This window comes from Macaca nemestrina, unplaced genomic scaffold (assembly GCF_043159975.1).
Source record: "Macaca nemestrina isolate mMacNem1 unplaced genomic scaffold, mMacNem.hap1 Scaffold_150, whole genome shotgun sequence".
NCBI lineage: Eukaryota > Metazoa > Chordata > Mammalia > Primates > Cercopithecidae > Macaca > Macaca nemestrina.
Genome location: NW_027257633.1, coordinates 2,953 through 74,080, shown reverse-complemented (window position 1 = coordinate 74,080; position 71,128 = coordinate 2,953). Strand labels below are relative to the sequence as shown.

General features: G+C 49.1%; 1 long non-coding RNA gene across 1 annotated transcript; it reads left to right on the top strand.

Moving 5' to 3' along the window:
- The first annotated feature begins 35,640 nt into the window (after window positions 1-35,640).
- On the top strand, window positions 35,641-65,592 carry LOC139361299 (uncharacterized). The gene is made up of 3 exons (XR_011618843.1): window positions 35,641-37,821; window positions 63,647-63,764; window positions 64,491-65,592. It is a non-coding gene; the product is annotated as an uncharacterized lncRNA (long non-coding RNA).
- The last annotated feature ends 5,536 nt before the right edge of the window (window positions 65,593-71,128 follow it).

Genomic DNA, 71,128 nt, shown 5'->3' with positions numbered 1-71,128 from the left:
TGTGGCAGCCCCTCCCAGCTGAGCAGCAAGGCTGGGGAAAGCTCATTCCATTCCCCTTTGTTCTAACCAGGTAGAGGCTTACACTGCACATTTCCTTAGCTGGGAACCTTTAGAACTTTACATGTAAATCTAGTCTGTGATCCAGGGGGTAGACACATGGGTATTCACTGTACAATTCCTACATTTTTTGTATATTTAAAAAATTTTTTTATGTGTCGTGGATGACAAAAGAAATGAGACCCCTTTGAGTTAGCTTTTCTGTACAGCATCTTCTAGAATCAGGAGGCTGGACAGGGTTTAGTTTCATCAGAAATCTGAATCTTTCTGGTCAAGAGACGGCACTATTAAGTTCTTGGTTGTGTGGTTTCTGGGAAAGAAATATTCCAAATGAGTTCCAGGAATCACCTCTGTGGGATTTCTACAGGAAAAGTGACCACTCTTGAAGCTTCGCTGTCACTAACAAGAATAATGGTGACGGTTTCTAAGCTGTCTCCAGCCAATCTTTAGTTCTTTTATGCAGAGTGCTTTTATTCCAAGTGAAGTGCCCTTCTGTTTAATAGTGACCTCCAGTTATTACAGGGATTGCAGCTGCATTTGATGGACGTGAACCTGCTCATCTCTGGCTCCCCAGCTTCGCCTCTGGGGTGCGTGGCAGGAGCTCCACAGCCATCCTGAGTGCTCTGGGGTGGGAAGTCTCTAGGGGGAGTGGACAGTGCATGGCCGGGACGTTCCTGTCCGACGTTCCACACTGGTGTATGGGCGTCTCTGCCCTGTTTCCTCCGTCCGTGCGTCTGTGGCGTTTCCTCTGTTCGTGCATCTGTGGACTGTTTTCTCCGTGTGTGCCTCTGTGGCACGTTTTCTCCGTCCATGCGTCTGTGGCGTTTCTTCCATCCGTGCGTCAGTGGCGTTTCTTTCGTCCCTGCGTCTGTGGCACTTTTCCTCCCTCCGTGCGTCTGTGGCACTTCTTCCCTCCATGCGTCTGTGGTGTTTCCTCCGTCCGTGCGTCTGTGGTGTTTTCTCCGTCTGTGGATCTGTGGCGTTTCCTCTGTGAGTCTGTGGCCTGTTTTCTCCATCCACGCTGAAGGCCGTCACTTCTCTCTAGTCACCACTTACTGATCGCTCCCTGTGTGCTGAGCCTGTGTCAGGCGTGTGGCGTGTGTCACCTGTGTGGCAGGGGTTTGCGTGACACACAGGGACACACGCTTGGGGAGCTGCAGTGTTGGGGTCATAGCCACGCAGCTCAGCCCTCGGTCTGAGGGTCTTGGTACCCACCCAGCTCTTCCCGAAGCAGTCTCGGGGCAGATCCCAGCTCTGCTTTCTCTCCTCGAGGTACCTCATGAGGTAAACTAAGCAAATCGAAAGTAGGAAACAGTTGTGAAATGAGGCCTGGGTTCAAGTGTCCTTCTCGGGACCTGCATCCTTCCTCTGTGCTTCCTGGAAAGCCACACCTGGGACGTTGGAGTTCAGGCTGTCCTCCAAACCGTTTGCTCCTCTCTGAAGAGCGCCCCCCTTGACTGGCCGTGAGCAGCTGGAGTGGATTGCAGGGAAGGGAGGTGGGTGTTCCTGTAGAGACGCCAGGGTCTTACCTGGGGAGAAAGGAGCCTGCACTGGGCAGGCCGCCCTCCTGAGGAAGGGGATGGGGTGGGAGGAGGCTCTCGTGGACAAGGGGCCCACCTCCTGCCCTCCTTCCCTCTATCCCAGTCTGTTGTGAGGGAGGGCGGGACCCTAGGTGATTTCTATGCAGATCTTCAATTATCCACGCTGTGAAACAAATACTTCTGTTTTTAAGATCAGAGGAAATCTCCTTTGTTTGTCTGCCTTTTATTTTATTTTATTTTATTTTATTTTATTTTATTTTATTTTATTTGAGAAGGAGTTGCCCAGGCTAGAGTGCAGTGGCGTGATCTCGGCTCACTGCAACCTCCACCTCCCAGGTTCAAGCAATTCTCCTGCTTCAGCCTCCTAAGTAGCTGGGATTACAGGTGCCCGCCACCACATCCGGGTAATTTTTGCATTTTTAGTAGAGATGGGGTTTCACCATGTTGACCAGGCTGGTCTCAAACTCGTGACCTCAAGTGATCCACCCGCCTTGGCCTTCCAAGGGGTTGGGATTACAGGCGTGAGCCACCGTGCCCGGTCTGTCTGCCTCTTAGTTAGAACCTGTGTATTTTATGTTTTACATTTCACTTTTCTGGGTCAGAACAGTAGTGTTTCTTTTTCGTAATGTTGCTATGAATGTCCTTTACGATTAGGAGACTGGGTTGGCTGCCCACTGGAGAGTGGTATCAGTGGGTCACGGTCACCATCTGCCGCAGCAGCGTCCAGAGTGTTTAGAGTCTTTCCTGGACGTAGACACCCTTTTGTCTGACATTCAGATAAAACCAATCACCACATTCAGATAAAGAGGTCAGAGCTGGGAACGGTTAGTGCACATCCACCTCTCCCGAGAGTGTTCACGCCTCTTCCACGCGGGGCTAGGCTGCTGCTGAGCATGGTTCTGCTGGCTGTGGCTGTGGCCTCTTTCCTCAACCACAGCCATCGCAGGCCTGCCACAGTTTTTATTCTTCTAGAAGAGAATAGGCAACACAAGAGAAGCAAGGTATGTTAGATATGAAACCGTTAAAAATTATTTCCTCAAACATTGTATATATTTTTTGCCCATACCTAATTTGATAGCAATTTTAAAAAGATTAAAATGAAAAAAAAAATTCCCCTATATTAAGTCTTTGAAAGGCATCCAACTTAGTTTTCATACAATTATTCTCTCTTTGGAGTCATACTTTATTGGTTTCAGTAATGTGTAACAAATGCACCAGCATAAACAGATTTAGGAGCAAACAACTGCTTCGTAATTATAGTTCAGCTCGCGGGGCCCGGCTGTGGGGGTGCAGCCTGCGCCTGCCTGTGCGCCAATAGGGCTGGTCACCTTGAGCATCTGGGAGTGTCTGGGTAAGTGAGGTCTGGGCAAGGCAGCATCCACACACCTGCGTAGTTCTCACTTTGTCCACGTTATCCGGCAATGCCACAAAATTATCAAGTAAGTGTTCTCCAAGCGCATATTCAGTTAGTGTTTGGAAAGTGCATAGGTACCTCATACAGCACCTTTAAGAGGAACTAGGAGCCCAGGAATGAGAGCGGGTGTGAGGCCTGTACTCTCTTTGCATAGATAAAATATGCATGTGCATATCTGAGGCCAGAAAGTTAGATTGGGGCCAGAATGTGGAAGTCCTTACCTGTGGGATACTAGGGAACCACTGAGGGTTTCGGAGAGAATCGTGTCTCTGATGTGCGGCATGCCGTGGAGCCGGGGGGTGACAGGGCAGGCTCATGCAGGGCACTCGCCGTGGCCGGAGGAGGAGAGAAGGCAGCCAGTGAGCTGAGCAATTCGGTGCCTGGGTCAGGAGGGGAAGAGGGAGTACAGGAAGGCGGATGAAGCTGCGAGTCTGCACCCCGAGGTCGCCGTTGCGCTTTGCCGGAAATCAGGAGAAGCAAGTGTGGACCTGACTCAGAGATACTTAGAGACACCACTGCAAGCTGCAAGTTTGGAAATACAGGAGGAGGCTTGGGGAAAATCTGGAGCAGGGAGCATTTGGGAGCCTCTTAGGTAGAAGTGCAGGTCAAGTAGCCAGAGTGTGAGGCGTGCATGTCCGGAGAGAGGAGGCCAAAGGAAAGCCCACATTTGGAAATGGAGGAAGGGTTGGAAGACCCAGAGAAGGCCCTGCTTAGAGTGCAGAGAAGAGCTGGATGGCACAGTTCACTAAAGCCCAGAGCCGAGAGTTTCCAGGAGAAAGTCCCAAGTGTTGCTGAAAACCAGGGGGCAGGACTCTAGTTGGAGCCTGTGAGGGGAGCCTGGCGGCCCTGATCCCTGAGAGCAGCCAGAGCCTGGGTGTCATGGTGGAAGTGGGTGGGAAGTGCAGGAAGCAGGTGGAGATGGTCCTTCAAGGCCTGGTGCTTCACACAGGTAGCCAGCTGTGGACCGAGACACAACTGGAGAGGGGCCTGAACCCGGAGCATCTCCAGGTGGAGGAGGGAGCCAGGAAGGGCAAAGGTATCTGGAAGAAAGGAGGCAGGCATGGAGCCAGGTCCCCAGGGAGGCTGCAGTCTTCTTTCCCTGTTCATGGACTGGTTGTTGGTTATTTTGAGTTCTCAAAGTCGTCCACTCGGTGCGGTCCAGAGAAAGTTCCCAGGGGTCTCAAGCCGGAGCAGGCCTTGTGCTTTTCCGAACACTGTGCGTGTTGACTCAGGGTTACCGTCAATGGCTAATTCTAGCGTGTCTTTTGTTGAAGTCTGCAGAAGAGCCTCAACCAGCGCCGGCTTTTGAAGAACTTAGAAAACTTGTGTTCTTCTGATTCTGGGATTTTTGCCTGAAATGCCTCGTATATTTTTGGCTAGGTGTTGTTAGCACTTGTGTTACAGCATTTGGAGCTCTGTATTTTTGTGATGTGCTAGCTGTGAGGATGTTTAAAATTAGATTCCTAGAAATCAGGTTATAGGAGCTCTCGGCCATGCTTCATGGGTTATGTTTTGACCCCTCATAGTGGACCCCGTTGCAGTGGCTATTCTTAGTATTTGTGGAACACCTGACTGGTGATGCTAGGAGAATGTGATTTGTTTTCTTTGTAAGTCTAAAGTCTAACGACCTTGTAGAGTCTTTATACCTATCTCTTATAAATCAGCTTTAATATACTTGAAAATGTCCTCATTGTGCCCTTGAAAAGCAGGCTCACATTTTAAAAGTCATCCTTTTAAAATCCTTTTCTGCAGCCTGTGCCCTTTGTCTGTTTTGTTACCTTCACTGCAACATCATGAAACAGGGACAAGGGCTATAATCTATTTCATACACAGAGCTTGAAACAGGGACAAGGACTAGAATCTCTGTTTCATACACAGAGCTGAACTGTGCTGAGCGACCTGCTATGCTGACGTCTGTTTCTGTCATGAGAGGGAACCCAGGCCTCTTGACTTTTCCTTTTGTACATTTTCAAAAAGAATACTTTTTCCTCTCTTGGGTCCATTCCATTGTGGGATTCTCTCCTAAGGCTGTTTCTTTGCGTTCCATTTTGACAATTATGATTTATTTCTGAGATGATGAAAGGGCAGTGAAAAGGCCTGGGAAAGAGAAAGCAGGAAGAGAAGGAATTGTCTCATGATTTTAGTCAGAAGGAAATCACTCAGACAGAAACGCTATTCCAAATGGGTCAGATCCCAGGAAGTGGGATTGAATAAGTGACATGATATCGCACAACTCTGTTTTACATTCTTGCTGTTGCCAGGGGTAACGAAAAGAACGAGTATATTCATTCCGAGGTCAAATATATATCTTTGCTGACTCTGACTATAATTAGCAGAATTCGTTCAGTTCAAGTTTGAGAATACCTTTACAGAAGAGGGTCTTCGTGCACGTGTGCCTATTTCTATTTATATGTTCACACGTATTGGAGTATAAATGTGTGTGTGCTGTGTGTGAGACCTCATTATTTGAAACAAGAAATGTGCAGTAGAGCTTCTTAATTACGGGAAGGTACATTTGGGGGATAAACCACTTTGTTTAGAATTGAATAATGGGGTCTTTGAGGGATGTATATATGTATGTGTGTTTGCATTTATGTGTATGAAAGTGTGTATTGCATGTATATGTGTTGTGCATGTATGTGTGCCTTTGTGTGTAATGTACATGTGCATGCATGTGTATATGTGTGCATGTGTATTTGTGTTGCATGTATGTGTGTGCATGTGTTACATGTTTAGGCACGACTGCACATATGTGCAAGTAGGCATGCATGGATGCTCATGTGTATATAGTTATACATGTATATTTGTGCATGTTATGTCTACGCACTTACGTATGTATGTGTGTCAGAATGTGTATGTATATGCATGTGTGTTTGAGTGTTGTGTGTATGCTTGTGCGTGTGTGTTTGAGTGTTGTATGTTTGTGTGCGTGTGTTTGAGTGTTGTGTGTATGTGTACGCATCTGTTATGTGGTGGTATTATGTGATTATGTGAACGTGTGTGCCTGTGTGAATGTATGTATTGCATATAGGTGTGCGTGTCCATGTGTGTGTGTGTGTGTGTGATATGTGTCTGTGCATGCATGCATGTGCACATTTGATTTGTGAATCCTCTCTGGGAGGGGCATGTTCCTGGAGACAGTGCATGGGATCCTCCGCTGTCCTCTCAGGGAGAGAGACATTGTGAAAGTTCGAGCCATTAGGTAAACATGCCTGATGTTCTATAAAACATATATTTAAATATACCACTGGGGTTAAATATATGTTAAATGGGTGCAAAGCTGTTATATTGCATTAAAAGTCATGTTAGTACTTCCTGGTTAAAGGCTTTGTGAATGATTTCCTGTACATGGGACATAATACACCACACAGAATTACAGCAGGTCAATGGTATTTGCCAGGAGGTCTGGCTTATGATTGGTATTTCTAGTTGCAGACATGCAGGTTGAGCTTTGCTGGACTTAGAGGAGGGTCATTGACTCTGCCCACTGAATGATACCAGCGTCTCTGCTGCTTCCTTTTTCTGCCGGCTTCATCCAGAGCTGGGACAGCTGCTCTCAGACGCATTGTACTTTTTTCTACATAAAAATCTGCAGCATTTGTTAGCAGTCCAGTAGCAGACCGAGTGGCAGGTCCAGGGGCAGGTCCAGCGTCAGGTCCAGCATCAGGTCCAGCGGCAGGTCCAGCATCAGGTCCAGGAACAGGTCCAGCAGCAGGTCCAGCGACAGGTCCAGGGGCAGGTCCAGCAGCAGGTCCAGTGTCAGGTCCAGCGGCAGGTCCAGCCAACTTTCCACATGGCCCATGTGAAAATGTACCCTCTCCCTTCCATTTTTTAAAGCAGTATCATTAGTAGAGCCTACTGCCATTTCTCCTTGAGCTCCTCACAGTGGATGGTAAGCATTTGCTTTATTAAAGCAAAGTTCCGTGCTCTTTGTGCTAAGTCCCCTCTGCCTTTCTGTGAGAGGCTAGAATTGGGATCGACCCTCAGCTGTGCCAGAGCCTTGGTACATGTCTCAGTTCTGGAATCTACTCTGTGCTTGTTGCCTTCCATCCACCGACAGCCGTCTGTCTTCCTGTCACTCCTTCAACATGGAGTCCAGCAGTGTGCACACAGGTGAGCCTGTGTGAATGCTGGTTTTGTAGGATCTTATCGGGACCTTAGTCATCTTTTCACTAGGAAACCAGACACTGCAAAGGACTTAAAGAAAAGCCCAAAGAAGCCGTATCAGTAGAATCATAGAGACAGAATTCTACAACCATAGGAAATGGCATTGATTATCATGAAATGTGCATTTATGTGAGGCATAGTAAAACATCACATTTCTTACTGGGTAAGAGCTTGGAAAAGATTATGAAAGTATAACTGACTCTACTCTTGTATCGTAGAACATGGTAAAATGATGCAAGGTATTGTATAGAATGGAACAAACAGAATATAATTATATAGAGTAGCGCAGAATAGAACAAATAGCATAATGTTATATAGGGTAGCATAGAATAGAAGAAACAGTGTAACATTATGTAGTGTAGTATACAATAGGAAAAATCGTATTACATGGTCTAGAATAGAACAAGTGGGATAGTATTGTAGAGTATTCAGTTGAACTAATGACGTAGTATTGCATAGCATAATACAATCTAGATTAGAACACACAGCATAGTATTAATATTACGTAGTGTGGTGTGGAATAGTAGAGTCGCATGGCACAGAACAGAGAGGATAGTGTTCTGTAGCACTGATGCAGGAGTTTTGCTCTTTAGCTCAGCTGGGTCCAGGTTCTTGTCTCATGACCAGGAAGAAACAGGCACGGGGACATCGAAGAGTGAGTGCAGTGGAACTCGTTAAGCTAAAAGTTAAGCTCTCAGCGAAAAGAGGGGTCCTGAGAGCAGATTGCTGGTCGCCCCCTTCCCAGTTGACTACAAGGGCTTTTATATAGAAGCTGATGGGGCTGGTCTCGCTGTCTAAGGAGCAAATATCTGGTGGTTCCACCCCATTCCCTCGTGTGCATGGGGACCTTTAGTCTGCTGTGAGCATGTTTAGGAGGGCCCCCCCGTGCAAGTCCCCCTATCTGCACAAAACACGGGCTGGAGGCTCTCTGGGACCCTTCCCTTACTGTCTGCCTAAAGCAAGCTGGCTAACTCCTTTCTGTATAGAAGAAAATAGAATAGAATAGAACAGATAGTACAGCATTTTATAGTATGGAGTGAAGCTGTAGTATTCTATCATAGAGAATGGAATAGTATAGAATAGAACAAACAGATCGTACTAGTGTAGTATAGAATAGTAGCCTCAGGCAGCACGGAGCAGGGTTGTGCTCCCTATGTACAGAGTGTAACCACCAGGAGAGCGTTCTTCAGTGGGGCGTCACTGGCCCTTCATATTTCTTTGGTTCTGCGGAAATGAGGAGAGGAAGTTAATAGAGGGGGAGGAGGTTGGCTTTCTTACTTTTAAGGCGCTCATTACTTCTTGGGGATCATTTGATGGTCCCCTTTGGTAGTATTCTGTGAAGCAGTCTCTGTACTCTGTGTAGGGTGAAATGTGGGGCAGTCTGTGGACTCTGTGTAGGGTGAAATGTGGGGCAGTCTGTGGACTCTGTGTAGGGTGAAACATGAAGCAGTTGAGAAAGGATGAAGTCAGAAGTAGCTCAGCAGAGATGCACCAACTCTTACCTGGGAGACTGTGGAGCAGTCTGTGGACTCTGTGTAGGGTGAAATGAGGTGTTTTGTGTGAATTGTTGTCTCATGCCTGGCACATAGCAGAGCCTCCTTGGATCTTGCCGTCGTGAACCCTCTGATAACTTCTCTACAGTGCCGTCCACACTATAAATACCACACATTGTGGGAAGTCCAGGCCTTTTCAAAGGCTGGGTTTCATTTTAACAAAATTGTTATGCCCTGCTCATTTGGAATGGCCAGATCATCCTGCACTTCTGACTTCACCTGTCCAGCTGGGTACACCTCCCTGCGTGCTGCCAAGGTTTACGGCGGAATTCCCTGACGCCACTACCCTCACTGCCTGCACCTGAATCTGCTGTGGGGTGATTTCCTTATTGGACTTGTCTGGGGACCTCCTGAGGGGTGGATGGGTGAGGACTGGGTTATCTGGGGAAGGTGTTCATGGCATTCCTGGTTGCAGTCTGTGTCTCTGTTGGAAGAGATGCTTTTAGCACATCCGTTAATCCAGACGTGATTAGCAAGGAGTGTCTCTCCCAGGTAAGAGTTGGTGCATCTCTGCTGAGCTACTTCTGACTTCATCCTTTTTCAAGTCTGTTACAAAGAGAACTTTGGTTTCTCAAGGTTTAAGAATTGATGTCAAAGAGCAATTTAGTGTTCTTTTTGAGTCACCAGCCTTGCTGTGGATGATTCATGAGTCTTTGGTGGTTAGGGCCACAGCACAATCGGTGGGCCGTCTGTTCCCCACCCTGGTGGATACTTTCTCACCCAAAGAAATGTATTCTGTTAACATGTCTCAGTTAGAATATTTTAGTAGGAGACAGAGTTATGGCTCTTGTTTTAATTTGTAATAGATGATTACTGTAGCAGGGTCAAGGTTGAGACTTGCAGTGTAGCTCATGGAAAACATTGATTAGAAACACCCAAAATATATCACCAGCTTTGTTGCTGCAGCTCCAAGGGACTAGGAATGCATATATATTTTTTCTTTTGTTATTATTTATTGTTTTTATTTTTGAGACAGAGTCTTGCTCTGTCACCCAGGCTGGATTGCAGTGGCATAATCTCAGCTCACTGTAACCTCTGCTTCCAGGGTTCAAGAGAATCTTGTGTCTCAGCCTCCCAAGTAGCTGGGATTACATGTGCCTGCCACCATGCCCAGCTAATTTTTGTATTTTTAGTAGAGACAGGGGTCTCACCGTGTTGGCCAGGCTGGTCTTGAACTCCTGACCTCAAGGGATCTGCCAACCTTGGCCTCCCAAAGTGCTTACATTACACACATGAGCCACTGTGCCTGGCCACCATGATCATTTTAAATGTGGCATTGAATATCTGCCTTTTTTTTTTTTTTTTTTAAGAAGTGCAAATGTTACCTCTCACACCTCTATTCTGTTGCTGGCCTGGGCTGGCCAGCAGGGTTCCCAGGCTCGAGGCCATGTCTGAAGTGTTGTTAGACAGTGTGGATCTGTGACCCCTTGGTCTTTGGGGACATGGGGCACCCCGAGACACCCACAGTCTTGCGAGGGCTTACGGCTCTGTGTGTGGCTGCTGTGAGGCAGCCTTCGGTGGGGAGGAAGGAGAGCAGAGCCCATCTGTCCTGGTGCGGAAAATGCCCAAGAAACCAAAGAAATGGTACAAAAAAACATCATCTGCCCTGGTGCCATTTCTGTAAAAAAAAAAAAAAAAAATTCACTCTGAATGTGGTTCTGTGCTTGAGGAGGATAGAAAATACCTGGAAAGGCACAGAAAGTGTTCTTATGGGGTCAGCGCCGGGAAGTGGGATGGGAGGCTTGGGAGTGTGTGCAAAGGAGGAAGTGGCATATTTTATTCTAGTTTATTTGGTAGAGCAAGTGATGAAAGTGAAGCTTGAGTGATCAGAGCAGCTCGGCCTGGCCATGGGTAGATCCCAGCGTGTCCCGCCTCCCGCCTGCAGCTGCAGCTCTGTTTCTCAGTCACAAATGAGACAAGTGGCCTGAGGTTGTGGGCCGAGGAGGGGCAGCTCGGTGTCCCCAGCACCTGACTGTCCAGGCTGCTCTTGGGCCAGCCTGAGGGAAGGGGCGGAGGAGAGCTGGGAGGGTGCACAGTGCGTCCTCCTCCCCCGCCCTGGGACTGAGGTAAGCCCAGGCTGCTGTCAGGATGGAGGAAGATGCCCTCAGGACGGAGGAAGAGGCCGATGGAGTTTGGTCAGCAGCCAGTGTTGTCTTTCCCACAGGGGATACGCAGTGCCCCAACTAGCAGGAAAAAACTCTGCTTTAGTTTTTAAATTTTGCTCATTCTCTTTATCGTGCTGGTCATGGTAAGATTTGGATATTGTTGGTAGGAATCAGTGTCAATTGCGTACAGTTGACTCTTGTCCAACACAAGCTTGAGCTTTGCGGGTCAACTTATAGGTGGATTTTTTCAACCAAACTCAGGGAGAAAATACAGTGTTCTGCCACGTGAAACGCATGTCGGAGGGCTGATTCTTTGTACACGCAGAAAATACAGTGTTCCTGCCATGTGAAACGCGTGTCGGAGGGCCGACTCTTTGTACACGCAGGTTCGGCAGGTCCACCTGTGGGGCTTGAATGTGCCTGGATTTGGTGTCCATGGGGTCCTGGAACCGACTCCCTGAGTCCAGCGAGGCTGGCCCCGGGATCGACTCCTTGAGGACAGCGAGGCTGGCCCCGGGACCGGCTCCCTGAGGAGAGCGAGGCTGTTTCTAGTAGCAGGTGGTTTATTTTGTGTTTTCCCCCTGGCTCCACACCCCGTTCTCAAAGACACGGCTGTCACAGGGGGACCAGCTGGGGCAGGGGAAGAGTGGAGGGCACCTGGTAGAAGTGGCCGTGGACTCTCTTAGGAACGATAACCGTGACACCTACCGTAGACGAAGATGTTGTTGGTCTGCACTCTTCTCGTGTTGGTCTGGGGCATACAGTGGCCGTGGGCTGGTGTGGTCCACAGCCCCGGTCTGGGGCATGCAGTGGCTTTGGGCTGGTGTGGTCCACAGCCCCGGGCTCCGTGGTCCCTGACCCCGAAATCCCATCCGGTCCTGTGTCACCTTGGGCCAGCTGTCTCCTGAGGGGAAGGGAACAGGGAACAGCCCTCCCCGCATGGCCTCCCCAGCACCACCCACCCCCAGGACCTCCAGTGTTGACCCTGCTGGGGGCTCCTCTCTCCTGGGGGGACCTTGTCCCAACAAGAGGACTCCATGGGCTGCAGGAGGTGTCGAGCTATTTTCTCTCCTGGAACTGGGTTGCTGGCAGCTCCCAGATGCAGGAGGAAAGGCTCAGAAGTGCCTTCATAATAAGGAGTTGTTGACGTGAACTTTGGACAGCAAACACTGCTTACATTTCCTTTTCCATTTTGATGCGTTAATGGTGTGCGGCAACACCGTGACACACGGGGATGCAGGTGATGGGTGACCCCCCCGCAAGGGGGCCATGCACCTGTTTGATAAGAAGGCATGCTTCTCTTACTGCAAATAAAAACTTTTAATGGTTTTCTGCCAGAAAGACCCTGTCCTTTATGTAGGATACATAGAGGATCATTTGGCAAGGGATTGGGGATTTGGGGTTAAACTAAAAACAAATTAATTTCATTTTGTAGCACTCTGAACCCATTTGAGTTAATTATTCATTGAGAATTTGAATGGCACACACTGTTCTGACTTCCAATTTCCCCCTAATGAACGGCATTTGCTGTAACATGACAAAAACCTTAGTCTTAGAATTACTGGGTAATGTGGAAAAAGTCAAAGTTGGTTCTCTGTTGTTTTGCTTTAAGGAAATTATATTACTTTGCAGCCACTTAGTTTTCTCCTTTCCAGTAAGAAAAATTGCTTTCTTACTACCTGAAAATTCGTGAAGGTCAAGGGGACACAGGCTGCAGTGCATTAAAAGCCACCATCACATGTGGACGTGGACCGAGTTTTCCCCTGTTCTCTCCCACCATCAAATGTGGATGTGGACTCAGTTTCCCCCTGGTCTCGCCCATCATCAAATGTGGACTTTGACCCAGTTTCCCCGTGTTCTCGCCCATCATCAAACGTGGACGTGGACCCAGTTTCCCCCGTTCTTTCCCACCATCAAATGTGGACGTGGACCCAGCTTCCCCCTGTTCTTGCTAACCATCAAATGTGGACTTGGACACACTTTCCCTCTGTTCTTGCCCACCATCAAATGTGGACACGGATTCAGTTTCCCTCTGTTCTTGCCCACCATCAAATATAGATGTGGACCTAGTTACCTTCTGTTCTCACCCACCATCAAATGTGGGTATGGACCCAATTTCCTTCTGTTCTTGCCCACCATCAAATATGGGCATGGACTCAGTTTCCCTCGGTTCGTGCCTACCTTGCCACCATGGCTCATTTCACAATCACTCAGGAAAGGAAGAAACATTATTTTTAATAGGCATGAAGGCAGTTGTTTTTAACCTAAGGAACAGGACATAATTCCAGCAATGGGAATGACCAGCCGAGTGGGTCTGTGTGAGGTTTGGAAGAAAAAAAGGATTTTAAGTTCCCCTCTCTGTGTGTGCCCACCTCCCCCAGTTGAGAGTCACAGATTTAATTACTTTAATTTTGAGCTTAAAATAATTTGACAACCTAACAAAAACTACTACAGTCCTATAAAATTCTGCTGTGTGTTTGGTTTTTCAGTTGCTTTTCTGAATATGGTAAATGAATGCATTATGAGTTGTTATTTTAGTAATTGCTGTAAAAATTAATGTATGTTATAACCAAGTGTTATAAAGTTAATTTAGCACCAAAGTAAAGCTAAAGCTGCATTGATTTCCCAGTGTAGTTGTGCATAACAACGGCTCCATGAGGCAGGGGCTGTGACCCTGCAGTCTGGTGGAAGCAGGTGCCACCTGGCTGGTGCGTTCGCTGCCCGTCCCCTCTTGCTGCCAGGCAGCTTTGCAGTTTCCAGGCTATGCGGGAATTGAGGCCGGTGGTCAGTAAGAGACGGTGGGGAGTTGGGTGGTGCAGGTTGGCGTGGGGTGGAAGGAGGCGTGGAGAGCCTGGGGAAGCCTGGACAGCAGCTCCGGTACCTGCACAGGGGGGCAGGGTGCAGCGGCACGGGACAGTGAGTAGCTCCTGGAAACAGCCGTTGGGGTTTTTATAGATGAGTCTGTCTTCAGCTCTGCATCCCTTTCCTGCTGAGTCCGGGTGGAGGGTGGAGGCGTCGAGCGCTTGTTTCTCCAGGTGAGGGCCCATCGGACACAGCCAGTGTTTCCTGGAGTCCCCTCACCTGGGAACGTGCCCCTGCTCTTTTCAGAACAAAACAAATCTTAGTTAAACTTGACACATCACCTTTCCAGAAGGTGTTTAAGTCTGTATGCCTGTTAAGTCACCTAACTTTAAAGAGTAATGATACAATATGCTTCTTTTTTGGGGAGAAAACCTAGCTGATTTAAAAGATAAAATCAGAGGTTGGGGTCGCAGCATTTTGGAGGAGACTTGGTTTATGTCCTAGTGGGCAGCAGTGTTTCCTCAACTATGGTGTTTGCTCTATTATTACATTACAGAGGTGACACTTCAAGCATAGGGAAATGGAAGGCAAAAGAGCGCCCCCATTCAGAGATAAACGTTATCAACATATTCATGCACTTCCTTCTGCTGTTTTTGCTCTTCACTTTTTGTTTTAAGACCACGTTCGTAGGATGGATATATAATTGTTTATGGTGACTTTAAAAGCACCTTTCTTGCTAAAAAGAGTATTTTTTCAGTCTGGAAAATTTAGACAACATGTTTTGTTTAAAAATTAATTATAATACCACCGTGAAGTCATCAATGTTTTTATACATTTTCTTGGTCTCTTTATGGACTTAATAGATACAATTTAACAAATTGGAAATAACGTAATATTATGCATAAAATGTTTCTTGGCATTAGAGATGGAGCAGAGAGGAGGCACAGGGCTTCCCGCTGGCTGAGGTCCTCCCAGGGTGTGACCAGCAGCCTCCCAAGTTTAGGGTCTGCACGGAGTAAGATTTCTAAATTGCCTTACACCACAACCCCTGCAGCCACGCGTCCCTTTGATAAGGGGGTGTAGTCTGATAGATTTTTCAAGACAAGAGTTTGCTGGATCTGAGGCTGTTTCAGCTGCTTCTGGAGACGGCAGCTCTGGGACGTTTGTGCCAGCTCTCCCTCAAGACCCCACGGATGCCACATCCTCATCTTTTGGAACCCAGTGTTGTAGAGGAGAAATCTGAAGCCAGTTTGATTTTTGCTTCTTGGTAGGAAGCTGATGTTTTCAGGCTTTTCCCCTTTATTTCCATAATGAAGATGATGTCCCACCTCATCCAGAGGTGTGTTTGTTACCTTGTCGGGAATGTCCAGCCCTTATGTCCCCCTTCAGGTCCTCAGTCCCTTTCTCAACTTCCTCGCAATCCTCCCCATCTCATCCATCTTCACTGTAATTCTGTTATTTTTTTCATTTTTGTGCTCACTTTCCCATGCGACTTTTGTTCTTGTTTCACAGATGCCCGTGCCAAACTTTATGTCTGGGGCTCGAGGGCCGTGTTTTATTCTGTCTGCCTCTGCATGTACTTTTGAGAAGTGGGGTTGGAGGTTGCCCCCCAGGTGCTGTTTCAGCTGGGCCTGCCCAGACTCTGTGAATTGGGGGCGTCGGGCAAATCCCATGTGGCTCTATGGTGGGCCGTGCCGCTGAACCGTACGTCTGAGGTTTGGGGGCCGTGTTTCATTCTGTCTGCCTCTGCATGTACTTTTGAGAAGTGAGTGTGGGGGTTGCCCCCTGGGTGTTTCAGCTGCACCTGCCCAGACTCCTTGAAGTGGGAACGTCGGGCAGAACCCGTGTGGCACTACAGTGGGCTCTGGTGCTGACAGAGCAAGAAGCCGCACTCCCAGGACGTGCTTGCAGCTGTGGGCAGGACTGGGATTGTGACAGGATCATTTCCTTCTCTAAAATACATCTCAACAGTTATCCAGAGGGTTGGCTGTAGGCTTTCAACAGCTTCACTCTTCTTAGTTACCAGGAGACAATTCACTAAACAGAGTTGCTGTCAGGGTTTAATTAGGAATTTCTGCGAGAGGCTGGTGGTACAGCTCCCTCTGCAAGCCTCCTGCAGCCTACCCGTCCCCACTCTTGGGCCCAGCCACCTGCATTGGTCTGTGGAGACTGCACATTCTCTGTTCTCCTAAGGGGCTCCTGGACTTCGGGACAGCCTTGGTAAGTTGATGTGTAACTCCCAGTCTCTTCTCTCTTTAAGTAAGTACGTTCATGGAATCCTGATCTTCGAAATTGTTTCCTCTTTGTAAAACAGCCATAGTTTCCTAAGCCACCTTGTGTCTGAGTGTGAATCACTTGTTATTTTTCACTGCAGAATGAACAGAACTGGAATCATAAGATTTAGAGGGTGATGAAAAGACAGAGGTTAGCATATTCCATTTTCTCACCTTTTCCTTACACTTTTTCCTTAAATGCACCCCTCGTATGTCTGTGAAGTTCTTCCCAATTCTGTAACGTCACTCCATCCGCAAGTGGAACATTTGTGAACAGTAACAAGTATTGATGTATACACCTCTGCAACCCCGCTGGAATTAATGCTTTTTATTTATGAATAGATGGTCATCAGATGGCCAGAGGGATTCCCTGTGAATTGCGGGGGTCCTCATGCCTGCTTGTGAGTGACATGCACATGGCGAGGGCTAGGGAATCTGAGTCTCTGTGATTCGAGTAGTGACATCGTTTACGCAAGGCAGGTGGATGACTCTTTGAGCTTGGCATGCTCCTGGGTGGCACAGCACAGCTGACATGGAGTGGGGCAAGGGCTTGTTCCACGAGTTTCTGTGTTTTTGTTGTTGTTGTTGTTGTTGTTATTTTTTTTGAGATGGAGTCTCTCTCTGTCACTCAGGCTGGAGTGCAGTGGCGCGATCCAGGCTCACTGAAAGCTCCACCTCCCGTGTTCACACCATTCTCCTGCCTCAGCCTCCCGAGTAGCTGGGACTACAGGTGCCCACACCACGCCCTGCTAAATTTTTTGTATTTTTAGTAGAGACGAGGTTTCACAGTGTTAACCAGGATGGTCTCGATCTCCTGACATTGTGATCCACCCGCCTTGGCCTCCTGAAGTGCTGGGATTGCAGGCGTGAGCCACCGTGCCTGGCCTGTTTTTGTTTTTTTGAGACGGAGTCTTGCTCTGTCATCCAGATTGAAGTGCAGTGTCATGATCTAGGCTCACTGCAACCTCCACTCACTGCAACCTCCGCCTTTCAGTTCGAGCAATTCTCTTGCCTCAGCCCCCCTAGTAGCTGGGATTACAGGCATGTGCCACCATGCCTGGCTGATTTTTGTATTTTTAGTAGAGACAGGATTTTGCCATGTTGGTCGGCTGGTCTTAAACTGTTGGCCCCATGTGATCCACCCGCCTTGGCCTCCCAAAGTGCTGAGATTACAGGCATGGGCCACTGCACCCGGCCCTGTGTTTGACTCTTAAATCTTCTTTTTCTTTTTAATATTTCTGTTTCTGGACGGCCACTCAGTGGATATGGAGGAAGAGTTCACAGATGTCCGTATTACATTTCTTACTTAAATTAGCCTCCCTTGAACACTGCTATAGGGTACAGATGCATGAAGGGCTGAAAGGGTGGTTGCGTCCCAGTAAGTGTGAGCGTGGAGCTGGTCTGTGAGACCCCGGTGCCAGTGAAGGCACCCGTGTGAGATGGCCTGGGATGGGGGTGTTCAGAGCCCTGACCGTGGCACACACCCTTCAGCTTTGATGTTTCAGGCCATTGCTCTGGTCATCAGTGAGCAGAAGGTCTAACAGCAGTGATATTTATCACTAGCTGTGTTGGCCAATGTGTTAGGAGGGTGAACCTGTTTGACTTAAGCTGTTTGACGGGTTTGCATTTAAATAGACAACTGGTGACCTGGTGCCTGGACGCTTGCTCTGTGACTTGCCCTACGTGGCTTCTCCCTCTGGTATGCGTTAGATGAGATGGGCGTGTTTAGGGTGGTGTGGCCCTAGACTAGAAATGCAAACCCTGCCTCACCCCAGATCTGCCCCACCCCAGTGTGACTTTTGGAGGTGGAGGCCCAGCATCCTTCACCTGCCCTCCAGGGTGATGCTGAGGATGCTGAGGTTTCAGAGCGCTGCTTTGTTGGCACTCCAGCAAGTCCTGCTTAAAGAGGCCAGGATCTGAAATGGCAGGTTACCAAATTGTATAGCAGAAAAATAGAAACGTTTCCTTAGAATGGGCGTAGGAAGAAAAATGATTTCCTTCACCATATCTGGAAAAGATTTCAAATTAGCAGGCACTATTTGGAATTATTAGTGGTCTCCTCTATTTCTTATCTTTTTTTTGTTTTTTGTTTTTTCTTTATTTTGATACAGGGTCTCACCCTGATGCCCAGGCTGGAGTGCAGTGGTGCAATCTTGGCTCCCTGCAACCTCTGCCTCCTGGACTCAGGTGATCGTCTCACCTCAGCCCCCTGAGTATCTGGGACTACAGGCACGATACCATACCTGGCTTTTTTTTTTTTTTTTTTTTGTAGAGACGAGTCTTGCTATGTTGCCCAGGGTGGTCTCAAATTCAAGCATTTGTCCTGCCTCAGTCTCCCAAAATGCTTCTGTACCCCTGACCCAACAAGGAAGGACAAGAGGCGTGAGCCACACTCCTGGCCTCCTGTCTTTCCTTGTTGGAGCAGGGATGTAGAAGCACTTGCCGCAGCTGACTTGAGTATATCTCGTTTTGCTTTGTTTTCGTCACGGGTAACCTGGCAGTGCTGTGCACCAGTGCTGCTGGCCAGTTGTTTTTTCGATGGACTGGCAGAAAATCAAACTGAGACCCGGGTCCCTTTCTCCCCGGGTACTGACCAGGTGGGAGAGGAAGGACGTTATCTGAGTATCAACTTCATGAGGGCTGGTGGGGAAACGTCAACTTTAAGGTGCCTGGGATCTAAGGCATGGAACCCAGAGTGCAGCGGAACATAGGGGATGTAGCCTTGGGAGCAGAGACGTGCGGGCCAGTGCCCTCGTTCCTGGCAGGTTCTGAGTGCAAGAAAAGGTTAGTGACCCAGCCGAAGTCACGGAGCAACCTGCCAAGACCTGCCTGGATGTGTGGCTGGCATCTGTGCTGGCCCCAAAACTGCCCATTTGGGGATTCCTTGCAGTTTCAGACCCATCTAGGGGTCCGGAGAGGGTCCCAACCATGACCTCAAAGAACCAGGTGTTGCCTTGAGATCCTCCAAGGTGAGGGTAGGAATTTTTTTTTTTTTCAATTAGCAATAATTTGTTGTGAATGATCTTGGACCTATTTTCCACTTCTTTGTATAGGAAGAGAGACAGAATAAAAAGTCTCAATGTGCCAGATGCCATGTAATGAAGTCGTGGGGTTAACATTGTTGATTATTATGTAACATCACGTTAAGTGGAACATATTCACACGTGTCCACAGCGTGTGCGTGTGCCCAGTCCGATGAGCAGGTTGGGTTGGGGTCGCTGCTGGTTCATGCAGCCCCTCTGGGTGGTGCTTTCTCTGTGACTTGCCCAACACCGTTGCTGCTGCCTCTGTTGGAGTTCAGCCTTGACCGGCCTTGCTGCCACCAGGTTCTCGGGGCCTGTGCACCCTCTTCCCCGCGCGCACCCTCTACCCCGCGTGCACCTTCTTCCTGGGGCACACCCTCGTCTCCGCGAGCACCCTCGTCCTCCGTCCTGCCCACCCGGGGTCTGCTGTGTGTTTCTACTCAGCCCATGCCTGCCTCTTGCTGTGAGCTCAGTTTATTGAGGTGCGGTGAGAAACCAACAGAGGGGAGCAGTGTCCCAGCTTGTCAGGGCAGGAGGGAGCCTTGGGCATCTCTTCCCCAACTCTGGCGACCCACCCTTCGCGATATAGTGCTGGGGAGAGAGGTGAGTTCTAAAGGTAAGACGGCCGTGATTTCCTGAGTCTTAATTACCTAACACTGGGTCATCTGCCATGTCGCCTCATCGAAGGGCACCTCTAGAGACAAAGCAAAGCCTCTGGTGGCCGTGGGCGGGGTGGCCATGCCTGTCTGTGGGTTCTGTAGAACCTACCCAAAGCCCCTCCAGCCGTGGGGATGTTCAGGCACTTGCCGCCTGTAGGAAGTGTGCGTTAGCCACGTGGTAGGTGCGGACGCCTGGAGGGATAGGCACAGGCCCACAGGCGTGGTGAGTGTGGGAGATTTAGCCACGTGGGGACGTGTGGCGGGATAGGCACAGGACCACAGGCGTGGCGGGTGTGAGAGAAAGTGCACAGAGTGCCCAGCAGATGGCGTGTGGTCAGCGGAAGCCGTGAACACAGGCCGGGCTCGGGAGACACATTTGGAAATACACTTTAAGCAACATCAATGGATAATGCTGCGATTTGGTTTCCTCCCGTGGTCCAAAACATGTTCTAGAGATGCCGCTGCTTTGTGTGTACCTGAGACAAGGGTCTAAATGTATTAGGGCCTTGATGTAATCTGTAAGACAGGTACAAAATGCCTATTTCAACGAGGCACTGAACAAGAAAGCGTGCTCTATTCAGTGCAATGAGAATGCTTCATTGTCATAAGCAAAGTAAAATGCCCCCAAGGCGAGCTTGCCATGTGTTTAATGACCCTGGACACGAGCCTCCTAAACCTGCCAGAAAGTGCTTCCAGCGTGGCTTCATGCAGTGGTTTCATGCAGTGGCTTCAGTGGAGAATGTGCATATGTGGCTGATACTGAGAGCTGCGCAGCACCCTCCTGACCTGACGCATGCCCATGTGTGGACCGTGAGCCGGGCAGCACCCTCCCGACCTGACGCATCCCCACGTGTGGGCCATGAGCCGGGCATCCTGACCTGACAGGTCCGCATGTGTGGACCATGAGCCGGGCAGCACCCTCTTGACCTGACGGGTCTCCTTGTGCCCATTGTGGGACCTCCGTCAGTCAAACAAGTGACACATGTCAAACTGAATGCAGGGAAGAGGGTCCAGGATTGCACGCAGGCTGCATGTCTCATCCTTCTGAGGCCTTCTGGGAAGCCAGGAGGGCAGTGGGGTCTTTTGCGTGTTTCCTCCTGGTGGCTATGAATTTGTACCAATGGCTTTTTGCAAAAGGGCCCGGAGGCGGAATCAGACCCTGTCTTAGAAAGGATGACGTCTTCACGGGCACCTCTTTCCGCCACTCTAGTGCTCCTGTGATTTTTCAATATGTGCACCCTGCAGACTTCAGCCTGTTGGTGTCTTGGGGGAATAGATACCAGGATTGTTCCAATGTGTGCAAACCTGAAACAGGAATTTCTCTGCATTAAGTTGGTCACCAAAATGGGAGGTAAGGGGAGAGGGGAAGGAACTTCTTGGCCTCATCAGCCCTTTTCTTGAAACTCACAGTCAAACTTTGTCAAATTCTAGATGATGGTGCTTTAGTCGATGCATTTATGTATGTTATGTCTCGTTTTCTGAGTATGGTGCTTCGAGAATTTAAATATTAAGGTGAAATTGCCATGCACGGTTGAATTGGCACCATAATTTGACTCTCTGTAAAGCCTTTTGGTTTTCTGTTAGAGTGACTTACCATTTTTTGAGTTAACTGAAACAAACTCTGCTGTCAGCACGAAGGAACCACTGTCTAGTTAGGACATCCAATTAAATAGAATTCTCCTAAATAGAGCGTGCTCTTTTCATAAATTTTAAAAATTCATCTATTCATCAAACACATATTGAGTACTTATCACCCTGGTTGCTAGTCACTGTTCATATATATTTTTAAGGAATTACTTCCACCTAGCTCTGAAATAACATTGTATTTAGAATTTAGCCCAGAGGTGATTAAGCATGAACTTTTCTCAGCAGTCTTGTTTTCATTTTTACTTGATAACATGTTCTCAGACTCGGTGCCCAGCTGACGTTACTGTGCATTGCCCCAGGCACACACCTGGCCGGCGCTGTGTCTCTGGGGCTTTAGAGCAGGAAGGAAGGGCTGCCAAGTGTCTGGCCCTTCCATGTTTCCCTGGGGGAAGGATTAGGCCTTGGGCAGGAGTCTTGGCTTGTCTTACTGGATTAGCTGGTGTCATTCAGTCAGCTCTGCCTTGGTGTTAAGCTCTGGACTGACTCTGACCTCTGAATGGCAGAGGAGAGGATGGCGTTTTAGAATCAGTCATGCAGACCGGGGCACCCAGCAGGTCTCGGATAAAAAGTGGTGGCAATTGATCACTTCCCTTTTTGGGAGAACTGTGTGGATTGACTCAGACCTCTTTCTTTTGATTTTATCTTGAGACTTTGCAGAAGCAAAAATGCCTTTAAAAAAAATTAAATGATGGGCTTTTGTAATGTTTGTGTCTCCCCAAGATTCACAAGTTGGAATCCTCACCCGCGAGGAGATAGTGCTAGGAGGGGGAGCTTTGGGCGGTGAGGAGGTCGTGAGGGTCTCATAAATGAGATTTGTGCCCTCAAAAAAGGGACTACAGAGAGCTCCCTCGCTCCTTCCATGGTGTGCGGACCCAGTGAGAAGCGCCGTCTATGAACCAGGAAGCCCTCACCAGGCAAACCTGTCAGGCCTTGACTATGGACTTCCCAGCCTGAGACTGAGACTGAGAGCTGTGAGAAATGAACTTGTGTCATTTGCCAGCCCCTGCCCAGCCTGTGGTGTGTTGTTAGAGCAGCCTGGGTGAACGAAGGCAGGTCGTGAATTTTCTGTCATGCTTTCTGGCTTCAGATACTTGCTAGGGAGATGTCACCATCTTACCCAGGTGGAAGTGTCTGGAATCAGACGTTCCGTTATGATTTGACCTTGTTCTTGCCCCACGCCTGTGCCGTTCACACCTCCAGGTGTCTCGGCTGCCCGCGGCCCCTCCAGACGTTTCTGATTCGGGGTGTGGTGCTGGTCGCGGCCGTGCCGTCAGTGACCAGGAGTAGGAGCTCGCGCCCCTCGTGAAGCAGCAGCCTCACCCGGAAGCTGCCGAGAAGCATTTGACAGAAGGTGATCGCGCCTCGAGACTGAAACTTCCTGTTTACAGGGAATGGAGGTGCATAGTAGGGAATTTAATGATGGCCCTAGAAACAGATGCCTCTGGGGTAGGGGATATTCTGCAGGACAATGCAATGATCTTCTCGAAAAGTGAAGATCACAGATAAAAGGGGTGCGAGGCTGTCCCTGACTAAGACGGGGAAGGAGAGTCACTCAGCACAGTGTGTGCCCCGGATAGAAAAGACGTTTTCGGAACGATTGTGCTACCTGAACATAACCTGGACAACGATGCTCTGAAATCATTCTTGTCTGCCGATGATGGTACTGCGGCTGCAGAGGGGCCTTTATTCCTAGGGAACGTGTGCCTGAGGATTCGGTGAGGCAGCAGGAGCCTCTCACCTTCAAGTGGCTCCAGAGAAGAAACAAATCTGTCTCTCTGTCTGATCTACAGAGAGAGTGAGAAAGCAAATCTAACGAAATGTTAGCAGTTGTTGGAGCTCCACGTGGAGAAAACTTGACCACTCGTTGTACTGTTCTTCCACTTTTTAAATATGTTTGAACATTTTCATAATGAAAATGTGGGAAAGTAAAAATAAATCTGGAAATTAGAACGGAAGTGAGCCCAGCCAAGTGCTCTTGGGTTCAGCCGGGAAGAGCCAACGGTCCGTTGGTGTTCTCTCGACTCGTCGTGGGGATTTCCTCCTCCTGGGTTCACCACCTAGTTTTCCTTGTGATAGTTATTTTATACATAGCTATGAGCATAGGTGATACTGAAAACACACGTTTAGTGTGGTTTGTCATTAAGAATTTGGAGAACTGGCTAAATAAACCACTTGTACAGAGTTGAGATGAGCACTACCTGCCTCAGCGTCTGTGGTAACAGCTTCATTTGGGTGCAGAGCTTGGCAGAGGTTTGAGTGACTCTGTCTCGATGGTCCTCTGTCAGAGGACAAGGTTAAGCATCACCACCGAGGGCCCTGTTGAGCCTCTCGGCTGGAAGTAACCTCCCCCTGGCTGGTGAGGCAGCCTCTGAGGGCCTTTCCTGACAAAGCCCTTCACTGAGCTGCAGTTTGGCCATCTCTGCCCTCACCTCCCCGACTGCAGGGCCTCGAGGTCTCACCACCTCCAGCCTGAGCACCCAGTGCCCAGGGGCAATTTCCCACCTTCCCTGGGGGCTCAGGATTCTGGCTCCCGGGGCAGTGCCCGCAGCTGGGCCCCTCCTCCTGGGCTGGGGGTAAGGCTGGCCACGGCCTCCTGCTATGTCCCACTGGCCACTTCACCGCAGCTGCAGCCCTCACTGGGTGGCCCCTCCTGCTTCTGTTGGATGAGGAGATGCAGGCCTTCACCGAGGCTTCCTGGCCTCGCCCCTGCTGGCCCCAAGGCTGTGCCGCTTCCCCCTTCCCAGCCCCTGGTCTCTGTACAGTGTCTGTCCAGGATGTCTGTCCATCTGTCCTTGACATTCTGTCCAGAAGCAGCCACTGTCATCTTAGTTTGTGAGGGGCGAGCAGAGCCCAGGTGCGGTCGATGTGGAGATGCTCATGCACTTCAGTGTGCAGGGAAGTGAGTTCCTTCATATCTACAGCCTCTGCACAGCCAGCTGGGAGCTCACCCCATTCACAGGTGGATGTGCCTTGTTTTTTGGCCCAATCACCTGCATTAACTCAGAAGAGTCACAGTTCCCTGCTTTTCTGTCTTTCGTGACCGTCCACCTCCCTCCTCTGCCTGGGGCTGAATGGTGGGGTCTGTCGTGGGTTCGTGGGACCCTCTGTTCTTGTGCGGCCACCAGGAACTGTTATCCGGGCTGATTCCACAGGAGGAGTTTGGGGTGAGCTCCTGAGCGAGAGTTGGGAAGACTAACGTCTGTGTAAACCTTGCTTGTTCATGGTTATTCCTCTCAGTCTTCTTAAATTGTGAAAAATTGGGGACCATTTTGAAATATGGATTTAGGTATGGATTGGTGAGGAGAGAACGTTGATCTAATTGGGTTTACGTTGTGTGTGATAATTTTACACTATCCTTGGGAAAAACTGAAGATGTTGACAGGGTCATGAGAATCGTTTCTTTCTTTCTTTCTTTCTTTCTTTCTTTCTTTCTTTCTTTCTTTCTTTCTTTCTTTCTTTCTTTCTTTCTTTCTTTCTTTCTTTCTTTTCTTTTCTTTTCTTTTCTTTTTTTTTTTTTTTTGAGATGGAGTCTCACTCTTGTTGCCCAGGCTGGAGTGCAATGGTGCAATCTCGGCTCACTGCAAACTCTGCCTCCTGGGTTCAAACAATTCTCCTGCCTCAGTCCCCCAGTAGCTGAGATTATAGGCGCTCACCACCACGTCCAGCTAATTTTTTGTATTTTTGGCAGAGATGGGGTTTTGCTCTTAAGGGCATTGTTCGTTAAGTATTAATTGGTGGCCTGCCGTTGAACTAATGTTAGTGTAGTGCTGACATCATCAGCCATGGCAGAAACTTACTTGGCATCCCTGGAAAAGAGGGCAGGGAAGCATAGTGCCCTGATACCACCTCATTCTCCAGTGCTACTTCCAACTCTGAGCTGATGGTCATTATGAGTGGATCTGCCCTGGACAATTAGTTTAGTGCAGCTGCCTTGGACAGTCAGGTTAAAAGTAACAAACCGCCACAAAACTCAGCTAATAAAATGTGAGGAGAGACATGGGGCACCAGGAAGGGGTGAGGCCTGTCTCCCTGTGTGCCATCTGTGTGGAGCCTCAGTACCTAGGGGACAGCGTTTACACAGAGCCCCAGGTTTTTATTAGCATTTCCCTGAATAAAATGTCACTGGTGAGCTGCGGACTGGGAGGCTTTTTCTGATGATTAGGTTTCATAATGTGGGATCATCAGTAGGCAAGGTGGGCCTGAGGGCCATAGGATCTGGAGACTGTCCAGGGCTGCTTTCTGGGGATGACAGGCTTGTCCCTTCAGCAGTCAAGACACCAAAGAGAGTCTTTCTGAGAATAAAAGAGAGAAGCTTTTAAGGAAAAAAGCAGTTTCTCTCTCTGTTTGGGAGTTGAGTGCATTTTCCTACATTTACTCGGAGATGTTCCTTGGTTCCCACCATGTGCCATCGCCCCGCTATGGGGTAGGGTCACCCCACCTCGTACCTAACCCAGGAAAACTCCTCTGTAGTTATTTCAGAGGCTGTGTGCATTTCTCTTGCCTCAACGGGTAGAGTGAGTTTTTCTTCCTACTGTTTTTAGTCAGTTTTCTTAATCTAGCCTGTTACTGGGATAAGTTCCAGAGACGAGCAGTTTTAAAAACAATCTTTGTACGTTGAGTAGAGAGCAGTCCACCTGTAACCAGTTTGTTCTTGGAGGTACCGCAGCGGCCTTGGTTACGCGAGGGCCCCGTGGCTCAGGATGGGCCGAGGAAGGAGTGCGTGAGCAGTGGGCACTGGCCGGAGGCAGGGGAGGCGTGGCCACCTGTGGCTCGAACTCCCCCCATCCACTCTACCGCACCGCTGGGACGTGAACATTCTCGCCCTGGACGTTTTGTCTGAATGTTCAGTGCCCAGGCTCTTGGGTACACAGGCGGCCCCGGGTTTTATTTCAAAAGGGTGTCACGAACAGTGAAGTAACCCACGTGCCTAAGCTTTGATTGACATGAAGGAATGTAGAGGCTGCTGAAATCCTGGTCATTTTAGAACAAAGTATTTTATTAACAGTTTTCTAAAAGAAAGAAATCATTAAAAAATTGATCCCTGTTGAGGTAGAAGGATCTCGTCCTCATGCTCCTCAGTTCCTTCCAGAATCAGCTTCCAGTTCAGCTGCAGAACAGGTTCTGGTGGTGGCTGGAGCAGCCCAGGCACGTGCCGTCGGGTCTAAGTTCACACTGGTGTCCGTGTGGTCTCCAGTTATGGTGCGGGCCGTGGGGTCTGAGTTCACACCATTGCCCATGTGGTCTCCAGTTACGGTGCTGGCCATGGAGTCTGAGTTCACACTGGTGCCTGCGTGGTCTTCAGTTACAGTGCTGGCCATTTGTGCCTTTCTGGGAAGTTAGAAGGAGGATCATTTCATCACGTCTCTGTCCTCCCACACCTGATCTATGCTGGGCCACCGTGAATTCTTCCTTTTAACTGTTTCTCTCATCACGGGCAACACTGGTGTTCTGTGGTCAATGTTTGCCATTTCTGAAAACGGATTCTGTGTTTCTTTATATAATCACCTGGTCTCTTTTACGAATTTCGCTTTTCTTTAAGAAAATCATCGTGCTTTTATCTCTTCAATGTCAACTCTGTTCCCTGACACAGGCTCTTACCAGCTCGAAAATTAAAAGTAATCTTTGATTATACTTAATACTTTCTAAAGTTTTCAAAAGTTTATCAGCATGTGGGTTACTGAACATTGCCTGTTTATTTAATGGAAAATTAGATTCTAAGTAGAGTATTAGAGTGAAAATGATCTTTTGATTTTATTAAAATATTCAGGTGAAAATATTAAAATGCCTTCGCCAAACTTCATGCCTGTGTAGCGTGAAAACATTAAGCTGCTCTCTGCTCCCGGGAATGCATGAGTAGAGTATGTGTTTGAAAGCGTCATTCCAGTCTTAAGTTTTAGGTATTCTTAAAGGGGTTGGCTGGAGAAGTGACATTTAGCATTGAGTGAACGTTTGACAAAGATTTGTCTCGATATAAAAATAGTTAAAAACAATCTTTAGTGTTTCCTGTCAGGGTTCACCCATTAAAGAATGGTCTTGTAAAAAACTCATCGAGAGTGTCGGCGCCCAGAGGTGCTACCTTGCCCACAGTTGTGTCATCTGCTGTCACCAGGCGACACGCCCAGCGTTTAGCTGCACGTCAGATGTGGCCACGGGGCCACAGGACATCCCTGCGGACGGATGTTCTTATGCAGATTAATGAGGATGGAGACCGCTGCAGAACTGTAAGCCCCCCAGGGGCTGACGGAAGCCTGGGAATACCCGAGACACCAGAGTCGCTGCTGCCCTGGGTGGAAGGAAACCTGCCCTGGAAGATGGGAAATGCAATAAGGAGAAAGTACCAAGGTACATGATGCTGTGAAAACGGAGATGTTTTAATTAAATTAACAATTAAAATCATTTTAATTATGTGAATTATTTGAATTCATGTTAGTTCTTTTTAGGAAATTAATACTTAAAGCAAGTTTGTTTTCTGAATTGTTTGATTTAATTGAGTCAGCACAAGAGTTAGCATTGATATCTGACCCTCTTCCAGGGTTGGGGCAGAGGAGATGGGGGCAGAGGAGACAGGCCTCCCACCCGCTTTCCCCTGGAGCTCAGCCAGAATTTCCCATTGAGGAGCCCTCAGCTCCCTGAGAGCCAGGAGCTCTTGCGGAGAAGCCGCTGTCGGCATGCCACCCGCTTTGATGGCCCTGCTCTGCCATCCCTGCGCTCCAAGGGCCGGACCCTGCCGCTGCCTGTGCCAGACGGGTCTCAGGGAGGTGCCAGCCAGGGGTTATGCATGGCGGGGCCTGGGCATCGCTGTCCAGATTCCGTGGCTGCCGGTTTCATTCTCTCGCTGTTTGTCCCCCTAGCAAGACTCATGAGGTTCCTTGAGGACAAGACCCCCTCCTGCCACCTGGTCTGTTTCATGAACGTTCTCTGCACGAGTACAGCCCCGGGATGCAGCCCTCGGGAATCAGGGTGTCGGCCATAGTAGGGCGGGTCGCTCTGCTGGGCACCATGATGGATATTAACCGCTGTGCTTCACTTTGGGGACGTGTTTAAGTACAAAAGTAATTTTAAAATTTCACCATTATTTCAAGACAGCTAAGAGCCTATTAGCACAGAATCCCTGGTCTGAATGAAATCAAACGGTTCTTATTAATTATTCATGATGCCACGAATATGTAGCCTTATTTTTTATAATTGCCAGTCTGTATAATTAACCTTTCATTTGGTTAAAGTACTTAACACTAAGTAGAGCTGTAATTTCAACTGTTTATAAAGCATATGGAAGAATGTTTAAATGTTTAATTAGAACCACTTTTTTAAGTTTCATAGAGAATTTTTTTTCTTGTCAACAAGGGTCTTTAATTATTTAAACCAAAAGAGAAAAACAGACCAGAAAAGAAAAACAACTAGTAAAGCTCGGAACTGCGAAGGTGGCATCATTCCGTTAGTCTCGGGTTTTGCTTCCTGGGTTTGTGACGTGGTCAGAGTCCTTGTCTTTGATTTCCTAACACAAGTTGTTAAAGTTGGAAGTGAGTGTGAAATTGAGTTAGTCTAGCTTTATTCTTTCACGGATGAGAAGTGAATTATCTTCAGCAAGGTGGGTGCAGGCGTGGTCCCCGGGGGTCACTGTGGTGAACAGGCCGCCCTTGTGGGGAGCCAAGTTCGTCATCACTGGGACAGAGCCCAGGACACTTCCCCAGCTGGCCAGCCTCTTCCTAGAACCTCACACATTGCAAAGGATGGAGTCCAGATCTATACCGTGAAGAAACGAGGGTGGTTACAGAAAGCACCACGATCTCAGCTGAGTGGCTCTGAGCACCCCAACGTTGGGGCACCTCAGCATCCTGTGTGGCTCAGGCTGTGCCCAGCAGGGAGGCCGGCCCGATCGAGCTGCGGTCTCCACCCTGAGAGTGAGGGCTCCTTCCCCCAGCGCGAGTTAAAGCATCATGTGTCCACCTGTGCAGTGGCTGGTCCCAGTGGCCCTGGAGGGCTGAAACCCTGGGTCCCGCCACTGGTCCGGGGCATCCGTTTCCCCTTCCTGCAGTTCCTGTGTCTGTGTGTCCAGGGGGCTCCGATCCCTGTCTTAGGACCATGGCTGAGGGGTCAAGTTCACCCGCTTTGGAGCTGGCCCGGATCTTGGTTCTGTGGATCCTCGCTGTGTGGCTCTGGAGCAGTTCTGTCCTCAGGAGATGGATCCTCACAGCCGCCTCTTGGGGCCATGAGGAGAATTAATAGGACGACCCCCGGGTAGCTGCTCAAAGCCCTGTGCAGGGCCAGCCCTGTGTCTCCACCAGTTCCTTTGCTCTGTGCTCCCCCCCACTGTCACATCGCCAGCCTTTATTTCCTTTTCCTTGGACCCGGACAGCGAATGCTCCGCTGGTCTTGGCAGCCCCTTCTCTAGTCTATCCTCAAATCACTTCCTGACGGACAGCCATGACTAGCCATCGGCGTGACCAAAACCCCACAAAATAGAACCCAACTTTCCTATTAAGCTGTACAGAGCTGTCCCAGCCCCACTTCCCACAGGCTGGCCTCATTCACCATGGGATCCGTGGTTCTCACCTGGGGCTGGGGGTGCCCCTGGCATCTGGTGGGGAGTGTCAGGGATGTCCCTCCAGGCCCAGTACAGTCCCCCAGCCAGTGGCCGGCAGACAGCAGCACCCAACCTGATGTCCCTGTGGCTTCTGGTTCCCCGAGGCTGGCTGTGCTTTGCTGCCTCTACATGTTCTCAGACGTGTGCCCTCTCTCCACCTTCACTGGTTAGCAGTGTTCCATCCATTAGAGCTCAAAGCACTGCCTCCCGGCAATGCAGCCCCTTCTCCTGGCCTACCGTCTGCCTGTGCCCCACGGTCTGTACCGTGTCCTCACGGACCGATCAGAGCGAGGCTCCCAGGGATGGAAAGGTTCCTGCTTGTGTCTCTGTCCCGCCTTCTCTGGACCCGGCACCGTGGCCTTTGCCGACAGAGGTCTTGGGTTGATTGTCAGCGAAGCAGACAATCTATATGGCTCTAAATGGCTGTGAACATGCTTGATTGGGTTATTTTAAAAATAGTTGTATATGTAAACATTTGAGTGTGACACAGGTGGATTTTTGGGCTAATGGTCTTGTTCTTCAGGGAGTAACCACAGGCCCATGCACAAGGACCATTTCCAGCCGATTTATGGAACGCTGTTCTACCTGGTTAATTTTCAACGTTATCTCAGCCTGAGAGGTAGGTCAGCATGTGACGAAGTTCACTGGTTTGAATCCTAATCTGCTCCTTAGGAGCTGCACCTTCCATGCCTTCGTTTCTTCCTTGGTTAGGTAGGGAAGGGATGAGCTACCTCAGAGTTGTGAGTGAGGCCTGCATCGAGTGACCGCATTAAAGTGACAAGGACTGCACCCGGAGTGTTGATATTTAAAGACCTTTAAACATCGCGATGCTGCATTTTGGTACCCAGGTAAAACAGCAAAGTTCTTTCAGATGCAGACACAGACCCTCGGTGAGGTGGGGGGCTGATGGCAGGAGGTGGACCACCGACCCTGTAACGAGGGCGTGGTCTGCTCGAGGCTGAACGAAGTGCACATCATTGCATGTACCACGGAAGTCCCTCTCGTGAAGTCCTGGAAGGGTCCATGTGGCTGAGCCGTGTGGTCTGTCCATGACGTCCGGCAGAAGCAGAGCTTTCGGGTGCAGCCTTGCTCTTGTGCGCACAGCCCTCAACGGTCTCAAAAGTCTGAGGCTTAAAGCAGGCTTGGGGTTTCCTTACACCTCCTGGACATCTAATTTGCCTGGCAAACATGTTTTTCTTGAGTGTAAAGGTGAAGGAGTGGGTGATTCTGGTGAAAGTGTACTAATTACTGTACTTCTGGGTCAGTGGCGCTCGGTTGAAGACACTATCTGCCCTGGATGGACATCTCTGGGATGGTGAGAACCGGTGGCTGGATGTCGCGGGGTTGCCAAGAAGATGCCAATTTTTTCCTTTTTCCTGAGTAACAACACCCTACTTTGTTTAGGGAAGCAGCACACCCAGCTGAAAATCCAATTCTCTTGTACGGCGGAGCGGCTGGTGACACAGGTCCAGATGCTGGGATGCTGATGGGGGGTCCTGGAGTGGGAGGTGTCAGGAGGCTTTCCTGACCCACAGCAGCCCTGGGCCCTTGTCCGGCCTTCTTGCCCGGGGCATGACACCTGGAGGGAAAGCAGCTTCGGGGGCCCGAGGGCCAGAAGGCAGAGTCCTGGCGTGTGAGGCAGGCCTGGGCCAGGCTCCTCGGAGGATGTCACAGACCTGCTGCCCATGCAGGGACCACCCACCTCTGAGCCCCACGCAGATTTTCCTCCATAGCCGAGTGAAATCCTGGTACAGCGAGTGAGGCAGTCAGAGGCACCTTTTGTGGAAGGAGGACAAAGCTGGAGAGAAAGAGGTTTTCCTAAAGGCACAAGGCGCTGATTCTGCGTTAGGGATAATTCCTAGGAGTGTGGTTGCTGGTGGGTGGAAAACTAGCCAGAGAATAAGTGGGAGTGGCACTTGCTGGTATTTAACTGATTCGTTCACGAATGGTCCGAACAGTTCCAGTGAAAAGAACATTTCGGACCCAGAAGTTTTCATCCTGCCTGACAATGAGCATGACCGTGGGCTGTTCCATCCTTCCTGGGCGACAGTGAGAGGGTCTCAGGCCCTTCCGGCCCTGTGCTGGCATTTCCCCAGGGTGTGTGCCCCATCCTGAATAGGCTGGAATGCCTCTGGGTGCAGCTGAGTCTCTTGAAAAGGGAAGAGACATGTGATGTGCTCTGGCTGAACAGGAAAACGAGGGAGGACAGGGAGAGGGGCCTGGAGGTGAGGAGGATGGTGAGCAACACTGGGGACAGAGGAAGTAGGGTAACACCAGGGACAGGGGGACGGAGGGTAACGCCGGGGACAGGGGATGGAGGGTAACACCACTTCTCCAGGTGCCTTTGGGGGATGCTGCCGCCTCTCGCACCCCAGAGTGAAGTCAACAGGATTCTGTCCCGAGGAGCCCCAGAGCCTGGCAGCTGGGATTGTCGCAGTATGAACCACTGTTCACTAGCTCTGCACCCTGGGACAGGCTCCCTGGTGTTTCCACCCTGGTTTCCCATCTGGACAGTGGGACCCTGAGTGTCCCCGTCCCAGCTGCGCCCAGAGCCCTGGACTCCAGCGTGTCGTCGGCACTCATTAGCGTTTCTTTTGTTGTGGTCCGTGGACGAAGTGGCTCTCTCTTTGTGTGTTCACAGCCCTCCTGCTCACTTTACCTTCTGGGAACACTTTTTACATAGCTTCGTATGTGGGGAGGACTCGAGTGATTAATGGAATGTTTCATCAGGTGCAGTTCTTCTGTTTCCCAGTTTTGACACAACATTTGGTGAAATTTCCAGGGACTCCTGTGGTCAGCCTCACGGTTTCACTCTGTCGCTTTCTAATGCAGTATTCTTTGGGAGTCTTTTCAATTAAGCGCCATCATTTAAAAATAAGTTTTATAATATGCAGTTTCAGGTTAATTCTTTACCTTTGTGTCTCAGGCAGTAGCTACCTACCTGTGAGTAGTCACAAAGGTTCACGCAGTTTTCTCTAGCTGTCCCTAGCTCGTAGCTCAGCAGGTCCCTTCAGATGAGTCAGCCAGCTGTGTACCTGCATGTTCAGGATACTTGTCAGGGGCCTTCCTCAGAGCAAGACCGACGCTCACCTCATCCTTGGGACTTTGGAGCCCGCCCTGGAGAGACTCCAGCCACGTCCAAAGGGGCCGTCCGGGTCCCACAGGCTGGTGGGAGTGACTTCTGAGCCACTCCAGACCACACTTTGTGTTCCTACACCCCACAAAGCCACTTAAAGTGCCATGTTCTGGTGCTGTGTGCCTCACCAGTGTGCCATACAAGCCTGCACGGGGATCTGAGCGGGCGCTGCCTTCCTCAGGCTATGCTGGAGTTTTGGGGCAACTGGAGCACTCCTGGCTGTGATTCTCGCCACTGTCTGGGCTTCCCTAGAGGGTCTCACCTGCAGCGTGAGGACCACATCGGCAGCCACTGAGGAGCCGCCAGGTGCAGCGTTGGTCCCACTCAGTCCTTCTCGACTTTGGTGAGAGAGTAGACAGCAAAACTTCAGCTGGGAGCCCCAGGCCTTCTCTGCTTGGGGCCCTGGGACTGACATAGCACAGATCCTGCCATCCACGTGCTGGGGGCCCCGCCGTGCGGCTCCCTCCTCTGGTCGGGGGCTGCACCCTTGGGCTGTGCAGCTCCTGGTTCTCACACTCAGGGGCCCAGGGAGGGTGGTGGATGAAGAGAGAAGGAGAAGGGTGGCAGTTTGAGCCCAATTGTGTTGGCTTCATCTTCCGCCTCTTGTCCCTAAGTACATTGGCAAAGTTTTCCAGGTGAAAACTCAGAAGGGATTTTTAATGACTGGAATCTGTGAATTCCATGGAAGCCAAGTCTGTCCACCTCTTTCACCCACCTCATTTCTCCCCGTTGGGGCTGATTTTGGCAGCGTTCATAGGGGCAGGGACGGAAGGGGTGGGGGCCAGCCGTCGGCCCTGTGTCCCTCCCTTCCTCCCCTCAGCGCCACAGCATTTCGGTGTCATCCCCTTCCGTGCACGCGTCCTCATGAAAACCAAGTGCGGCTGGAGGGAGATGCCTGCGCCCACTCCCGTGACCTTCCCGGCCGGCCTGGCTGCAGCGGCCTCTCGGCAGGCATCTTTCTGGTGCTGCCTCCGTGCCCCTCCCATCACCTGATGCTCGTGTTCCTGAATCTTCACGCGTGTGCTCTGTGCAGCCACCTCACGGGCTCCCTGAGAAGGAAGACAGTGTCTCACACTGGTCAGAATGCTCTTCTCTGTCCACTGAATAGTCCAACACAGAATCATTCCTCTGTGATTATTTATGCTTTGTTATGTAGAACTGGAATAAAGAAAAAGTGAATTTAGACATTACAGCCATCAGGTTGAAGCTTAGTAATTGCATTAGGGAATTAAATGGAAGCATTTGAGCTTCTCGAGTTCTAATTCCACATCTTCGTATCCCCATCACCCCCCATACCCAGTGTCTAACAGAGCTCTTGGTCTAGGAGTTTCTTGATAAATGCTTACTGAATTGAACTGGACTGAGCTTAACATTCCCACCCAGAGTTAGAAGCCAGTCCCTGAATAAATTGCATTTAGAATATGAGTTTGATGTTACTGTGGTAAGGGGTATCCTACACGTCATAATTCCTAGTCAATATCGGGTATTTAGTCAAATAGACTCAAGTATAGAGAAGCATAGGCCCATCTGGCAAAAGGGCAAGGCACGCTGCTTTAGGTCCAGGTCCCCAATATCAACTATGAAAATAAAACGTCAACTCCAATGACAGCCCTGTCCTCAGCTGGTCACTGTTTATGCTAACAATTATAAACAGCTTGAACTTGCTGTCCTGAGAGGCAACACACCCTCCATTCTCTCTGCAGTGTAGCTGCCTTGGTGGATGGAACATGCCCCTCCTCCCTCCCTCTCCCTATCCCTCCCTCCCCCCTCCTCTCTCCCTCCCTCTCCCCTCCTCTCTCCCTCCTTCCCCTCTCCTTCTTCCTATCTTCTCTCACCTTTCTCCCCCCACCTTCTCTCCTGGACAAGGGGCAGAAGAGAGGAGATCTCCGGAATCTTCTGCTTCATCCAAGCAGCTTGGGGGCAGCATCAACAGCTGCAATTTGGCTGCCCCAGCAGGTGCCTCAGGGCAGCCTTTCTAATGGGAATCCTGGAATCATGTCTTTCCTTAATGTGTCCTAAAGGCTGGAGGACATGAAGTGAAACAATGCTCCATGCTCAGTCCTGTGATTTTGTGTAATTATTGGACTTACTTTGAAATTTAACTAAATGATACCCAAGGTAGAGCATGAAAAAAAAGAAAAAACAGGCTATGGTGTTTGAAAAACAAACAAAACCGTTTGGTTTGTTGGTTTGTTCTTAGACCTTCACAGGCTCCTAGGTCACACGTTTCAGTTTCTTAGCAAGTGGCATTCTCTGCAGAAGCTGTGTCAGTCTCTGTTTGATGATGTCAGCCACAGCAGAAAGAAGCACTCCGTAGGCCCCGTGCTCAGCACCTTGGCGTGAGCTCCTGCCATCTTCTGTTCATGCTCATCACAGCTCTGTGCAGTGGGCATCCTCCTGATCCCTGTGGGAGGATGGAGGATGGAGGCGGAAGGGTGAGTGATGGCAGGATCACATGAGGGGTCTCTCCCGAGGTAGGGAGGGGAACTGGCCCAGGACCTTAGTGCCCATCGCATCCTTCTTCCTCCTCCTCTGCCTCTCTGTGACTGTTTGACTCAGGCTGCAGGGACAGACATGAGTATGTGCAGAGCCTGTGTGCACCCCTGGGAATGTGTGCTCATATTGGCAGGGAGGGATGTGAGTGTGTACAGAGCGTGTGTGCACACCCTGGCGGTGTATGCCGGCGTTGGCAGGGACAGATGTGAGCGCGTATGGAATGTGTGTGCACACCTTGGGGATGTGTGCTGGCATTGGCAGGGACAGATGTGTACAGAGCGTGTGTGCACACCTCGGGGTGTATGCTGTCGTTGGCATGGACAGACGTGAGCGTGTACAGAGCGTGTGTGCACACCTGGGGGTGTGTGCTGGTGTTGATAGGGACAGATGTGTACAGAGCGTGTGTGCACACCTGGGGGTGTGTGCTTATGATGTTTTGTAACCGGCAAATACGTGGCCTGTTGCATCGGGCGGCCCTGCGCCCATGCTGAGCCCGTCAGTGGCCCTCGGGTTGGGGTCTCCATCTGTCCAGACAGCACTCGAGTGGCTTGAGGTTTCAGATTCTTCCTCTACGGATACTTGGGCTTCCTCAGGACCAAACATCAGAACCAGCCAACTGCAAACTACAAGAACGTTCAAATGCATCTTCAGTAGGAAAAACAAAAGCAATTGGAAAAATTTTCCAACGTGACCCCGTGGTTAAGCCGTTAGATACTCCAGCCAACAGATTGAGTCACTTTAAAATTCACACCAATTAAAATGGTTGTAAGAGTTGCAGAGCTTTACCGCTAAACCTTGAAATAATTGAAGCATTCTGCTCCACTTGCTTACAAACTAGAGTTGGGGATACCTTTCAGTCCAAAGTAGCAACCTTCTAAATCCAGCTTAGATGCGAGGCTCCCACTGACACAGGAAGAGACAGTGGCCCTTGATTATTCTCCTGTGTTCAGATACTGTGTCATTTCTTTTTGTTTTTTTCTTTCTTTTTTTTTTTTTTTTTTTTGTATCCTGATCATCACTTCTGCTTTTCCAATTCAAACTAAAGGGAGTTTAGCTCTGTTTTGGAGAAGCTGTGGTTAGTAGTTTCTTTTCATGGTTTGCTTAATCTCTTAAGTCTGGTGCTTACATTACCCAAATAGACTTTTCTTTAGTACGACAGTGCCATAACCCAGGGCTTCTCCCTCCATATCTGCTCCCCAGGAGGCTCCCTAGGAATGGGCGCTGGAGATCCAGCCCCCCTCCATGTGCCATTTTCTTTGAGTCCAAGGTAGCTTTGGCTCAGAGAAGAAAAGAGGCCTCCGGGTTAGGTGCCTCTGACTGCTTGCTTGTGAAATGTTTAATGATAAGGCGACTTCCAAACTAATTTACACATTGATAGTTGTAGCTTGAAGTATCACCGCAGTCAGGAGAACAAGAAACACTCCCATAAAGTAGATAAGCAGAAAAAAGCCATAGAAGTTTAATAAAGCGCAAATAAAATGGTGTTGTAAGAATGTCCAGTGGGAAATGCTCTCAGTCCAGCCAGATCCAGCTGTGGCGTCAGTCCAGCTGTGGTGTCCTCCTGTAAAAACATTCAGCCACATGTGGCCCTGATCGCAATCACTACTCTGAATTGTGATCCAGAATGTTCTTGGGGGCCGATGCTGGGACTGTTCCAGCAGCTCAATCTGATTGGGCGTCACGGTGGTGATGTGCTTAGCGCGGCCAGCTGGGCTGAGTGGTGGCCACCCGTGCACTCGCCACGTGCAGCCGTTATTCTGGTGATGGGGTTGCATGCGCCCCGGCTTGTCCACCTGGGCTATTAAAGTACTGGGAACCCAACCGCGGGCGGTGCCTCCCGATATGGGAGCTGTCTTTTTTATCCAGGGCCCTCTGGCGCTGCAGAACCCTGCTGCCAGTCTGAGCTCACAAGGAGGTACCGGAGGGCTCTGCTGGGGCATGGAGGTCCCTGAGCAGGTGGTCGCTTATTGCTTGTGGAGTGGTCCATGGCCTGTGAGTTTATTCTCGGGGTTTGTGTGGGCGAGGTTAACCAGTTCACAGCTGGGCACTTACCCCTTACACAGGTGACACTAGTTAAAGTGGAATCTATATTAGCTCACACGGGAGTGTGTGAGGAGCTGGGAGGGTGGGGAGGCTTGGCCTTAGCACTAGGTTCCCGGGCTCCTGACGTTTCTGCGTCTTCCAGTTGAGGGGCCGTCAGAGCCGCTGTGGGTCCTGAAGACAGTGGGTGCCATATGGACCAGGGGATGCAGAAGCCTCTAGAGGCTGCGGGAGGCAAGGAGACGGTCGCTTCCCCAGAGCCAGCCCTGCCGCCACTTCGACGTTAGATGGTGGGACCTGTTTTGAACTCCAGCTTCCAGAAATGTGAGAAAATAAGTCAGAGTTTAGGGCGCTAAATTTGGGGTGATTTAGTGGAGAAATAGAAAACTAGCCCACAAATGTGCACGCATTGAAATGTGCTCTGTCCAGGTGTTCACAGTGGTGTGAGGGAGATGGCATCAGGGTTCTGGGAACTGTGCAGTTTTACTGAAGGAAGGGGGCTCGCCACGCCTTTCCTCATATAACTGAAGGTATGTATGCCTGCCACACTGCCCAGGAGACAGGGACTAGAATTCTGACTTTATTTCTTATGGGAACCAAGCCACAGTCAGAACACGGTGAGGGCCGAGACGAGCTTCCTACAGCGTGAACTGGGAAGAGGAATCGCAAGTAGTTTGTGTTTTTCTACACAGACCTGTCCTTTTCAGGTTTTGTTAAGTTTTGGAAAAAGGGAGAAGCCAGGCACACCTCGGCGAGGGACAGTGTTTCTGGAGGTGGTGCGGCTTCAGCCTGAAAATGGCCGTGTGGTTGGGAGGCTCAGAAACTGCCCTCCAAGGGCACTCATCTATTCCTTATTGCAGTAATACCTCGTTTACAGAAATCCACAGAAATGACAGTGCGGGAGGCTTCTGGTCTGGATGGGTTTGTGTGGACCGAGGTCACGGGGTGTTGTCCCAAGTGCTAATCCTGACCTGGCAGAGGCTCTGTTCCCAAATAATTATTCCACAGTTTCAGAGCCTATATCTGAGTGATAGTCTTTTAACTTTGTTGCATAAAAGGAAACAAAGTATGTCTTGAGGGTCTAAAAATCCATGTGGTAATCATGGCTGTAAACTCATACATGGGGCTTTGGGATGGAGTGAAAACCACCGTCACCTGGCGTGGACGCTGCGTGGTATTTTTAGCATGGTGGCCTGCTCTTGCCTTGAACTCTATCTGCAGTGTGAGCAACAGCTGTGCATTTGAGAAATGTGGACAGGTCAGGCTTGCTCCTCCAGGGGCCTGCAGGCATCCGGGTGAGGGGCCTGGGATGAGGCCACATCAGTGGGAAGGAGCTTGGTTGTGTCAGCAGATATGTCTGCCTCTACAGGCCCGCAAGCCAGCCAGAACCCAGTTTTCCTTTGGTCATCTAATGCCAGAAGAAACCTGTTTCTTAGAGATTTTCATAATTTATATTAATGAACCATTTGACCGTACATAAAATGTTATAAATGCATGAGGCTTTACAACTTGGCAGATGTGTAACTCACATGTCATTGTACCAAACTGTTGAAGATATTTGTTTCACTTGAAGGTTGTTAGCATTTTATGTGCAAAGCAAATGCCAGTAGCATTTTGCAGGAGTATTTTGGAATTTTAAACACAGTGGGATAGTGCTGGGTCTCTGGGATACTGGTGAGGTGGACGTGACCTCAAGCTCTTGTAGCTTGCAAGCAGGATTGCTAAATTGTCACAACTGCAGTGCTGGAAAGTCAAAGTGGATTTCTGTAAATGAGGTATTAGTGCAATAAGGAACAGGTGAGTGTCCGTGGAGGGCAGTTTCTGAGCCTCCCAGACACCCCAGGAGGAAGCGGGGGACGGGGGCAGTTACCCACCAGAACCTGGACGGTGAAGCTGGGTTTGCCGGTGGCCCTGCTTGGCAGGTCATTACATGCAATAAGAAACAGGTGAGTGCCCTTGAGAGCGGTTTCTCGGCCCCCTTCAGAACCACAAGTGGAAGACGCTCCAAGGTGGGGGGTGGGGGTTCGGTTAATCCACAGGAGCCTGGATGGTGGAGCTGGGTTTGCTGGTGGTCCTGCGTGGCAGGTCATTACATGCAATAAGGAACAGGTGACTGCCCTTGAGGGCGGTTTCTCGGCCTGCTTCAGAACTGCAAGTGGAAGACGCCCCAAAGTGAGGGGGGGGCTGGTGGTCGGTTATCCAGTGGGGCCGGATTTGCTGGTGGCCGCTGCGTGGCAGGGCACGGCGTGGAGCGATGGGAGGGGAGTGGAGTGGGAATGGAGGATGCACCCTCCACAGCTACTGCTGGGAGTTGGCTCTGGTAGCAGAAGGGGCATAGATAGAGGGATTCCCATCAGGGGCAACACGACTGGGGTCCCACGTGTGGTGGATGCCGAGGTGTGGCTATATGTAATCTCAGTCTGCACAGCCGTCCTGGTGAGTGGGTTCAGTTACCTTCCCATCTCACATTTGAGAAATCTCGGGGGCTCACATCACAGCTAGGTGGGTTGGAACTAATGTCTCCGGCAGGACGTTGGCCCCAGAGCCCAGATCTTACCCGCCCCCGCTCTTTTCAGTCCACCAAGCTTGTAGAGAGGGTTGTGTGGTGGTGGGTGGCGGCTGAGAAACCAACACAGTAGAAGGCGGGGAGGAACTAAACCAGGCAGGAGACACAGGCAGTGCTTGGGAGGTCTGCACGGGGTGTGGGTGTGGGAGACACCTCTGGGCCAGTGAACCCCGTTCTGTGCTCCTGGCTTGCCCAACCTTGGCCCTCAGCCACATGCTGCGTGCTTTAGGTGAAATCTCAGTCGCTCGTGTGGTGCGGGCATCTTTTCTCCCTGGCTTTGCCTCTCTTTAAATCACGGAGTCTCAGTGGGGATGGCGGGGCGGATGGTGGTCCATGGAATTTGCCCTCCACCTCCTCATCCTTGTCCTGTCCTGTCTGGCCTGTTACCTGAATCTGTGTCTCTTCAGAGCCTGCAAATGAGTGGAGGCCACGACAGCCTCTCGCTGACCGACCTCTCAAACTTTTATTCATCAGAATAGTGTTAAATGCCGATTCCTAGGCACCCCCATTGGACTCTACGCCTGCCTAGCATGGGTACTTTGGGGAAGGTAGAGGATTGCTGGGCTGTTCCAGGGGGGAATTTGCATTGTTGAATGTCTATTGTGTTCCTTCCAGCACTCTACTTTCCACGCACACGTGGCATTAAACCTGGAAGACCTCTGGGTGCTGTGCTGGTGAGGAAGCCCCGGCTGGACGAGGGGCTGCTGGGGCTCGGACTTGATTCCTGGGCTGGGGGCTGCGGGCTGCGGGCTTATTCTCTTCAGTGGGTCTGCTGATGGGATGCCCTGAGAAGTCCTGCTGTGCACTCAGGGGAAGGTGCAGAGACAGGCTCAGAAAAGACAGACCATGGATTTAAAAATTCCTACTGGAAAATCTTTTATGAGCAAAGTAATTTGCATCTAACTGAAGACAATCATTGCTTGAATAATTGGTTTGTTTACAAAGTTGGTCCTATGAACAGATTAAAGTTTTCATTCATGCCTTATCTATAATGTGAATAGGAGCTATTACCGCAACTTAAATTAGCTTTAAATTTCGTATCAGATTGCAGTCCAGATTACAAACGGCTGCTTGATAATCTAATTGATAAAACGGAGGAATTTAGTGCTTGGAACCCAGAGTGAAGGGAACAGAATTGCTTTGGTTTCTCAAAAGGTGTTGACTGAGTGGTGACCTGGGGTGAAGAGAAGTGGCTAGAGTCATTACACTCGAGGAGATGATCTGCCCCCGCCTTTCTCAGCTGTCTTCTGGACAAAACAAAGGGTGATAAATGGAAAAAATTCAGCACTGAGTTCGTCTATGCCCTGAGCTTCTCATACAGTCATTAATGGGCTGTATCTGTGAAGCCTCCATACAGGCACAAAGGAATTAGGCTAGAGTAAGGCGGCCGGCGACCTCTGGCGTCTGGACCGCGTGTCACTTCCTAAAGCCCTTTTGGGTGAAATGACAGTGGCAATGTCGTTGTTCGGAGGAGTGTAATCTCACGTATGAGATGCAGATTTTAAACACCAAAGTCAGGAAGCTTGGTGGGAGTGGCTGTCTTCCAAGTGGTTTTCTGTGCTGCCATGGATGAGGCGTGGATGTGTCATCTGTTGGTGAGATCCACTGGTGAAGGGGCTAAGCAAACCATGGAGGTCGGGGGTGTGAAGCTGCATCTCTTCTGGCATCCCAAGGAAATACATCTTGTAAAACTTGTGAATTTGACCCTGACCCTAACCCCAACCCTGAGTGTTGAAGTCTGGTGCAGTGTCTTGAGCCCTCTTCTGCATTGAGGGTGAGTGACTGTAAATGACCGATTCCTCAGTGGTGAAAGTTCAAATGTAGCTTCCCTGAGGAAGCCAGACCTCGGTCACCCGTATCTCCATTGTAAACACTGCGGCCCCTACGCGGGTGGCTGCAAGTTTCCAGGCCTTCCTTGGAGAAGCAGCCGTGAGGTGCTTGATGATTTGATAACATCAGCCACCTTCTGTCTTCTGTCTAATCACGGTACAAATGATTCTCCTACAAGGAAATGGATCTGGTTTCTTCCTGATCGTTGGAAGAAGCAGCCTGCCTAGGGACTCCACCGTCCTCTGCACTTTCACAGCGAAGCCTGTGTCTGTCTCCAAGGAGTGTCACGTGTGTCGTGGGAATCGCTTCCTTAATTCTTCCTGCTTTTGATAGCTCGGGTAGCTCTGCCTGTTTCACCCGGGATGAGCAGCGGGTGGTCTCTGGCTGCTGTGGGACTAGGGCTTGGGGGTGCATCATCACATCCGGTGGCCTGTCCAGGTGGGCATCATTGTCTTTTGCCTGTTGCCTGAGGCAGCTGTGATGCCATGGGGGTCATGCTTGTCAGGGCCAACCCAGTTCTTCCCGTGTACACCTCTCCTGCTGGAGTGCCTTTCCTTATGATGACTTGTTGAATTAACGTGGAGAATGCAGAGAGGCTCTGGGCCTCTCTCTCTCCCATTCTTACTCCCTGGAGCTGTGAAGCCCGAGAAGGGAGCCCATAGCCAGAGGCTCCTTTAAATTGAATTAGAATAAAGATTTGATTACATAGCTAAACACATTTGAAAAGAACTTCACAGATGAAATTCCAGATTCAACCCTTCAGGCCCAGTGGCCACGTTTCGGGGCTCAGCAGCTGTAGGTGGCTGTTGTCTTTCTGTGTTGGCTGAGCAGATTGGGGCGTTTCCAGTTCAGCAGGCAACTCTCTTGCATGGCTCTGCCTGTGGTGAGGGCACCTAGGCTGGAGAGCCTCGTGGGGATCCCTTAGGCCTCCGGCTGCAGCCAGGCTGCACGGTTCCTGTGCCCCGGGTCCTCTGCAGGCCCAGATGGATCCCACCACAGAGCCAGCACTGCTAGACTTGGGTACTGTGTGCAGACAGCAGAGGGTCACGTCCGGGCCTTGCAGGGGCTGGGGTGACTGGCCTCCTTGGCCAGGCTTCTGTTTCCGAGTCTTCAGGGGAAATGCATCCACCATCCACCATCCACACCGTGCACCAGAGGAAAACTGCAGGCTTCTCTGTGGATGGTGAATTGAGATCATGCAGAGTGACTAGGTTTGGGCTCCTGAGCAGCGTGGAACCTGATACCTTTAGGTGGAACCTGACATGCCTCCATGTGTACATGGCAAAGAGAATGCAGCATTGTCAGCTTGAATCCAGATGTGCTCCCGTTTTGAGGTGGAAGGTTCTGGGAGTATTGGCCATTGGTGATTGTGCTGCCGTGGAGGACTTTGAATGCAGGCACTGGTTTGGGATAACCCTGGTTTCCTGGTCCTGTATGTGGGCATCCCTGAATATCCCGGACTGGAGGAAGGCAGGGCAGATGGGAGGGTGACAAGAGGTGTCAGGTGTTTCCAGCTTTGGGGACTGATGCCATCAGACGGCCGAGATCAGGATGGTGGTGGCCAGGGACCAAAGCAGAGGTGCGTGGAAATGCCATGTTCCTCGGAGCATGGGGAGGACCTCTTGAACTCTATTCCTGGGCAACAGATCTTCCATTCTCAGGAATCTGTGCCATTGTAATTGAGTAGCAAATTCTGTAATTGCTCTAATTACTTACTGTTAAGTCCCCATGCCAATTACCATAAATTAGCAACAGTGATAACAGTTTGCCTGGTCAAACCTTACCAAGAAAAACCAGTGGACCTAGTTTTAGTTGCCTCCAGTTCCCTCCAAATCAGATTCCTTAGCGGCTTGTGTCCCCACACTTGCTGCAGTTCCTCCTGGGCCTGGCAGGCACATTCCAGACATTCACATCTCAGCTCAGATGCAGGCGTGCACATTATTTATAGAAAATCGCACTGCGCTGTGATCGGCTTGAGCTGACGTTCTCTAGGTGGGAGGTGGAGGTTCAAAAGTTCTAATGGGATGAAAGTAGAAATATGAATTTTAAAAATTCACGTGTTATGAACTCTGTTCAGTGATTTTCTCTGAAATGAGAGACTATTTGCAGATGAGGCAGTCAGCCTGCAGCTCTCCTTAAATCTGTCCTAGACCTCGATGCCATCCTTCGGCCTCTTCCTGGGTGTGGGGTGCTCTGCTTGAAGCAAAACCAAAGGAAAGAACGTGGTCTGCATCACTACTGCAGCCAGCTCAACGCGCACACCCACTGGGAGGGGGGTTTGATCACTTAACATTTTAAATGCATTTAACATTAAACCAGCAAGTCAGCCAGTGCTTTCTGTACGCAAGCTGCCTGGCTCATGGGAACCTGACACTTGACTTTTAGGAAGAGAGTACTTGCTTCTGTGGAGTGTCAATATTTGCCTCATTTCTTGAGACTCTGCTCAAAGTGATGAACGTGAGTAAATTAGGACCTTTTTTTTGTAAATTGGGCCACAGACCTCTCTAGGCAGAGTCAGGGGAGTAAACGGCTGTGAAAGATGCCGCCTGATGTGAGCCACGGCCAGGCACTTTGGAACCTGGGATCCCATCTCCAGCCTTTCAAAGGACACAGACGAATATAAAATGCAGATGGGAGAGTTCATAATTTGGGCATCTCTGTTCTTTTGAAATCAAAGTGCAAAGAAAAAGTTTTGCCTTGAGGTCTTAACCCATACTTGTTTTTCTCCTGAGGTTTTAAGATTTTCTTAACTGCTTTTCTCTCCCCCAATCCTTGAGGAAGTTCTATCTTCATATCTTCTTAAAAGGTATGGTTAAAAGATATGGTTAAATTCAACACTGAAATATAAAAACATGCTTTCATATTTTTCTTTAAACTGAGGTATCTGACATTGGTGAAGAACTAACTGGGAGTATTGGTTTATTTTTATTTTTTTGAGACAGTCTTGCTGCGTTGCCCAGGCTGGAATGCAGTGGCACGATCTTGGCTCACTGCAGCCTCACCTCTTGGTTCACGCCATTCTCCTGCCTCAGCCTCCTGAGTAGCTGGGATTATAAGTGCCTGCCACCATGGCTGGTTCATTTTTGTATTAGTAGAGACGGGGTTTCAACATGTTGGCCAGGCTGGTCTTGAACTCCTGACCTCAGGTGATTCGCTCACCTTGGCCTCCCAAAGTGCTGGGATTACAGGCAAGAGCCACCACACTCGGCCTGGGATATTCTTGATTATAATTGTAACATATCCCTTTAATAAAAACAAAACAGAACAACAACAACAACAAAACAACAGCTGTCTGAAAAGTCTCGAAATTAAAGAGCTCAATTGGACAGGGATTTGGACACCAGTTGAATGGCCCAGCACACCATAGTTACATGGGCCACTCGGCCTGTTAGGTCCTTAGGGTATTTGAAGTCATATGGATATTTGCATTTCTGCCTCTGGATATCGTGTTAGTATTCGGCTAGTGTTTGAGGGCCAGGCTCAGATCCGGGAAAACAAGAGCCCCTGCCCTCACGGCACTTCTCTTCCATGTGTGTGTGTCAGGAAAATAGAAAGCATAAGATTTTTTTTCAATGAGCTGGGAAGATGGAAAAACAAGCTTAAGATGTTTACTTGTTCAGAAGAAGGGAAGTGCAAGGAACACTCAGCTTTGTTGCTGCTGAAGGAGGCCCCTGGTGGAGGCTGTTTCAGAGGTGGGGTTTCTCTGAGAAAGGTGGTAAGAGCCAAATAGGATGCCCCATCTGGTTTGCCAGAGATGGGGAAAGTTAGTATCCCCAAAACAGCTTCAGCATTCTGGCAAAGCTTTGGAAAACCAGCTACGGTGTAGGACCTTGTTGGCCGCTGGGTAGAAGGAAAACATTGCTGGTCCTGAGGGCTGTACTGTTGTTCCACTGCTATAAAGAACTATCTGAGGCTGGGTAATAAGGAAAAAAATGTTTAATCGGCATACAGTTCTGTGGGTTGTACAGGCTTCTACATCTGGGGAAACTTACAGTCAGAGTGGAAGGTGAAGGGGAGGCCGGCATGTCTTCACATGGCTGGAAGGGGAGAGAGAGTGAAGGGGAAGGTGCCATGCACCTCCAAACAACCAGATCTCAGGAGAACGATCATGAGGACAGCACTTGGGGGATTATGCTAAACCATTAGAAACCACCCCCATGAGTCAATCACCTCCCACCAGGGCTCACCTCCAACATAGGGTTAGAGTTCAGCATGAGATTTGGGTGGGGACACACAGCCACACCATGTCAGGCTTCCCATTCTTCTCCTGCACGTGCTTCGCAAATGGTTCTGTCATTGGTTTTTGTTTCTGTTGATACATAATATACGTACATATTTTCAGAGTGCATGTGATACCTTGATTCACCCCTATATTGACGAAATCTGTGTACTTGGGATGTCTTTCACTTTAGTTTCTTTTCCTTGTGCTGGTTATGTTAAGTTATTCTCTCCTAGCTGTTTTGAAATACACAGTAGATGACCCACTGCCATCCCCCTGCTGATTTATCAATAGTAGGTCTCGTGTTCCCATTAGGCTGTGTGTTTGTGCACATTACCAGCCTCTGCCCATCCTACTTATGAGTGGGCTCTGCTGGGCCCTGTTGACCACCTACTTTTGGCCTCCATGAGATCTGCTCTCAGCTCCTGCTTATGAGTGAGAACATGCGCCGTTTCCTTGCTTGACTCGTTTGCTTAACGTAATGTCCTCCAACTCCATCCATGCTGCCGCGGATGACAGGGCTCTCCGCTGTGTGGTGGAGTATTGCTCCTGTGTGTGTTCGGGCCACGTTCCCTTCATCCCCTGTTGACGGGCACTCAGGTGATTCTAGACCTTGGCTACTGTGGATGGAAGCTGAGAGCAGTCACTGGCTTTATACTCGGGGGACGTGAGCCACTTTGATGTTCTCAAGCAGCCTATCCCCAAAGCCCTCCGTAGAATGCCGCATTCGTTTGTACTCATGGCTTCTTCCACTAGGATGAACAGCTGGGAAGGGGCTTTGAGTGAATGCTTGGGTTTCTGTCTTTAATTGGTACCCAGCTACACTGGCCAAGTAGAGGTCCCAGTGACCCTGGACACTACGTCACATAAGGTCCAAAGATGCAGTTAGGTTCTTTTTTTAACTTAAAAAAAAAAAATGCTTTTGACCTGGGTAAGCTATGGCATCATCAGTTAGAGTTTTTCATATTGGAAAGGTGTATATTTTATTTTCTAAGAAGGAAAGAAATCCTGTTAAATACTCTAACCACAGATTAAATCATGTCAAGGAAAGAGGTACTATTTTGGGGGAAAATTACCCCTTCATGTCAAAGATCAAGGAGATGACTTACATTGTTTAATTGAGTTAATTATGAAATCTTAAGTGGTTTTAAGAAGATGAGCTGTGGATCCTACAAGACATGAGACTGATACTGATTTAATGTTAGTCAGCCCTGACAGAATGTGGCTAATATTTAAAGCTTGCTCCAGTATTGCTTGATAGATTGTAAGTTAATGTAAAGATCTGTTTGAGGCTTTTATTTTACAAAATATTATTGAGAAAAAGTTTGACAGCCAAGGAACGGCCTTCAACCAATTTCTTCCTAATTTCTATCACCAGAAAATTTTGTCCTGTTAATTCCAGAATTTACTTTTGGAAAGTTCCCGTAAGGAGAGCAGAGGTATTGGTGGTTGAAAGGTGACTTGAATTTAGGTGAAGATCGTTAAATATTTCATAGTCATGTTTGTCTTGGTGGTTTTAGCAATTTTATATTAAACTTAGAACTGTGAGTCAAACCAAATCTGTTCTTTTGCTTTTGTGATACTCCTTTGTATGACTATACTGGTAAAGAATGATAAAATGTGTATTGGGTATTTTTTCTGTGTAGATATTAGGATTTTTAGGGGAACAAATTAATCATTCTTCTAATATACACTGTGCTGTGTGTTGGGTCCTTTGTATATTAGTTGAATCACTCTAATGAGGACCACTTGAAAGTCTGTTTCTATAGCAGATGTTTTATATGTTGACTTGTGTTATGCAAAATCCTTCATCCTCTAAGAAGACTAAGCAATGGGTTGGAGGAGAGATTTAATCACCCATTAGGTCTATTCCGAATGCCCAGAATTGAATGCAAGTACTAATTTTGTTTTTGAAGTGGTGTGTGTGTGTATGGGTGTGTGTGGTGAACTCCTTTTTAGGTCATGGGAGGGAGGTAAAGCGAAGATGAGATTTGCTGATGAACATTTGTGCATATGCTAGTGGAGAAGTCATATGACTTGACTGCACCTGCGTACTCTGATTTTGGTTTCGTTAGTGTCCGTAGCCACAAGCCTCAACTGCCTCTGGGACCCACCCTGAGGGGCTGTGGTGAGGGTTATTACAGAGTCGTGCGTCTTAGTGAAGGGCACAAACGGCCTTGTGGGCCTACTTTGGCTTTGTTTGAACGTCTAGATTGTTAAACTAAGTTTAACATTTTGAGGATTATAAATTGTGATTCTTGTCTAAGAAGAGGTTTCTGTTGTCTCTGAAGACAGGAGCCCCAATACAGAGGGTCCCTGGCTCCCAATTGTTACATATCTGATTTTTTTTTTCAACCTTGTGATGGTGTGAACTAGTCACACTCAGTGCATTGTTTGGCCCAAGATGGGCTGCCTCTGGATGAACCCGTTGTAAGTTGAAACTATGATGTCAAATGCACTTTCTATTTAGGATATTTTCAGCTTACGCTGGGTTTATTGGAACAGTTTCATCCCATGGTAAGTCAGGGAGCATATGTGCTCATAAAAGTGGAGACGATCTCATAGATACCGTGAGATATAGTGTCTCTGATGTTATAGAGATACGATGAAAACAATCAAGTGGGACTTGGAAGCCTTGGAGGGACTCACATGGGCGGCTCCTGGAATGCAATCTTGAGCGCCACTGGCTTCTGAATGTGACATCTGTACCTTCTGCTTAGCCCAGTGTGTTATCGGCTGCTCTCGAGGGCAGAGAGGTCCAGCGTTCCTGTGTTTAGGTATTTGAGCTGCCTTAAGAGGCTAGGTCAATTCTCACTGGTGTCTTCAGGGCTTTAGGCCTTCTGAACAAGCAGGAGGAAGCACGACTTTGTAGAGCTTTGGAAATCTCAACGGACTTCAGGGCCATCCCCTTTGGCAGGAGAGAGCCCCACTGGAGGCGAGCAGGGTGCCGTGCGGGCCTCTGCTGGGCCCAGGCATGTACGGACGTTGTGAGGGCCACAGGACACAGATCGGTCTTGGTTCACAACTGGTGTCGATGGCCACGCAGCATTTCTGCCAGGTACATGAGTGCGGGGACTTGGGTTTTGGGGTGTGCGTCCTGGTTGCCTAGTTGCTTGGAAGACCCCCATTCAGACCCCAGCCTGAGTCACCGTGACAGGCCTCCTGCTTCACACGCCACACGGAAGCCGTGGCGTCGGTCACTGACGTCCACCGGGTGTCAGATGTGCGTGTGTATCTTCCTTGGTCTCGGGATGTGTCTTGTTTTGAGGTTATAGTAAACGTTCTTTACGAGGGGTTTTGGATTTTTTATGTTGTTTGCAAGGAGGCAGCAGGGAGTGCTTGAGCAATGAGATCCCCTTTCCAACCAATACAATTTCAGATCCCAGCAGGTAATTAAGGCAGCGGAGCTGTGGGATCACCTTTGCAACCAATGAGAATTCAGATCCCAGGAGGTAATGACGGCAGCGGGGCGGGTGTCAGAACCCTGAACTGTGGCTGTTTCTGGTGTCTTGCCCCGCGGACAGAGCGTGCTGGGGCCTCCGTGGTCCTCTGTGGGGTGAGTGGAGCGCATGAGCTGGGTGCTGCTGGGCCCTGGCTGGCTCCCCAGCCCGGGGTTTATGCAGGACTCGTTAGACAACTTGGAACCCAGAAAGCAGCACGAGGAGAACGGGATTGTGCCTTTCTGGATCCTTGGTGCTTCCCAGTCTCAGACACTGAGTAGGCTCTGAGGGGTCTCGCCGGGAAGACTTGCACAGTCGGCCCCCGGGATGGAGTGGGGCTGCAGCGGGTCTTGCAGGAGCTGGAAGTGGGGGTGAGTGTCTCGCAAGCGGGACCTTTCAAGTGGGCCCAGCAGGATGCATCTGTGGAAATGGTGCCACCTAACGCAGGGCTGCGGCCAGCAGGACCTGAAAGGCTACAGCGGGCTGTGTTTCTGCTCTCTCTCTCTCGAGTCTCTGCACGGTTTTCCTTGGTTTTTGTCTGTTTGGAGGACGCTTCCCCCTTTCTTGCGCTTACCTAGCCTTCTGAGCTTCTTTGTTGAGTACGACAAAGCCCTGAGAAGGCATTTTTATCGCATAATTGTGTTATCCTGGTGGCTGGATAAATGACCTGCAAATGTGGGTGACTCAGGAGCTCTGAGGGTGTTCAATATCCAAGACAGAGGTGGGAAGGAAATGTTCAGGCAGGCATCAGAGGATCTGTTCTCTGCTTTACACTGGGGCCCTGGTTTGCTGACAGTCTTCACACTCGATCCAAGATGGGGGATAATGAAGTCTCACGGATTCGGCTTCAGCTGAGAGCTGCCTCCAGCACAGTCTTGTGTGAGTAACAGTTTCTATGTTTGGTGCGAAGGGCGGGCGTCAGTCAGTTGATCTTATTTGTGGTGGTGCTTATGGTGGGTTTTCCGTAAGGAATGTAGACTTTATTAGCTTTGGCAAGGGAATCCTGAGTGATAAATTGGAAGAATGTCTCAGGAAATTCTGGAACCTGCAGTGAATCTGGAATCTGTATGAAATTGAGATTTGGATTCTCACGATTTCCTAATGCTACCCCGAAACCCAGTAGTTGAGACAGTCGTAGAGCTTCAGTTGTGCTGCCCCGGTTCCCCATTTTAAAAGGGACACGTTGCTTTCCTCTAGAATGTTCTGAGCTCTGAGTGCTGCCGGCAGAGTGACCAGCTCTCTGCATCAGAGGGGAAGCCAGGGCTGCGTTCACGGCGTCGCGGCAGCCGGGAGCTGACCCTGGACCTCAGGCACGTGTGAGGCTGACCATTTTCTGTAAACTCCAAGGGTGCAGTGGTCTCCTTGGCCCTTTACAGTCTTCTGAAGCTTTTGATGTGTCTGCACTTTGTAGATTTTTCAGAAGTAGACAGCCTTTTCCCACACCCTTGGGCTGAGTTTCGTCAGAGGCTGGTGTGTGGGAAGCACCACACCCACATTCTGACAGGGAAGACTCTGGTGCCCAACTGAGGTCAGAGTGGAAATTTGTTCTTCCTTCCCTCCAGTCTGGTCCAGCTGCTCCCTGCTTGGCCAGAAGAAAATCATGCTTATTCAAGTCGTAGGCAAACCCCCGAAGTCAAACATTTGTCTTTTTTCTTTAATATGCCCATTTAGTTTATATGGAATGATAGCTAGAGAAATGCCTTTTAGGGGAAAATTAATTTCCTTAATTACAGAGAACTTTTTGGATAAAAATCAGGAGGCTATTTTGTAATAAGATCTAGTTAAATACTACAGTGGAAAGCTCCTTATATTTGGTCTTACACTTGGGCCCTGAGTGCGTGTCCGCATGCTCGTGCTCATGACGCCAGGCGCAGATGTGAACTACAGGCACAGTACATACTTTCTGGTTGCTTTTTTGAACGTCTTATTGCTTGACCTCTCCGACTCAAATGTTGAGTTATGTTGATTCTGTTCAGAATGTTTATCCCTCCGTCTAGGGTCCAGTCGTCTTTCAGGGAGGAACCGTCTTCCTCATCTCTGTCTCCTACAGTATTGTATATTTAATAGTCAAATATTTATAGGTTACATGGGTGACTGATCTGTTCATTAGGAGGAAAACAATGCCAATTTTCACATCATTATAATGGACTTGTTAAATGATTGTTAGTATAATGAAGTTTCCATGGCAAAAGAGGCTTTGCAGATGTGAGTGTAACGGACAGTGAGATGGCGGAGGACCCTGGGTTGTCCAGGCGGGTCCAGTGTCTTCACATGTGCCTTTTGAGAAGGCAGTACGAGGGTCTGCCTCAGAGGAGGAGACCTGAGGACGAGATAGAGGCCAGAGGGCTGTGGGGGTGAGGGCAAGTGTGGGGCAGGGGCAGGGTCCGGAGAGGTGCAGGACTGAGGCCGGGGCAGTGGTAGGAGGGGTGTGGGGCTGTGAGCCAAGCTGCATGGTGGCTTCTATGAATTGGGAGACTCCAGGCAGGAATACAAGCTACTGAGCCCTTGACTTCAGCCCTGGGACTCCTGACTCCCAGGGCTGAGAGGAGGTTTGCATTTGTGGTAATTTGTTGCAGCAGCAATAGGAAGCTACTGCATTGTATCTGTTCTTCACCTCCAAACCTTTGAAAAGTAACCCTGTTGTATTGGCCTTTTGTGTGCCCTAAATTCTAATGAGATGGTTTGTAGGAAATAATGGACACAAACGATGGCAGAACAAAAAGTTGGACAGAAGCAGTGTCTTCTGTGGTTCTGTAGTTTGGGTCTGGGAAGTTAGATTTCGGTCAGAGTGTGTGGTCTTGTTCAGCGTATACCTGGAGTACTTGTTCAGAGCTCCTGGGGGAGTGGTCTTTAACACTGTTAGGATTAAAACTCCAAGCACATCAGGGCCAGAGTTCCTGAGTCAGTGTTAGGCGACCTTTGAATAAGAGTTGGCATGTAGAGTCTGCCCACTTTACTAGTATGAAGAAGCAAAATCTTTTTTTTTTTTTTATTTTTTGAGATGGCGTCTCGTTCTATCACCCAGACTGGAGTACAGTGGCGAGGCCTCGGCTCACTGCAAACTCCGCCGCCTGTGCTCAAGTGAGTCTCCTGCTTCAGCCTCCAAATTGCATGATTTATTTTCCTGTTTTATATACTTAGTATGTGAAAACTCTGCAAACTTTATTAATACAAATGACATGCCAGAACTTAGGAGAATCTGGTATTTTCCCATGCAAATTAGTAGTGATGTGGAATTCCTGGGCTGATTTGGTTTTATAAGACATGGGGCAGATTCTTTGCCTTATTTCCGTGGAACTAACAATTGTTAATCACCCAGCACTCTTACCTCCCCCAACAGCTCAGGTGAGGGGGGTGTTACCCCCACTGTCGTGATGAGAGGCAGGAGACTGAGGCTTAGATGAGCAGGTGACACATTACTGTCCAGCCCCACCCACCCTGTAGTTTCCTGCCATGGCTCAGCTGTCTTCCTGCAAGAAAGGACAGACACCCTGGTGCTGGGTAGAATTCCTTGTGAACCCCTTTCCATCCTCCAGGGAGTTCTTGCTTTACAGTGGTGGCTCATGGGGAGTCCTCTGGCCCACTGAGAAAGTGACTCATGTTGTGACATTACTGTCTCTGTCCGGCTGCTGTCGATTGGGTGATTTGTAAAGAGACATTTATTGCTCACAGCTCTGGAAGCTGGAAAGTCCAAGGTCAAGGCAGTCCAAGGTCAAGGCACCTGCACATCTGGTGCCCCAGGGCCTGTGGCTCACAGACGGCAGCATCTCGCCGGGTCTTGCGTGGCAGCGGTCATCTCGTCAGAACTCACGTGGTGGAGGAGCAGGAGGGCTCCTCCAGGCCTCCCAAGAAGGACACCAACCCTGGTCCTGAGAGCAGGACCTCCCAAAGGCCACACCTCTTAATGTATCCCTTCGGAGATGGTTTCAGCATGAGGTTTTGGGGACATTCAGGCCAGAGCCATTGCTCTGCTGGGGTGTTAGGGCTGCATGGCATCATTACTGCAGCAGAGCCACAGCTTCTTATCTGCATTTGCTGCAGGAGAAGGACGCAGGTGCCTGTGCAAGTTGGGGTTCGGTGCAAGAAGTGGAGACCCTCTGGGAATCTTAGCAGGAGGAACTTAAGGACTTTGAGAACTGACACCTTAGGACTGTAGTTTTCTTCAGACTGTAAAAACCTTGGTGTGTGATAATACTGAACATTGCCTGAGCCCTGTGATCCTTCAAAACAGTGATGGTTAAGACATTCCCCTTCCCCACAACTGCGCCCCCACTTTTACTTCAAGAAGCCCGTTCCCATGTGGCTTAGGCTGACTGGTGGGATGACCATTTACCGAGGACAAGACCAGGTACAGGCCTTCAAACCCCCCTTCTCTGCCTTATAAGTGATTAGCTAAACTGCCTGTTCCCACTGATCAATCACTTCCCACCTTGAAATGGTTCTTCGTGGTGCATTTGCGCCTAGGGGGATGGACTTGTCTTTGACTGTCGCCTTCCACAGAGGACAGTTAGGGTGGGCAGGAAAGAATTCTCTGCTACAGGTCTGCATTCCTGGCTGTTTCCAGAAGTGGGAATTCTGGTGCCCTGGAGTGTGGGAATGGATTTCTAGTGTCCCAGCTTCAGGTGGAGTTGAAATTGAGTGAGGCAACCCACCACACCCATCTGGAGCCAGGGACTAGAGCCATTTTTAAAGTGGCAGTTTCTCCATAAGATTACCCAAAAAATGCGCTCAGCACGTTTCTTTCTTTCTCATATGCATTTGGCCATCTAAAATGGGAATGGTGGTTTTTTGAAGCATGGATGTAGTTTTAAATTTTGAGTATTGTAAACCTTAATTTAGCTTCTTAAAATGTTTGCCTGATTATCTGGAGATTTACTAAACCTTTGGAGTGGTAAAAATGAGTTGATCTATATGACTTTGCTTTCTATGATGCAATGAAAGTACTCTAATTAAAACCTCTGCAGTTGGGTCAGCACGCGATTGGCCAAAACAAATTCTGCTTTTTGGGTTTCTTTAACCAAACAAGGGAGTAGAGTGTAGGCTGAAGTGGCAAATTCATTTCAGAGCACGCCAGAGCCCTCGTGACACCACAGAGCCACACCTAGGAAGATGTGGTTTCTGTAACAAGCTTTGGAAAACCAAAGTTCAACTTAATTATCCAACTTTGTTACAGAAAAAGCTTAGACCAGATGGCCAAAGACCTGATTGTTTCATGGTTGAGACATGGTTATAAAATTGCCCTTACTTGGTGCCAATCAGTGTTGGTCCACAGTGATACTCCTCCAACCTCACTGAATAGTTTGGAGACTGATATGAGACTGTGAAAATCTCCTTAAGGTGAAAAGGTCTCTGGAGCACCTGGGAATATCTGCACACCCGTGGCCATTCCCCTATAAGATGGAAAGGACGGCTGGGTCACGCGGGAGCATCCGCACACCCGTGGCCGTCCTCTTTAAGACGGAAAGGGCTGCTGGGGTGCCCCGCAATGTCTGCACAGCCGCGGCCATTGTGGCTGTCCCCCTTTCTGCTCAGTCACCTCTGTGTCCCCGCATTCAGGCTTTGGGACACTCATGAACAGCTCGTACCCTGGGCTGGTGAGGAAAGAGTGGGAGGTTGTTCTGAGGCTCTGTCACTGTCTGCCCTGTCATGAGCTGGGCAAGGCAGTGGCAGTGACCCTGGAGGAGTCTGGTCAGTGAGGGCTCCGGCAGGAAGTGCTGAGGCTTGAGGTGGCTCTGCCAGTCGTCACCAAATGTCTTCCCTCTTATTTCCATGATTCCTTCTAGTTCTGCACCTTGCACTGCAGAGTCTCTGTGTGTCTATAAATACACATGAGTTACGATACAGGTGTCTCTTTCCCCTCTTTCAGGGGCTGGGCCCAGGGAGTGAAGTGCAAGACTCCCTTACTGCTGGATGCCCACCAGCACGAGGCACTGCCTGCCCTGCTGACGAATGCCTACAGCGAGTCCTGGAAGCCTCCTTCTGAGCACCTGGCCTGTTGACGGTGTATACGGGAGACAACGGAGCTCCCCTTGCCCCACCCTGAGCAGAGACTGGGGAGGCGGGGGCAGCACTGCCCCCATGGTGCATCCTTGGTGCATGGAGGAAAGTCTGTTTAGCCGGGCGAGGTGGCGGGCGCCTGTAGTCCCAGCTACTCGGGAGGCTGAGGCAGGAGAATGGCGTAAGCCCGGGAGGCGGAGCTTGCAGTGAGCTGAGATCCGGCCACTGCACTCCAGCCTGGGCGACAGAGTGAGACTCTGTCTCAAGAAAAAAAAAGAAAAAAAAAACACAGCCCATCCTCTCAAAAGCAGGGTGACAACCACATTTACTTCTGGAATCTTAAGAAAGGGCCTGTCTCTTTGAGAGAAGAATGTGGCATGAATGTGTGTACCTCCTTTGTTTTTTTTGAGACAGTTTCCCTCTGTCACCCAGGCTGGAGTGCGGTGGTGCAATCTCAGCTCACTGCAAGCTCTGCCTCCCGGGTTCATGCAATTCTCCAGCCTCAGCCTCCCAAGTAGCTGGGACTACAGGCACCCGCCACCACGCCTGGCTAATTGTTTGTATTTTTAGTAGAGACGGGGTTTCACCGTGTTAGCCAGGATGGTCTCGGTTTCCTGATCTCTTGATCTGTCCACTTCGGCCTCCCAAAGTGCTGGGATCATAGGTGTGAGCCACCGCGCTGGGCCGTATGTGTGTACCTCTTTACAAGTCTTGCCCGATCTTGGCATTGAAAAATTATTGAAAACCTTAAGGATGTAACTGACAAGATCTTTATAGATTTCTCCAAGTAAAAATTTGGAAAAGTGAAGTGAACCCATAATTTGTTTTATTTCTGAGTCCCACACTTGGATTTTTAAATGTGGGCAAAACATCTGTATGTTCTTCAGCCTGATTTCCGTGGAATCGTGAAAGAAACGTGCTGAAGTTGCCGTGCGGATTTTGTTATGTGGCGGTGACAAGTGGGGCTGGTCATTAAACAACTGGAGGGATCCCTATCCTTTCTGTGCTCTTGTTGGACACTAGGCACGTGCTTGGGTGTTTTCTGTGTGTGTGGACAAGATGAGGACAGAATTTCCAGATTCACACGGTGGTATCTTCTCCCTTTTCTGTTAAAACGTGTCTTCTGCTGCTTCTACATAGACCAAGTGTTTCTTTCTCTTGCCTGTCTACAGAAACGCTGTTTAACAAAAACTGCATTGTAAGCATGTGAAGCTGAATTCCACATGATAAAGCAGATAGAGATGACTGAGTATACTGTTTTGTGGAAGGAAGGTTTAAAATGATTTTTAGCTTTTTCCCTGAAATAGGGAATACTTTTAACTTTTTCCCTGAGATAGGGAATAATGAAATGGGAAAATAATTAAATTTTCCCATATAATTGTTAGATTATATTTAATTATTAGATTATTCATGTATTGCAAGGGAAAAAGGAACTAGATCATCCCATGTACCCAAATGAAAATTTAAAGGGTATGGGCGAGTTCATTTGAACTCCTTTAATTTGTTTTTGTTTGTTTGTTTTTGACAGTCTCACTCGGTTTCTCAGGCTGGGTGCAGTAGTACAATGACAGCTCTCTGCAACCCCAACCTTCTAGGCTCAAGTGATTCTCCTGCCTCAGCCTCCCCAACTGCTGGGATTTACAGGCGTTAACCACCACACACAGCTTATCACCTCTTGGAGACTAGCTATGAGTTTGGGCATTCACTGAACTATATTTTGGTTAATTCTCAAAGTTTGTCACTGTTTATCTTTAATTTGCTAAAAATCTACATATATTGTAAAATGAGTTACATTTCCTTAGCATTCACGGATTCCCTGTTAGTGGGGCAGAGACGCAGAAGGGCAGAAGGCATTCGGACGTCATCAGGTTTGCAGTTGAGTGCTTTCCCCGAACACACTGGAGCTCTGGGCTCTGTGGCCCCACGGGGGTCCTCTGTCCACTGAGGGGGCCAGGTTACCTGGGAGGTCCCTCCAGCCTCTGCAATTTTGCCCTTTTCAGGTTAACATCTCATCGTTGTCCTGGACAGCACTGTCTTTCGTTCACTGACCCATGAGTGGACAGCTGGTCAGTGGCCAGTGCTGCTTCCTTCAGCTGGGAGGTGGTGATGTGATAACACTTCCGTGGAAATTGGTTCTTGGTGTATTAAGGGTTCAGTTGTATGTTTATTTTTAATCTGCACCTCTGAATTGGTCTTTTGATTGCAAAGAGATTGCTTACTGGATTTGTTTCTGAATATTTGGTGGATAACAGGAGAACCTTGCTTATCTGTGTGTTCATTTAATGTGTTTTTGCCAGGCATTTATATGGGTGTGTTAGCCCCTAGCCCACTTTCTGTGTGTGGTGGAGTCATTGAAATCATTTATGTGAAGTCTCTCTTCTATCAAGGCTAGAGGACGTGGGGTGGTGTCTCCCTAAACTAGAGGGAAATGGCATTGTTCTGCCCTCCTCCCTGGGAACGCTGGTGTTTCCAGGTCTCTGAACTTGGCTCCCACACTGGGAGAGTGGCTGTGGCTTCTGGAGCCCGTTTTGGGCGGGACTGACTCCTTCATTTGCTTTATTCCCCACCGTCTTTGCTGCTTTGTGACGCAGGGATGAGGGAGTTGGGCCCGGGGGCCTTGCCTGTGCCTGAAGGGCCCGATGCAGAAAACTCCTGGTGGGAAGGATGTTCCTTGAGGGCAGCTTTTGGAGTCTCTTCCTACTTTTAACTAAGAAGCAGCTATTCACATGGTTCTATTCTGCTGGTGTGTTTCAAAATAATTGGTGTAGAGTTGCGAAGATGTCCGAGACACCCATGATCCACTCCGGGCCAGTGCCGGGCATTGTGCTCAGATGCCTTCAGACCACATTCACATGCCAAAGATTCTTGCTTGGTTATTCTCAAACTTAAGAGAATCTAAAACGCGAGCCACGGTATGGATTTTCTCTTGAGCCCCCATGACTTTGCCTTGTATTTTGGGCATGAATGACTTCATCAAGGGGAAAGAATTTGAGGAAGGAGCCTCTGAGGCTAGGAGGGGGTGGGAAGGGGTGGGGGGAAGAGGAGGGAAAAGGAGCTGTAGAGGGAGGAACCAGGCTGGGGCTGGGGCGTCTCCCCATGATGCTCCCCCACCCCTGGCGCGAGGCCCCAGGGACTGACTGATTTTCCCACAAGAAATGTGTATAATTGCGTGTCTGTTTTGTGGGCTGGCCATTTGGATTGAGGGAATGTCTGTGTTGTGATTCCTTATTGATTCGAAGGTTGGAAAGGTTTGTGCTCAATACAGGGGTCTCTTGGTGCTATGGGAAATGTGATCGCAGCTGCCTTCTGGGTGGGGAGAGCCCTCGAGGCCATCAGTGGTGGCCGGTGTCGGCCTTCGCTTCCCTGGGTGAGCTGCCCTCAGGGTGGGAAGGGAGGCCCTCGGTGGTGGCCGCTGTTGGCCTTCGCCTCCCTGGGTGAGGGCTGCTCCATCCCCGGCTCTCCGACTCCTTGCCTGGCACCTTCCTCGTTGGGGGCCGTGATCCATCAACTTTGTCCACGCGTGTCCTGCAGACTAGTGCTGACTGCAGGTTGAGGAGTGGTCAGAGGAGGCCAGAGGAGGCCCTCGTGATGCAAAGCTAAACGTTTAATGATGGCGCTGCTGAGTGCATGAGCCACGTCAGCCCAAGAGTCTGAGTAAGAGGAAACCGCGGGGTGGAGGGAAGACTGGACAGATGGGTGCTTTCCTCGGCCCCTGGGAGCACGGCCATGTCCACGCTCAGACCTCCTGGTTTCTCCCATATTTCCATAAATAGCAAGGGAAGGATATGGGGCACCCAGGGACCTCAGGGGTATAAGCTGTGTCCTCGCGTGGCCCCAGCTGTGGCCAGTGACGTTATTCTCTTTAACCTCAGGCTTATTTTCTATAAAAACACAAAGGGACAGAAGTAGTTCAAGGGCCTGTAAAGACTTACGTAATTGTTAATAGGCCTACTTTTATGCTTTCTTATGTATTAAGAGCAAATCATGAAACAAACTCATTTCTGTTTGAAGAAATCTTTACTGCTCTCATTTTTGTGGCAAGCAGCCTTGATTCTTTGCTTAGTGAGCGTTAGTGCCCTCCTGCCCAGTGCTGCTGCCTGGCGTGTCCTCGCACACACCTCTGTCCATTGGTCTCCGTTCACCTTTCCGCCTAGAATTGTAGGAGGGGCGCTGGGATCTTAGGGCTAGAAAGAAACCCTGAAGACCACTTTTAGGGGCGACTTTTAGTCAGGGCTTCCAGAGAGACAGCCAGCCAGGTGTGCGTGTGTCTCCAGGGCGAGGCCTGCTGCAGGGGCTACAGAGTCCAAGAAGCCCCAGGACCCACAGCCTGCAAGCTATAGTCCTGAGAGGGTGTGGCTTGAAGACTTGAGAAGCGGAGGTTGCAGATCCGACCAGGGTCTGAGGAGCTGAGACCCAGGAGCACGGGCTGCAGAAGACAGATGTCACTGGCCCATCAGCCAGAGAGGTGGAGTGAACCCAGTTTTCCCCGCCTTGCTGTTTTACTCGGGCCCTGGGGGGATAGGGTGGTGCCCCCCACACCGGCGAGGATGGGTCTCCACTCAGTCCAGAGACAAACATGCATCTCACACAGAAATAATGCAGAACCAGCCATCTGGGCACCCCGGGCATGCTCAGGTTGATGCACAAAACCAATGCCGCGCGTGGCCCTGACATCTGCGTGTTCGCATCACTCCACACACATTGCTCAGTCATCACCTTGGTGAGTTTGTAAGCTCGTTGTGTGGTTCTGGGGCTCTTTGTCCCTGGTGATGAGAGGCTCCCCACTGTCCCAGCTCAGGTATGGAAGGTGATGGCACCAGCGGCTCCTTGTTTCTCAGACACCTGAGTGGGTGCTCTGTGCAGCCAGTTCAACCTGCAGCAGCATCTGTTTCCTATGCCGATTCCATTCGGAGTATGTGCCTCCCTTCTGTTGAGGGTGCAGCCTTCTTGAAGGGAAGAACTGTGTCCTCTTCGCCTATATCGCCTGTGGTGTATCTCATGGCTGAATAAGTAGCTATAGGATACCTCGGTGGCTGAATGATAGGTTCATTGGAAGGAAAACTTTATATTTTTTTTTCTTTTTGGGATGGAGTTTCACACTCAACGCCCAGGCTGACGTGCAATGGCACGATCTTGGCTCATTGCAAACTCTCCCTCCCGGGTTCAAGTGATTCTCCTCCCTCAGCCTCCCAAGTAACTGGGGCTACAGGCTTCCGCCACCATGCCTGGCTAATTTTCGTATTTTCGTTAGAGAAGGGGTTTCACCATGTTGGCCAGGCTGGTCTTAAACTCTTGACCTCAGGTGATGCACCCACCTCGGCCACCCAAAGTGCTGGGATTACGGCCATGAGCCCCTGCACCCAGGAACTTAATACCGTTTTTTTTTTTTTCCTTTAAATCGTAATGGGCTTGTTAAATGCTTACGTTTTTTTTTTTTTAATTTATTATTATTATACTTTAAGTTCTAAGGTACATGTGCATAACGTGCAGGTTTGTTACATATGTATACTTGTGCCTTGTTGGTGTGCTGCACCCATCAACTCGTCAGCACCCATCAACTCGTCATTTACATCGGGTATAACTCCCAATGCAATCCCTCCCCCCTCCCCCCTCCCCATGATAGGCCCCGGTGTGTGATGTTCCCCTTCCCGAGTCCAAGTGATCTCATTGTTCAGTTCCCACCTATGAGTGAGAACATGCGGTGTTTGGTTTTCTCTTCTTGTGATAGTTTGCTAAGAAGGATGGTTTCCAGCTGCATCCATGTCCCTACAAAGGACACAAACTCATCCTTTTTGATGGCTGCATAGTATTCCATGGTGTATATGTGCCACATTTTCTTAATCCAGTCTGTCACTGATGGACATTTGGGTTGATTCCAAGTCTTTGCTATTGTGAATAGTGCCGCAATAAACATACGTGTGCATGTGTCTTTATAGCAGCATAATTTATAATCCTTTGGGTATATACCCAGTAATGGGATGGCTGGGTCATATGGTACATCTAGTTCTAGATCCTTGAGGAATCGCCATACTGTTTTCCATAATGGTTGAACTGGTTTACAATCCCACCAACAGTATAAAAGTGTTCCTATTTCTCCACATCCTCTCCAGCACCTGTTGTTTCCTGACTTTTTAATGATCGCCATTCTAACTGGTGTGAGATGGTATCTCATTGTGGTTTTGATTTGCATTTCTCTGATGGCCAGTGATGATGAGCATTTTTTCATGTGTCTGTTGGCTGTATGAATGTCTTCTTTTGAGAAATGTCTGTTCATATCCTTTGCCCACTTTTTGATGGGGTTGTTTGTTTTTTTCTTGTAAATTTGTTTGAGTTCTTTGTAGGTTCTGGATATTAGCCCTTTGTCAGATGAGTAGATTGCAAAAATTTTCTCCCATTCTGTAGGTTGCCTGTTCACTCTGATGGTAGTTTCTTTTGCTGTGCAGAAGCTCTTTAGTTTAATGAGATCCCATTTGTCAATTTTGGCTTTTGCTGCCGTTGCTTTTGGTGTTTTAGACATGAAATCTTTGCCCATGCCTATGTCCTGAATGGTACTACCTAGGTTTTCCTCTAGGATTTTTATGGTACTAGGTCTAACATTTAAGTCTCTAATCCATCTTGAATTAATTTTCGTATGAAAAAACTGCTTTAAAGTTCATGTGGAACCAAAAAAGAGCCCGCATCTCCAAGACAATCCTAAGTCAAAAGAACAAAGCTGGAGGCATCACGCTACCTGACTTCAAACTCTACTACAAGGCTACAGTAACCAAAACAGCATGGTACTGGTACCAAAACAGAGATATAGACCAATGGAACAGAACAGAGTCCTCAGAAATAATACCACACATCTACAGCCATCTGATCTTTGACAAACCTGAGAGAAACAAGAAATGGGGAAAGGATTCCCTATTTAATAAATGGTGCTGGGAAAATTGGCTAGCCATAAGTAGAAAGCTGAAACTGGATCCTTTCCTTACTCCTTATACGAAAATTAAATGCTTACGTTAATGTTTATTTTTAAAAATGTTATCTGTGACCTTTCAGCTTTTCATAGCACTTCTCGTGTGAATATTTTAAAAAGGCCCTTTAGTCGTGGGGGAGAAGGAGGTTATCCCTTTCAGCAGAGGGAGATGGAAGAACAGGCCCTGGTGGGTCTGAGCACAGGCAGTCACCCCAGCCTTGGTGCTTGCTTAGGTCTGTTCTCCGTTCACCGTAGCCGCATCCACTCTCATTGTCAGCTTAAAAATAAGCTTTTTCCTCTTTCTAATCGGAACAGTTAGTTTGTTAACCGTCACATTAAGGTATCGAGAATGATGGCTTTCAGGCCTCAGATATGACACAAGTAATAAATGCAGCTGACCCTGAACAACATGGGTTTTGAGCTTCGAAGGATCACTTATGTTAATTTTTTTTCCAACCAAACCCTTACTGAAAAAACCTGGCTTTGTGGAGGGCCGACGTTTCCTACATGTGGTTCCATAGGGTGGCCGTGGGGTCCTGTGGATACGTAGATTTGGGTAAACTCGGGGCGTGTTCTGGAATCCATGTCCCTGTGTATACAGAGGGACAATTGCAGCTTTTTAGAAGTTTGTGTCCTGCCTTGTCCTAAAAAGGTTCCAAGGTGGATGCAAAATTATTTCATTCCTTTGGTTTTCTTGGTGGGATATTGATGTTTATTCTTCAGTGTCTAATATCCTGAGTGAACAGAGTTACCGCTTCAGGAACAAAGCCAGTCTGGAAACACATATTGAGATATCCACCTTTTCTTCATGGTTTCACAAAAGGCCATGATCATATTTTATTCAGTTGAACTGTAGGAAACTGCCAATATTTGCTGTTTTTGGCCTACAAAATGGCAAGTTCGTACGATATTAAAAACAAAGGCTTCCTGGATGGGGAAAATAGGAATCGGTAAGAACCTGAAGTTCTCTGTCATGGCCTCTGAGTCACAGGTAAATAAACCTGCGTGAGGGGGAGTTGACTGTACAGTATTTTCCTTCTGTTTTGATACTGTCAGAAAAAGGTCAGTTCCAATGTGTTGGGTCCCTTTGCCTCAGCTTTGCTGCAGAAGGGACTTGCCATTATACCTCTTGTTCCCAGTGCCCAGGAGGCTGATGCCACATAGAAGACCTGCAGGTCGGTGGATGTGAAACAGGCATCGGACACGCTGTGCACCTTGGGACGCATCTGAGAAGTGTGTGCTTGCAGCAGATCTGAGGTGAGGGCGTGTTCCATCTCCTCTCCCTTCTCTGGCTTTGCAGGCCTTTGAAGTTGGTCCTGGAAGGTGAAATTAGTTAATGCTGATTTAAGCTCCAGGTCAAAGCCTGGGGGCCGAAGAGACCCGCCCTTCACTAGGAGTGTGAAGCATTGGGCCCTCCCATCAGGAGGCAGCAGGGACTCGAGAAAGCCCCACATGCCCTCCAGTTCCCTTATGTTGAAAGTTTTTGTACTCGGCCATGCCGGGTCATTTTGGGAGGTGAGTAGGGGATTCACATGGGGGTGTGCAGTATTCTTAGGTGTCAGGTGCGAGAGTTGAATTTGTAGAAGCTGTGCAGATAGGAAAGGGCCTGGCAGGGAGTGCTGTTTACACGGAGCCGATTTAACGCGAGGTCTGTGCTCTACCTGGGTCCGTGTCTGACTGCTGTCTCCCAGTCTGCAACAGGACGTTGACGTGACTTGGCGCCATCGTCCCACTCTGTGTAGATGTCTGAGGATCTGTGCGCAGCTGCTCTGTGAGAATGCGTTGTGATAATGAACTGAGAAACAGTGAACAAACCCTGAATTGGTTAGCACTGGTTCCACGGCCACTTCTGCTGTGGTTGGAGTCATTCATAATAAAGTGTGCTGGACTGCTATGCAGAGCTCTGAATTTCAGAGGCCCTTTAACTTGGCAGCTAACCAGTCGCTTCCTTCAGAAGACATTTGAGTCCCCTTTACCTACCAGGGTGACCCTGGGAGTTTGAAGATGAGTGAGACAAGCCCTCTGTGTCCTGTGGATTTTACTGTCCAGAGGGGAGACAGATGTGGATGGTGAAGGAGGCCCTATCAGAGGTCAGTGCACGTCAGTTTTGTTTCTTCAGCACTTGCTGTGTTCAGGGGGTGCCCCGGGCCATGTGCAGAGCATCTGGGGACCCTGCCCATGGCATCCCAGGCACAGCTAGCATCTGCGCCATCTTCATACTTGGCCTGAGTTTTGGGGAAGTACCGAGGATGGCTTCTGCCTTTGCTGGAGAGAGTTGGAAGTCAGGGCAGCCCTCCACAAGGAGATGATCGCCAGCTGATTCCTCAAGAAAGAGAGGTGGTCCCCACATGGGTAGAGCAGGGCAGCATGTACAGACCTGGGTGTGGGTCTGGGGCATGTGCATCTGAGTGGGTTCTGCTGGGAGACAGCAGGGGTGAGGTGTGAAGGCAAGTTGGAATTTACAGGATAAATTATCACTAAGGCGATGCCTGGAAAACATAAAATTGGGACTCTCTGGGGTAAACGTGGACTTAGGGTGACCCTGGGCGTGGGTGTTTTCAGGCTCTGAAGGCAGAGATTTAGGAAATTGGGGCAGAGCTGAGCCCCAGACGAGGATGAAGACCACCCTTGGGATGTTGAATGAGACAGGGGTGGAAACCCAGTGAATGTCCTGGGGGGTCAGTCCAGCAGGCAGGCAGCAGAGGAGACCGGTGTCCTCAAAGGCCCCTTGGGCCTACCTCTCAAAGTGCTGGGATGACAGGCATGAGCCACTGCTCCCTGCTGATACTTTTAAAATTTCTAAGCTACTCTCTCTCATACCCACTCCCGTATTTTTTTAAAAAAACCAGGTTTATGGCTATATTTTTTCCAAGGGAACCAAACAGTTACCTGTTTGAAGTACAAATAACACCGTGTTTAAAAACCGAAAATGCCACTTTGCATAGAAGTTTCCAAATACCCAGTTGGTTTGAGCCTTGCATTGCAGTGTCACTACCTGCTCTTAAATTTCTACCCGATGTATAGATAGCGAGACAGGGACGGCTCGTACATCTTCAGGTTTCAGTTCTACTACCTTGGGCTATATTTTCATTTATTTTGGCACAACTGTGGGTGTGGCAAGCAATGCCAGGGTATTTATTTTGAAGCGTGTCCAATAACAGTTGGGAAGATTTTCACATTTTTAGAATTTTCATAGTAATAGTTATAATTTACAAAGAATTTAAAATTGTGTAGTCATTATTTTGCTTTTTTCTAGATGTGCCCCGAAACAGGGTTGCTAACTATCATTCTACATCACAGGATTCAGAACAGTACCCTTTTGGAGCAGATGCCTGTAATCAAGGAATTCTGCCTAGTCAGTTCACTTTAAGCGTGTTTAAAAGGTTGTCTTTATCCTAGTTGGCACCTGTGGCTATAGTTTGTTTTCACTGCTGAAGAATATTCCACGATGGAAGCCGTAATTCATCTGTTTTTCATATCGGTGGACATTTGGATTATTTTGGGTGGGTGTGTATGTCTATTCAGCCTTCATTTTTTCAGGATTTTTTGTAGAAGATAATGTAACAGTGTAACATCCTCTGCTAGGGAGCCAACACGAACCCTGATTACAGCCACACAGACTCTCACACAGACTCTCAGGCCTTGTTACCAACACACAGAACCATTTTCTTAAGTTGAAACACAGTAGCAGAACCTGAAGCCATGTGAACGGTTCCTCCGATCTTACACTTGGAATTCACTTTTTATTACTATGTCTGCTAATTAGGAAGCATATCAATTATACAGAAATCTGAGAATGTAAAATTATACGTTTATAACAGAAAAAACCTTATTTAATAGCCCAGAACACATGGCTATGTTTTTCCCTCATGCCCCACCACTGTTTTCTTTGCTTGAAATGGGAAATGACACTTGAATGCGGTTTTCTAGCGACTGTTAGCCTGACATAGTTCTTCAGAGACAGAGGATGTAAAGCACATGGAGAATTTCTGTTTGTGGAATGTGATTTCCCGGTCGCCTCATTCAGGCTGCCGCCGCCTTCCCCTCTGGCCGCCTGCATCGTGGGACGTCTGAGAAGGTCCCTGTTTCATCCTCTGGAAATTCTGAAAAGGAAGGAGAGGAGGGTGTACAGGGTGTGGTGCATTTGTGTTGGTCTTCCAGCTTTTATTTGGAGTCTCCGCTACCTTGGTTCCTGCCTTTATGTCCCTAGCTCGTGGCTTCATCCTTGTGTCTAACTCACAGGCAGACAGATGGAAAGGGAAGTTGTATTCAGCCAACAGCTTGATCTTATTCTCAAGGCTTAAATCGACTGGGTATTTGGAGACTTCTGTGCAAATGGGCATTTTTGGTTTTTAAACACCGTGTCTTATTTGTACTTGAAATGGGGTAACTGGTTCTCTTGGAAAAAATATAGGCATAAAGCTGGTTCTTAAAAAAAAAAAAAAAAAAAAAAAAGGGAGTGGGTGTGAGAGAGTGGCTTAGAAATTACACCAGTAATGGTCGGGAGTGGTGGCTTATGCCTGTAATTCCAGCACTTTGAGAGAAGGAGGCAGGTGGATCCCCTGAGGTTAGGAGTTCGAGACCAGACTGGTGAACATGGTGAAACCCCGTCTGTACTGAAAAGATGAAAATTAGCCGGGCATGGTGGCAGGCACCTGTAATCCCAGCTACTTGGGAGGCTGAGGCAGGAGAATCACTTGTACCCGGGAGGCAGAGGTTGCAGGGAGCCAAGATCGCACCACTGCACTCCACCCTGGGCGACAGAGCAGAAACTCCATCTCAAAATAGAAAAAAACCAAAAAACTAAACAAAACAAAAACCCGGTAATGAAAACCTGATTGCATCATCTGTGATGGAGACGGCGGATTATTTCATTTTTAGTGACAGGATGAATTGGATATGTTTGCAGTATTGATTTGACAAGGGAAATGGTGAGAACCAAATGTGCCGCCCAGCTTGGGCCTCGCCGTTGGCAGAAAACCGTGGCGGGCAACAGACTGGAGACTCGGAGACCGAGGGGAGAATTCTCACGCCTTGACGCTGGTGCAGTGTGTGCTTCTGGACTCCTGCTGGAGGGAGCGGCCCCTTTGCCTTGCAGACTTTGGTGCAGTGGAGACCTTAGGACCTGCCCCTCCTGGCACACCTGTGGGTGTGGCGAGCAGTGCCAGGGCTGAGGCACAGGTGTTGAGCCAGGAACGTGGGACGGGAGAGGCTGCACACGCCGGCAGGCGTCTGCTCCAGCAGCCGGGGGTTTCCGCAAGGGGGCGGGGCGTTGGTTTTCCTCCTTGAATTTGGGTGGGGAGGGTGTCCTGGGGTGCTGTGTCTGCACTTGTGTTGCTCTGAGGTCAAGTTGTGGCCCCGAGTCCCTGTCTCTCTGCCAAAGTGAGGGTTTGCCCATTTTCAGGTCAGATTTCCCTTGGGTCCGGGCCTCTAGGAGTGGGGGGTAGTCGAAGGGGGCGTGAGCACGGTGGACGCGCGTGGGCCTGTTCCTCTCCCCTCAGCTCCTGGGCTGTGTGTGAAGAGCTGCCCAGCGGAATCACCCTCCTGCCTGGTGTTTCATTCACCAGAAATCGTTCTCACTGTGGACTCTTGAGTCAAATGTAATCCAGGAATGGAACGTGCTGTTGCTGGATGCCACACACAGCATCAGGAGCCTAGTTGGGGATTATATGATCTTACCCCACACCTTAAAAGTAAAGACTATAGTTGTCAGGCGTCTGAGCCCAAGCCAAGCCACCGCGTCCCCTGTGACTTGCACGTATATACGCCCAGATGGCCTGAAGTAACTGAAGAATCACAAAAGTGCAAATGCCCTGCCTGGACTTAACTGATAACATTCTACCAGAAATAAGTCAAAATGGCCAGTCCTTGCCTTAAGCGATGATTTTTTGTGTGTGTGAAATTCCTTTTCCAGGATCATCCTGGCTCAAAAAGCTCCCCCACTGAGCACCTTGTGACCCCCACTCCTGCCCGCCAGAGAACAAGCCCCCTTTGACTAATATTCCTTTACCTAACCAAATCCTATAAAACGGCCCCACACTTAGCTCCCTTCGCTGACTCTTTGGACTCAGCCCGCCTGCACCCTGGTGAAATGAACAGCCATGTTGCGCTCACAAAGCCTGTTTGGTGGTCTCTTCACATGGATGTGCATGACAATAGTTAAGGGGATACTGAAGTCTTTGGCAGTTCCAAGAGCTTTTTCAGTTTGTGTCGGGCCATTGTAGGCAGAAGGAAATACTTGCTTAGAGACTCTTACAGAAATGTTCGGTGCAGTGCCATTAACTCGTGGAATAAATGTGTAACTTTCCATGGCAGACCTCTGGAAAGAGATGCTCTTTGAGTGCACCCTGGCCTGCTCGCTACAAGAATCGGCCGTGTCACCCCGCTTTCCGTGGGTCTGCAGGTGTGCGTGGTCCATTGCCCTGCACTGTGGCCATGGAAGGGAAGATGATCTGGAATGCTGGCGACAGTTATCGGTGCGTGTTGATATGTGCTGCTTTCTACAGGGGAGAACATTTCTGTTTAATAAACATCTCATCTCGATGATGACTGCAAGATATTTGAGTCTCATTCAATAGTGTTTCTGGGTTCCTTCTGTTTTTAATCTGCTTTCTAGCACTAGGCAAGTGAAGACATGGAAAGTAAAAACTCATCGAACTTGTAGAGACATGGTGTTGTGTAGGAGCAGACTGTAGCCTCTGGCTCTGTTTAAAGATTGTAGTAAACCTCTTACCTGGCACGGTCAGGGTGTAAATTATCTTGTTTAATCGAAATGTGTATGAGTCCAAGCTGGCGCCTGCATTGTTGATGAAATACCAGATTTTAAGGGAACATGTCAATGTGCTGCAAGATACCAACAAAGTTCCTCACTGAGGTTCGGGGCGGGTTCGGAGCAGCTGGCCCTTAGGTCACCAGGGTCGTCTCTGGGAGCAGATGCTCAGTGTGGGCATTAGTCACTTAGCCTTTCCAGAGCCCAGGAATAGCTCTCTGTGGTGATGTTTGAAACCTGTATTTTGAGTCAGTTTGTCCCACTGGACTCGAAGTTGCCGCGCGATATCAGACCTTTGCCTCCACCGTGCGCTCGTTTTCTTGTCCCCTGATAACTGCCTCGGTTGCCCTAGCCTGACATTTGAGCCTCGTCGTTCATGGACACAGGCTCCGTGGTGGGGCAAAGGCCGCGACTCCGGCTTGCACAGTTCTGTGACTCTCACCATGGTTTATCACATCACTCCCGGGATCTCCATTTAGAGGAAGAGTGTCCCTTTCCTGCAGGCCCTGTGTGGTGTGGAAACCACCCCTACCTAGCTTTTTCTGTTTGAACTGTACCGTGAAGCTATTTCTGTTCTAGTCAACCGTCAGAATTTAAGGAACAGTGATTTATGTAACTTATCACACGCTTCTCAGCAATTCTTTATGAATTTCATTCTGTTGTGAAATGATTGCAGTTTTCATGGCTATGCTGGTCTCACGTTGTGGCCCTTGAAATGAATTCCCTTCCCCATTGTGTGTTAAGGTTGTGCCTGGGAGCTGTTGAGGCCTCACTTCTGCTTAGGGCAGTGGCTTTGCTCTCCTGACAACAGGAAGAATCTTATTTAGAGCACTTCTAATGTAGTTTTTGCTTCCAGACAGAGTTACTTTTTTTCACAGAGACAGCCACTAAAGTCATAAATTATGCTCAGGATGGACACACGGGTCAGCTGACAGAGTGGAGTCCAGAACAGATCCAAAGACACAAAAGCAGTTCAGTGGAATTTGAGTCTTTTCAACAAATGGTGCTGGAATTATGGGACAGCTGTATGCAAAAGAGTGAAAACAGGGAGAAATTCCTGTATGAAAATTAAGGTGGACCATAGGCCTGAATGTAAAATACCAAACTACAAAAGAAAGGGAAATTGTGGAGACCTAGGGTGAGAGCTCTTAGCCATACCATGATCCATAATCAAGGAAGAAAACAAGTAGGTAAGACTCATCAAAATTAAACTTCTAATATAAAAGACACCCCTAGGGAATTGAAGAGACACATTTTCGATAGATGGGGAGAAGATGTCTACGAACCATGCAGCCGGCAAAGGACTCGTATCCAGAATGCACAGGACTCCCACGGCTCATGACAGAGAACAAACCACCTGACTTAAAAGCGGAAGAGACCTGAAGAGATGCTTCGCTGAGAAGGACGGGAGGATGGCCCGAAAGCATCTGAAATGACCTTCAGCGTGACTGGTTGCACCGAGATGTGCACCGAAGCCGCAGTGAATTTGTTCACACCCCTGCTGGAGCCGCCTGACTATGGTCTTCCAACAGCCCCAGGTGCTGGTGAGGACGGGCAGTCGGGACTCCTGTGCGATGCTGGGGTTCAGCACGGTGCAGACAGCTTGGCGGTTTCTTACAAAACTGAACTCACACAAACGTGGGTCCCAGTGACCCCAATCCTGGGTATTTACCCTAGAGAAACAGAATCTGATGTTTAAGAAAAACTGTGCCCAGATGTTAATAGCGCTGTCTATGGTTGTCCAAAACAGGTTACAATGTGCCACAGCCATATGTGGAATAATAAATACCCAGCAGCCCCGAGGCCTGGCTGTTGATCACAGGACACCCTGGGTGCACCTCCAAGCACGATG